This window comes from Lepidothrix coronata, unplaced genomic scaffold (assembly GCF_001604755.1).
Source record: "Lepidothrix coronata isolate B3197 unplaced genomic scaffold, Lepidothrix_coronata-1.0 Scaffold5, whole genome shotgun sequence".
Classification (NCBI taxonomy): Eukaryota; Metazoa; Chordata; class Aves; order Passeriformes; family Pipridae; genus Lepidothrix; species Lepidothrix coronata.
The window spans coordinates 3,577,401-3,649,489 of record NW_016690185.1 but is presented as its reverse complement, the minus strand read 5'-3'; the positions used below and the strand labels follow the sequence as shown (position 1 = coordinate 3,649,489).

The following is a 72,089-nucleotide window of genomic DNA, read 5'->3' as shown; positions in this document are numbered from 1 at the left end:
ACACGTGTTTGCAAAGAGACCACAAAAGGCCATTTTAAGACATTTTTAAACAAGTTTCTCATCAGATTTAGTGCTACATCGATTGCCATCAGACATTCTGTCATATGGGGGAAGATAAGACACTAACATTAAAGAAACAGACTCAGATACTCTTTAAGGCAACAACATCCCTGTCCAGAAATGAAAATCCACTTTGCTCACATCAGAAGTTGAGGCCAACTGTTGATTCAAAGAGATAGTGTTCATATTAATATTACCATGATACTGAAAAGTAATTTTCTTATGTAACAGTGAAAAAATTGCTGAAAACCACATCCCTATTACACTGAATGAGGTATATTAAAGCATGCTTTTTGCTTTGTTTTTAAAACAGTTAAACAATACCTCTAGGTCCAGATAAAAGATAAAGAGTGAGAGAGGTACTCGTGGGTGCTCTCACACTTTGACTTTCAACCCTTCTGTGTGAGTTATTTGAGACCCTGTGTGTCACTCTACCTAGGATACCGGGGCAAAGAGACAGAAGGTCATAAAAATGCATTGTAACCATTTTTGCAGGCCATGTGGTTGGAAATACTATCCTATTCCATTATTGAATGAAAGCTTTCTCACCAAAATCTGTCTATTGACCTAGAAATGTTATTTTGAAAGACTTAAAAACACCCTATTAGATAATTATATCTTCTGGCTAATAAAAATAAAAACTTATTCTCTTTTCCCCCTTTAGCTGTGTATTTTTATTTAATACATTAAATGTTCCATGTCTGTAGGCATCTAGGACTTTTATTCAAAATTCCTTTTAAATTTCCTGTTAAAGCAAGAACTTTGGGAGGATTTATTTCTCCGGTAAATTAACTTTGTTTTTTCCCCAACATTCAGGTGGAGATACAGGCTGAAATCAACGTCTTGATGTCCATTTTGCATGTATATCTAACTTTGTATGTATATCTGCTGTGAAACAGTAGTCAGTTATAGAAATAAAAAGAAAAAAAAGATAAAAGAAGAGGGATAAATAACAAAAAAACCCCGTGCCCAAAGATACAGCCTCATATCTGTGTTTTCATGGGACTGATGTTCTCTTCACTTGGTGCTTCATTTAATAGTAACATGGGCATGTGCTTAATTCTAGGAATGAAAATATTTCTCTTCAGGAAGTTTCAGCCACTCAGTGTTGAATGCTCAACTGCATGAGGACCATCGTGATGTTTTCTTGAAAGCACCTTTTGGCACGGACTTAATTCTAGAGACCTTATTTTAGAACAGGAATGTGGAAATTTGCTCCTACCGTTGGCACGTGATGAATCCCCGACCTATTGAAAATTATGGCTGATTGTACAAAAACTTAGATGCTTCAGTTTTTCACTTCATACTTCAAGGACTGAGTGGGTGAAAAGGTGAAGTAGAGAAAATAGAAATCTCGCTGCTCTGTTTTAGCCTAGTTCTCTCTTCCTGTGAATTCAAGTTAATACTGTAATGGAAAGAAATAGAATTTGCACAGCAAATATTTGCAAGGTCTGAGCACATTTCACCATTTTTTTATAGGCTTACCCTCAGTAAGTAAAACAATTGTCAAATCATCTCTTGTACCTTCTTGACAAAAATCAGGTTACATTAACATCAGTATTAGGAGACATTTGAGAAAAAAGTGCACAGAACTTTTTGCTATCTTGCACAATGGTGCTAGTATCACTGGCAAGTGTGTCGCAGATGGAGGCGATAAGAGTATCAGAAAAAACTTGGTTTGAATCTAAGGTCCTTGCCTGAATTTGCTGCCTTGGTGGATAAAAAAAATTCTCTGTCAGTAAACTTAGTGTGGCTGTTGCTAAGACTAATATGAGAATCTAAGAAATTAGATTTGACTCCTCAAAACAGTATTGTAATACTGACATTGTTCACAGAGCATATGAGAGAAAACTTCTTTTCTGTGAATGCACATACAAGCAGTGTTTGGAAAAAGTGACATGAGCATAAGAAAACCAATTAATATTAAATTTAAATTAATACTTTGCAGACCTTTTTTCTTCCAGCATTTTCACAACTCTGAATAACACTATTCTAATGACAAGGTTTTGCTCTTTTTGTGCTCTTGTAATTGGATCTTGGATCTTTCCATTACACATGTTATGACAGAAAAGTTCTCTGTTGATTATTTCCTATGTCTTACATCTGCACCTAGCATCTGAAAAAAGCCTGGACATTTCTTTTAGAAATGGAGGCTTTGAATTTTGTCATTACCTTTTAATGATCTATCCTTTGGAGAAAGAGGTTTTGAAAGAGGGCCATTATAAAATACAGTACAAAATACAATCTCAGCTTCTTCTACAGATTGGAATGGGGGGATTCTGTTAGAAGAAACCTGTTGCCAGATTTTACTGATCATCTGTTTTAACATATATTCACATCTTTTTACAGTCTCTGGCACTGAAACTGTCATGCAGACAGTGCAGGATTAATTTCAGATTTTAGGTGATCCGTTATTCTCATTGCCAGTAGGTGGGGAGACTAGGTGAGCGGCTCCATGGAAAGTGACAACTACTTTTGTAGCACCAAAGCTAAAGTTTCATATAAAAAAAAAAAAAAGAAGTGCTAATTTTGTTTGAGGTAGAGTTAATTTTCTTCATAGTAATTACCATGGGGTTATGTTTCAGATTTGTGCTGAAAACACTGCTGATAATATAGAGATGTTTCTATTATTGCTGAGCAAGGCTTACACAGAGCCAAGGCCTATTCTGTTTCTTACACCACTCCACCAGCGAGGAGGCTGGGAGTGCACAAGCAGTTGGGAGGGGACACAGCTGGGATAGGTGACCCCAACTGACCACAGGGATATTCCATACCATATGGCATCATGCTCAGTATATGTAGCTGGGGGAAGAACAAGGAAGGGGGATGTGCAGTTATGGTGTTTGACTTTCTAAGTCACTGTTATGTGTGATGGAGTCCTGCTTTCCTGGGGATGGCTGAACACCTGCCTGCACATGGGAAGTGGTAAATGAATTCTGTGTTTTGCTTTCCTTGCGTGCACAGTTTTTGCTTCACCTGTTAAACTGTCTTTACCTCAACACACAAATATTTTTCACTTTTACTCTTCCAATTCTGTCCCTGATCCCACTGCTGAGGGTGTGAGGGACAGGCTATGTGGTACCTAAGTTGCCAGTTGGGGTTAAACCACAACGAAATACAATAATTGAACATGAAAAAAGGAAACAAACTCTAAAGAAAGTGAAGAGAACTGTGACAATATGGCCATAGCTAACTCAACCTCCACTGAAGTCAGCAGGTTTTTTTAAATTTATTTTGATGGGATTTGGACTGGGGTGCTGAGATGACCATTTACCCCTTTCTCTCACAGTTGTACTAAACCTGTTTCATCACTCTTCTCTGTGCCCACAAGAGGCACTGTGCCTGCCAGAAGTGTAATATGTCTTGACATTTGCTCCTTAATATAGCTCAGCCTCATAGGAACCTGACATGTGGCTTGCTGTGCTAAATAGACCACATTTCCTTCAAACACTTTCATTTCTGTAATCTTGAGTGTGTGATGTGCTGCCCTTGAGGAAGCTTACCTCTATCGCTTCAAACTGAGCTGCTATGGCAAAACACCTCCCACAAGAGAGGCTTCAGGGACAGTTAGGTTAAAGGCATAAGTTTGTGGAAGAGCCACTTTTTAAAGGATGTGTAGCTAGGCTGTTCAAATGGTGCTTCACAGCTGGGAAACATTCTCAGTAATGGGGAGACGGGAACGCCATGCAGGAAAGTTTGGATGATCTGGGTAACAAGTTAGATGGAAATTGACATTTTGGTAGACAGGGTCATGCACTGAAGGATTATTAAGGCTCTGATACATCACCAGTGGTAAATAAGGGAAGAAGAGAAACTGAGTGCATGAGTCAGCTGCAGCATGGCTGTAAAATAGCACCGGAAAGAAGAAAAGGCAATCCTAGAATGAAAACTGGAGAAAGTTCTTCCAGTAGAAGTAGGAAAGCATGACTGCACTGTGCAAGACCTTGAGGAAGTCATAATCTAAACACCCTACGCAGTTTTAGTCAGCCAAACTCCAGCATGATAAGCTGAAATGGGAGTGTGTGCAAAGAAGAGATAATTTATCAGCTAAGTGAAATACCTGTGTTACAATCAAAGTCTAAAATAACATGATTTCATCAAACGAAATCTTCCCATCAGTAGGTCAAAGTGGGTAAAACACAATGAGGGAAAAAAGAACAATTTAAGGTAAATGACAGCATTGCCACAAGACAAAATAAGTATAAATATGCAAGAATTCCTTGCATTGTGGCAGAGAAGTAGCTGAACTGACTCTGGCAGCGCTGCACACCAAACTAGCAAGTGGTTGGCTCAAAACAAACAACTCAAGCATTTCTCCACAGCACATCTACAGATTCTATGGGATTCCTTCCCATAGACTGCTGCAAAGAGAATAACTTTCATGAGCTCAAAAGTCAGTCAAATTAATACATGGGGGAAAACAATCCCAGTGAGGTCTATTAAACAGGTTTCAGCTGAGGAGACTGCCAAACTGGGAATGGGTTAGGGAGATCCTTGAGCTAAGAAGCTGTGATAGTTTTGCCCCACTGTTATTTTCTTCTATGGACATTCATTGTTGATCACTGTTTTCAATGTGTTTCCAGTACAATTTCTCATAAAGCAAAAACTAATCAAAGAGAGAAACAATGAATGTAACACCTTCCCCCCAGCAATCTTCCCAAAAAACCCACACCAAAACTACCATAATCCGCTATTTTCTTTCTACTTAAGGGCATGGAATTTTTGGCATGAGGAGCTTCTTTCCTGCCTGTAGCCTCCAGAAAACAGAAATATCCATCAACATGGTAGACAGTGACTTCAGTGTGAAAGGACAGGGTTTTTTTAAAACGTGTGATAAGAAGAGCAGAAAGCAGTAGGCTTTGTCATTTGAGAAAGGACAGTTCAGAGGGCATCCAAGATACAATGGAATAAGACAAAATGAAGCAGTGTATCATGAAATTACCAGTTTTCAAGAACTGAAAATTGAGACCTGTAGCAGAAATTGTTTTGGTGCCTTTGCTTGTAGAAATGACTGCTGCAGCACAACAAATGAGTGTGTTGGTGGAAGAGATTTGTGCATGTGAAAGGGTATCTAGAAGTCAGTTTAGTAATGTGAGCAGGTGATCAATCTCTGTGTAACAAATCTTTCTTGTCTCCTCCCCTAGGGGATACCAATCCATTTCTGTATAACCTGCAGTTCTTGGCCTTGAATAAAGAACAGTTTTTTGGGTGTTGGTTTTTATTTTTTAGTCTTTTTAGTTTTCTTCCTCCCCCCCCCCATTTTTTTTCTGGTAAAGAGGGTTGTTATGATATGGTTATTAAAATTATTAGAAATGTCTCTTCCCAAATTAAGGTACAAACAAGACCAAATGCCAAAGTCAATAATACGGTTTTTATTTAATGGTAAATGTGAGACACAGAAAGACAGATAGAAAGAAATACAGAAAAGAAAGGGGTAAGGGAGAAGAAAGAGAGTGACAGAGAGAGATTAAGAGAGATTAAGAGATTAAGAGAGAAAAAGTATCACCACTCCATGTAACCCAGCAGTGTTCTGTCAGTTTGGTTCTTCTGGTCTTCTTGGTGGTGAGGGTTTCCCAAAGAAACATAGAGTCCAATGGATTAATACACATGCCTGGCACCTCCCCTTCTAGGAGGAAACTTTGCAGACTCTTGTAACAGGTTTGTTGTCTCACTTGGATCACGTGCAGTCTTCTGAAGGTGGAAGGCCTCAGGAATGAATTATGGGGCGCTTTGGAGGTCTTTGGTGGTTTATGACCCCTTCTTAGCTGCCTCTCACATGAATGTCCCACATGTGCATGGTCTTTTTGGGGTGGGGGATGGGGGAGAGGCAGGGGCAACTCCTTTGGTTTGGAGTGGAGAGATTTCACCATTACACACCCGAAACCCTTCTCTCCCACCGCTCTCTGAGCCCAGCTGGGGTTGATTCTTAACACAGATACATTCTTCTTTCCTGAGCCTTGTTTACTTCTCCTCAGACTTGAGATGATTAGACAATAGTCTTATCTCAAGTCCCCAGTCATAGTCCAAATTCCAGCTGGGAGGCATTGGGAGGAGGGGGGTGCTTTGGTGGCCACAGAATGTTGCTTCCTTGCAGTTTGACAAAAAGTCTTTCTATGATTTTGTCATTGTTTAAGTTCATCACAGGGGCCCCAACATTTCAGTTCATCACAGGGGCCCCAGCTATTTCTATAATACATTAAAATGGCTCGCTCATATTTCTGTCTTCCAAGCACTCTGCCTCCAGAGTACTGATTGGCTAATATCTGCACCCAAAATAAAGAGAAAAGATGTTTTACATAAACAATCAGAAAGCAACTTTTTTCCAGGAAAATGTTCCTCTTTACTCTCTGTACTTGGAAAAATCTTTTCTGCTACTTTATATATTACTGTTCACTACTGTAATTCTAGATATTCTATTTATTTGCTTTAATGTTATACAAAAGTGTAGCAAGAGCATCCATGCTTGGCTCACTATTTATTAGTTATGAATGTTTTACTGCTCAGTGCAAGGGCACATTTCACTATATGTCTTAAGAAGAAGAAAATTCAGATTGCCTTTCTAGTCTCCACTACCTCAGCCTCTGTGCACTCTCATGGGGCTTTATCACTTTATTTCTTTTCAGAGAGTCCTGACCTTCACATATTTGTTAATTTTTATATACCCAAACACCGATCATGACTTGTTTACAGCTGCAGTAATTTCTGGAGTGGGGAGACCAGTTAGAGAGTCAAGTCCAAGTGAAGTAACACCACATCTCAGTGCAGCAAAATCTGTTTTTCTCATTGTTTTTGTCCTCTCTGTTCTATGTAATTTTTAATGCTCTGCATGTTTAGCTGACTGTCACTACTGGTAGAGCAAAGATTTTTTCTGAACTGCCCGTGATCAAGCCCAAGTCCATTTTAATGGACATATGAGGCATATGTGAAATTTTGGGCAGTTGAACTGTGAGAACTGAGAGCATGCTGGCTGCATTCTGAATTCATGCTAGGATCCCTGTCCTCCCCAAAGAGGAAACCTGGAAGCCATGGGCCCAGATCAGAATAATTCGTTATTATTCTAAAAATTTCCAGATATATTTTTTCTTATACTGCAGATATATTTATTTACTAACAACTGCTTAAAAATTTAACTTTATAAATGATGAAATTCATTTTTTAACAACTAATTTTTAATAAACATGTCTATATTTCAGTAAACATAGGAGCTTTCATTTAAAGATTTTATCTGCTCCTGAGTTCTCTATTAAAAAATTAATTTTTTTCATTACAATTACTTTTGAATAAAAATGTATTTCAGGCAGGTCCTATGTTGTCTGGCCTGCAAATCACAAACAGGAAAATCTTATGGACTTTTTTTCTTCTTCTTCTTCTCCTTTTTTTTCCCAACATTTACAGTGATTTCCACTCACAGAGTATAATGTGTTCTCTCTGGAGTGCAATACAGGATGGTGTCTCCTTTATATCATTTGGAAAATCAGTCATGATTAGAATCATATTCAATTAGCATTTATTTTACTTATGCTAAAAGTTATGTATGGTGTTCTTGAGTAACAAAATACTCTGAAAAGTCACAAGTTTTTTTGTGTGACTACTCCAAATTTGTTTCACCTGTGGAAAACTAATCTTGAACTTCAACGTTTCTTTTTCCTTGATTTTGTTTAATACCTATTAATTTCTTCCTCCTCCTTTTCTTTTCTTTTTTTTTATAGCAACAGTGGCTCAAGAACAACTACTGAAATTGCAGATAAATATAAAAAACACACCTATGAGACTTAAAACATAAATAGCCTCATTCTATCCCTTTTCCTTTAGCCTGCTGTGTTTCTCTGAATGTATTAATTTTTGGAACATTTAATTATCATATCAGATTCTTATTTAAAATGTAAGAGCTTTCAAACAAAATAAGTTTGAAATTCAGACATTAGAAGCAAAGCTTGTCTGTATAGCAGAGCCAAATGAGAGATGTGCAGCAGCACAAGTCCAGACTGCAGTTTTTTGAGAAAAATTACTTGATTCTTCTCTCCTGTTTCCAATCTGAGCACAGCAGCTGTATTGTGCCTTGCACTACGGATGTGTGACACAGTGCAAAGGTTGACACAATGCTGGGAAAGCAGAAGAAAAGTGAATGGGACTGTGAAACTCCCTCTTTTGGCTCAGTGGGGAGTCTTCAGAGTTTACTTCAGCAGAGAGGAACTCATTTTGAGCTTTCCTTAAACAAAGTGACAGAGTAAGAGGAGCAAAACTGCCTCCTCTCTTTTTGTTTGCATCTCTTTTTACTTTAACCACTCTTAGCATGAATACTGTACAGTTTCTCATCCCATGAACATAAGCGAAGGTGGTACTATCCTTTCTTCTTACAGGATTTCTAGTAATTCTCCAATATTTTTCTATTAAGATTTGCATGTCTCCATGCATTATTCAGCCAATCCCAGAAACCACACATGCACACAGGCACACATACACTTTCAGCAGATAATCACTGAAGTAATTAAAAGCTACAGGAAACTCAGATACTCTGTCCAAATAGCTGTAGGCACTTTCGTAATTTGCACTTACACTCTTATGTTAATGACATTTTATGTCACCTTCACATCTCTAGTATCTACGGTCCTAAATTGCTCTTCTGCTAATCTGCAGTCCTGATTATCACAGATGAAAGATCTTTTGTGTCTTGAGAAACATATATAGCAGTCAGTCTCAAAGGATACTTATTATATCGGTAGAACTTTTATTAATGTATCTTTTTGTTAGTTTTCTACAACATCACTTGCAATTATAAAACTAATCTCTTATCTCTGGAAAAAATAAATTTAACTTGGAAAACTATATTGAAAACACTGTATGATTGGTCATGCTAGTACTTTGTCAATGCAAATGGATACATGTTACTTTTAAACTCTCTAGCCAAGTTTATTGAGTCTTGTTGGATTAGCCAAGCGAAAGAATAATCACTACAGAAGGTGTTGGTCTTTTGAGCCATTCAGTGTTAGTCATTATCCTAGTCCTAAAAGCATGAGAACTCAGGTGAAAAGTATTTTAGGCTCCCCAGAGCTTTAAGCTGCTTTCCTTGGTAAGCAAGACAGTCTTTAAATGTCTACCGCAGATCATTACTTGCCCTCAATCATGACTTAGCTACCTACAGCGTAACAGCTAAGTTCACCACAAGTTGGAAGTCACCCAAATAGCAGTGGTGCTAACAGGAATGAACTAAATTATAATCACCAGTTTATGTGACAGCAGTCTAAAGAGATTATTTTGCTGTGCCCCCCACCCCAAAAAAAAGGAAGAAATAAATTGTGAGAAATCAAATGCGTGAACTCGGTCTCTCTCAAGACCATCCACGTGCCTACAGTTACCCACATGTTCAAGCACTTGCTTGTCTCAAAGTGCTAATGTTGATAAATATTCAAAGGGTAAAACAAGAAACCTCTTTGACAAATTTTGCTATGAATGAAATGTTTATTGTCACCAAAGTATTGCTCAGGTTGTTTCTCTTTACCTCTGAAAAAAAACCAACTGTGGACTATGTGCAGGCATAAAAGATGGAGAGATACAGGGCTAAGAGAAGGGCTTGATTACCTATACTGTTTAATTGTTAGCACTCTTCCCAGCAGCTTTGATCTATATCAAGCAGCACTCTCACAAGTAGTGCTCAAGTATGAACAGAAAACAGATCAAGGGATGTTTCCAATGGACAGCGGGATACAGGGGAGACTGGGACAACCATGCTATGCCACCAACACTATGAGTCAGCAGACAGTCCCCTAATCTCTTTGTTTCCTAGAATATTTGCAGACAAAGCTTATTCTGAGGGTGTAGATTTTTTTGTGAGCTAACCATCAGGTCATTTGAAGAGATTGCCTGTCCATAAAAGCAGCTGGGATGCACTGAAGCCAAAACCCTTGGCATGGATCTGACTCTACTGCTGTCCACTCCCCACCTGCCCAGCTCCCTTTCACTCTCAACTCCTCTTCACACTGCAACTGGGCAGAAGACTAATTTGGCTGGAACTGGAGAGGCACAGATGGCACCAGGATACTGTCTCCAAACGTACCAGCTGCTGTCAGCACCTTCAAAATGACTCTGTTAATAGTCTGTGCAGTGGAAAGGGAATGAGAGGTGAGAGACACTGGGTTCTCAAGTTGTTAATATTAAGTTAGTGTAACCTTTTCCCCTTTCATTTTTAAAGACTAGATATTGAGTAGACTCCCTTCCCACAGCTTTCCTCTGAGCTACAGTAGTATACTAAATGTAGCTCACTGAAAGGTAACCTTAAAATAAAACAGAACTGGCAATTTCTTGGTTTTACAATGGTTGGAATGATGCATCAGAAAAGAAAATATGTGGCAAAAAGTGAGGTCTTTCTAAGACATCTGGTGTTTGTAAACAATGAGATAGAGTAATCAGAAAGCAAAGACAAAGCTTTTCCCAGCTTTGAAAGCCCATTTATTCCACTGGGTATGGGTACTGCTCCCTCCTCTGTTCCTTGTATCCTCTGTTTCTGAGGAACAATAGTGTATATAACATTCAGAATTCAGTCTGAGAAAAGAAAAAATTCATTTTGTCCAAAATTGACACTGACTTAAAAAGAAAAAATAAAAAGCATATACACTTTGGTTTTTACTCAAGTAAAAAATAATATATATATTTTTACAGTTACCTTTCACATATTAAACATATAATAAAAGGTCAGATTCAGAATTGTAGATGTCTTAAGAAAGCTTTCATATTCTCTGATACTGTCCATGTTTTTGCTCTTGTCTGCATTCCTGAGGTATACCATAGGTCATGGATCCAAAAGTTGTTTTCCCAGTCTACTGTTATTACAAGTAGATTATGAAACTTCTTATAGAAAGTAAGGAATGTATGAAATGCATAGTACACTCCTACTATATATGTATCTTATCAGCTAAGCATATACTGGTATATTTCCTGGTATATAAAATTAAAATGTAACTTTATTGTGAGAGAAAAAAAACCCAATAAAACTCCTCCACCCTGTATATGAGAATACTTTACTTTCTCTCTTTGAAAAATATAAGCAACAGGAAAAAGTGGGATTTTAATGTCTCATATCTGTCACACTTGAATAGCAGAAATCTTGCTTCCCTCTTCCCTAATAATAATGGATCATTCACCCATTTCATGAGTATGCAAAATCCCAGGAAACTCAGTATGTTCTTTGTAATAACTGATTTGCCAGTCCTTTTAAATACAAACTATCTTATCTATCTATACATGCATGCACCTATCCATCTTTCTGTTATGATTTATTTCTTAGTTTCTGTATTTTTGTGTCTCTTCCAAAAACATGGAAGACAAAAAAGAATGAATTTGTTCTGTTTATAAAATATCTCCAGGGAAGCCTTCTAGTAGAATTTAGTTCAAAAGTGTGAATAAGAATCTATAAAACTTAGACAGAAGTTCATAGGCATTAGTATCCTTGTTATTGATGGGTCTTGGGGTCAGATTCAACTAATGTTGAATTTACTTGTGGGGATGAGCTTTTTCAATTATTTGTCCTCCTTCCCCAGCCAACATGTAGTTTCATGAGCAAGTGCTGCGTTATCTATCTCTGAAATAACACCCTGACAATGTTGAAATGATATGATGATTTCAGGCCCTGTAAATCACATTGCTAACCTGCTAAACTCATTGATTAGCCTGGGACTGGTGTAGGATATAAAGCAAGCTGGTAGCTGAACTGAAAAGTAACTGGTAGGGACTGAACAGATAGAGAAATTTCTGCCTTGGTTACTTGGTTTCTTGCCAATCTTCAATGGGCATGATACTATCACTTAGTCCCAGAAGCTTTGCTTTAGCCTGGTGGGAGTTAATCAACTTTTTAGCCTCATTTGAGGAGAACTCAGGGAATGGATAAATTCTAATGAAAAGCATTGTTCAAACAGTTTCAGAGAACATCTGGATTCCTGTTAAAAATGCCTGTTTAATCAATATCTTTTGCTTGATAGATGCTCTAACACAGCAATATAAATCATCACATTTTCCTTTGGGAAAATACTATGAACAAAGCAAAATCTAAGTGGAAGGAGGTGTTCACTTTCTGAAACAGGTGTTCTTGTGTGTGGTGAGTGATCTTCCAGCATTTCCCAACTCTTAGAGTGGAAAATTCAAAATTAACAAAATCATTCTATATGCACAAATAAGTTCCATGAGTATTTATCTAGTTAGCTTTAAAAACCCCAAATTTTACATGTACTCCTAAGTCTAATGGGGATGTATGGTAGAAAATGTCAAGAAGTGGCATAAAAAATTAATTGAATGGCTTCTATACTCCCCAGAGCTAAATAACCAAAGACCAAGAGACAAAACAGGGAAAACCAAAAGAAGACAGGACAGTAATTGTAAAACATCTTTTAGAGATTTTTCTTTATTACACAGAACTTGGAAGCATGGGACATTTCACCAGAAACTCTTTTAAAGAGATTTCTAGTACGATTTCCCAAATACAAGACCTATGGCTAAAATTCTACACATCAGAGGGCTTTCCTGTCTTGTGGTTTATATGACTAGGTACTCTAGCAGTCTGCAGTGGATGTGCAATACCCATCAACCACAGGGATGAGTCACACAGAGGAAATTAATTCATCGTTAACAAAGTTGAATTCACCTGAGACATCTTAGCAATCGAGGCAGGTTAAAGTGTATTGGCATTGCCAAAGAGGGAATATGCAAGGTCTAGGCATGGGAATAATGCCCATATTTTGCTAGCTCTAGAAACGTTTTACAGAAGAGCTATACTTCTGTGTTAAGTGTTTCAGATGTCAGTTGGGAATGACAATTATACTATAAACCTTTCTTCACCACTGGAAGGTAAAATCCAAACAGAATCAATATCTGGAAGTCCCTGGACTTTTTAACAGCACTTTCTATTTTTAATTTGAAATGCATTTTGTGCAGTTGATACAAAATGAAGGAACCAAGATAGCTATGGATAACAATAAAAACATTCATTAGTGTACCATGAAGATGAAGTTCAGCATTATTCTCTAGTATTAAGCAGCAGCATCCTTACTTTTTTTTTTTTCACAAAAGTTGTGAGGTATACACCTCTGATTATGTCCTGCAACATTTTAAAGAATTGTACTCCTTGAATCATTACAGCATACAAATCTTTCTGGGTTAACAGATATTCTATGGAGAGTAAGACCTCTCATACCTCCACTCACAAGGAGAGATTGCAATTTTGGCATTTGCTTGGCCCCAAACTGCAGCAAACACTGAAATATTTGATGTAAGGAAAAAAAAAAAGTTTTGACGAGGTTGACATGAACTATTTTAAGCTAAGCAAAACACTTTACTGTTCCCAAATGATAACATGACATTAGGTTAGTCAACTAATCGCTGGTCAAGTATGGTGAATGTGAATGAAGATGAGAGATTGTGGTTGAGAATGGAAAGCGAAGTTGGAGATGATGTTATAATCACCAGTTAGGAAAAGGCCAACTGGGTCCACAGTTCTGGTGACTGTAACAACTCTGTTTTGATTTGGTTTGGTTTTATCATCCTAATTTTCAGTTTCACTTTATTCATAGCTAATTTATACCCATTTGATCTTTGGTCAACTTCATCGATTGGTTAAAAATATTTTTTTCTATGCCAGATATTTGTCCAGTCTTATATGTAACACAAAACAATTTCCACCTATCTGAGTATGGCTTCCCATTTTATAACACTAGCTAAGCCTTGTGACCTTTCCCGTTTCTCATAACAAAAAAATTTGCCTCACCTGACGGTATCCCAGCTCCACTCTTGAACACAGGAGAATGTGATGGACACGAACAGTAAGATTTTTCTCTTCCTTTATATCCCAGGGTTTATTGCCTCCATACAACGCTCTTGTGGTTCACCCAGCATAGCAGAGGAGTCATTTTGTACCATTTAATGGTATGCTTTACTACTTGTTAACGCTCCCTGAAATTGGTACAGGCCTTGAGCTGAACTCCCTGAATCAGTACCATTTCAAACTGATCTCAAAGATTGGGTCTTGGAGTCACAGCTGAACTGTACAAGCACGGTTTTCAGCAAGGCTGAAGTGAAACAACAGAAATTATACACTCAGCCTTACATCTTCTGACTAACACACAAAAAGAATAACCCATTTCACCTTTTCATTGTCTAATAGCTAATATTTTTTTATCCTATTTTGTTGAGTCAACAATCAGACAGGAGTGACTACTGAATGTCAAGAAGTTACTTTGAATGTTTTTTAAAAATTACTTTCTTATTTCTTCCTGTTGTGTGGTTCACAATACAGTGACTTCAATGTGTACCAATGTAGCTTACACTTGCTGGTAAACCAGAGAGCGCTGGGTTTCATGATCCTATGTTTAGATTTTCTGTGGTCCTCAAGCTCATCAGATAACAGAGGAGCCTCTGAATTATCCCGTAGTAATTTCTGTGATCATGTTATTGTCGTGTCCAGCATTAGGTCAAGAAAGACTTGGGAGAACTTAAAGAGAAAAGAGGTATCACCATGTTTCAATTTTCTGCTTCTCTGTAGTATGTAGCCTACCAAACAGCATAGTATGATGCTTTTAACATAAAAAAGCACCTTAAACTTCTGTGTTTTGACATATAAATGTTTCTAGATATGTGAAAATCAGACTTCACAGCATGAATTTTGGTGCTCTGTCAGCGCTTCTGTTACTGTGTGAAGAATACATTTAAGAAAGGAGCTGTGGCTTGAGGTCTCAGCAAATCTTCATCCTGGTCATCCTCTGTACAGAGAAATACAAAAAAACACTGCCTGGCTGCTACCTGCAGGCAGTGACTTTTCAGGTACTTGAATATTTCATATTCACAGAAAGTAATGGGATTTGCCTGGTGGTGACACTCTGTTTCCACAGAGAAATTAATAGAGAAAGAAAATATTTTTTTATTTGAAGGAAAATGCACTTAAACTTTTATGTAAACCTGGAGTGAGAGAACAGACTGGCTCATGTGTTTATTCCTATGACAAGGAGAAATCCACAGTCAGCCTGAGGAAGTCCAGGAACCCATAAATAGGGCACAATTAGGATCCCAGTAGGAAATAGATATAACAAGAGAGAAGTCGCACTCCAGCAAGTCCTTACCTCTTCTTTGCTCATAGACTTCTACATCATGGTCCAAAACATATTTGAGTTTGCTTGGACAGTAGAGAACTCTACAGAAAAAACTATCACCACTGAGGACTGGTGTGAAGGGAATAACAATTAGAGATGTCACTTATTCCAGAATACTCTAAAAGTAAGTTTTGCACTGATATGTAGCCAAACCAATAACATAGAACTTCAAGGATTCTGGAAATAGAAACTTTATTATTTCCAATTTCATTTCACTGTTATCTCATTGTGAGAATTTCTATGTCCAAATATACCCCTGTATAAAAGTTTATTCCAGAATTCTGTGGGACATGTGTACTGTGCATCTAGTTAGACACTTCAACACCTCCTAAAGCAGTTCCGTTCAACAATGTTAAATATTAAACAAGGCTGTATAGCACACTGATACTTTTCCTCAAACTGCCAATACCCAAACACATGCAGAAAAGATAGCTAAACTACTTTCTTCATAAAAGCCGTGAAATAAATAATAACTCATATTTCCTAGTGTTGTTAATAAATGTAAATAATTGAAGAAAGTCCCTTAATTATAAAAAAAAGGACTACCCAAAACAAAATGTGCTTAATCTTCATTAAGAGAGATTCTTATTTTTTTTCTCTTTTGATAAGATTGAAGAATTTGGATGTATGAACAGAAATTGAAGAGAGACATTAATTCTATCAGTATCTTTATTTGATCCTTCCATGATGAGAAGACTGCCTTGAACACCTTCAAATGTGTTGCCTCTGGAAACACATCTTTTCAGATTTTTGTGTCCACACAGAACCCAAGCTCCCAGGGTAGGCAGTTCTCCTGTCAATTGTTCTGCTGCTCTGGGATCATGCTGAGGGACGGCTTGTGCTACCTCTTGTCCCAAAGGACAACATGGAAGAGATGGTTTGGGGAAAGGCTGGATTGATGTACAGCCACTTTGCTTGGATCTGCAGAACCAACATGCTAAGATGGATGGGGGAAGAAGTAAAAAGAAAAGATCCATAAAAGAGGGGAGCTGGGGGCGAAGGGATGTGTGATACAGTCTTTATAATGGGCCAGCACGGCTTCATACCAAGCATGGATGAAATGCTAAAGAAACCACAAAACACTTATTTTTTTTCCTTCTTCTTTTTGCCCAAGTGTTTTAAAAGAGAATGAAAGAATTTCATTCTTCAACAGCAATCTTTGAAAACACCTTGCTTCTCGTGAGAGTCTGTCACAGCCCTCCCACACCCTTTGCTGTCCAAATAAACTTTGTATTACATTCCCTGTTGAGTATGTACAGAAAAGTTCTCTCTGGCATGGCCTGCTCTCTGTTGACAACAGCGTTTCCTGTTATTGTGAAGGAGTCACGGGCCTGCCTCCAGTCAGATCTGGGGAGTGCTGGTGTCACAGATGTTTTTTCAGGTGTAAAATTCCTGTTGGCCACACAGGCCGTTCACACAGGATGAAACGGGTGGCTTCAGCTTGGCTCGGTGTGTCTGTTTCCTCACTGCTGTGCTGAACCACCTCCTCTTCTTGCAGCAGTGATGAAACTAGGGAATGTGGAAGAGAGTTTAAAACCCTTCCTGTTGCATATAGGAAATGTTCTGAAAACCTGAGATTTCACTTTTTGTGCTTATTGTGGGTCAGCTAGGGCAGGGGTAGAAGAACAGGGAACTGTGAGTTCAAGGACAGCATGATAGGAAAGGCTTTCTTTTTGCTGGAAGAATGTGGTTGAACTTTCTCCCTGAAGAAGATTTATCCTGTTGTGGTTTCAAGGACCCTTAAAAAAGCCAGCATTAGAAAGCCACCCACGCAAGACAGCAGCATAGCAGCTGCATAAAAACACTAACATGGTTAATGGCTGCAAATACAGTGTAATATTATTAAAAGGTCACTGTGAGTGGGTATCCTGCTGTGCTAGAGCTTATGCAGGTGCTGTGGGTGTATCCATAATAGTATCATATCACTGATGGCAGGGAATTATTAGATACCAACCTTCTCTGTATCAACCTGGAAAGAACTCTGCATTCCATAAACTTATTTAACCTCGACATAAGTGGTTTTACAGTGCTGTAGCTACTTCACTGAGTTGAAAACTCATCTCACTGTTGCTTTGGTGTACTGTCAAAAATGTACTTTTCTTTTTCTTTCCAGTACAAAATCATTCTTACTTTGTAAACTGTTTGTTTGTATTAGATAGGTAAGAATACTCCTCCTTCTTAAAATAATTGTTTTGATGAAATGTAGATTTGCTTGATATTACTTTCCCACTAAGATGTGAAAAGGAAAACTGTGTTCTTCTGTAAAAAAGAAAAATCATTGCGGAACTGTGTTTGTTTAAAAAGAAAGCTGCAAGGCCTGGGACCTGCTATTGTAATGAGGGCAGTCTAAGAGTTTGGGATGATCCATTTCTTCATTCTTTCACTCAATTGTTTTTTCACAATGGTTCTTCAGCTTGTTGGAAACATTCCTGAAGCTGACAGGACAGTCAATATTTTGTATTAAAAAGCAGTTTTTAAATATTGCACATGGGAAAAGAAATGGTTTGGCAAATAAATATTTGGCATGCTTCTAAAATGTCATCAACTCTGCTATTCAACATACTTGCATCATTCTTTGGTGAATTCATATGAGCAGAGGTCTAAGAGCAGTGAGCAAACCCAGAAAAATATGCAGGAGTGCTGAAAAGAATCAAAATATTTTGCAAACAGTACCCCTGTTTATCTCATATTTTGAAATTTGAACACATTCTGGGAAATACTATAGCTGTGGAAAAGAGGTAATAATGACAATACAGTCACACTTCTACTTCTTTGTTTTTTTCCTCCAGAGAAAAGACAACACAAAAGGAACAAAGTCCTGGGTTCTCTATCTGATGCATCAGGAAAAGCACCGGTATGTTATTCAGATACAATAATTCTCAGCTCACACCTATAGACACATAGATATATGCAAATATATGTGAGTGTGTGTATACTTCCTTATGAACAACCATCACTAATAGGAGACTTTTGTCTACTCCAGTGATAACAAGTGAAGAGACAAGATCTCTTTGGTTTGATCGCATAATAAAAAACACTTTATTTTTATGCCTCACCTTTCATACAAACATGTAATGAAATTCTTCAAAGCCAGTTTATCTACACATTCCTGAATGGTGCAACTAAAATGCTCGGTTTTACAGGAAGCATCTGTGCATGTTGCAGGGCAGGGGTGAAGATGGAAACAATGGCCAAGTTTCAGGAGAATGATTGAGTGCTGGAAAACTGGGAAGTTCATGAAATGAAAATACACTTTTTTTAGGCAGTTGAAGAGGCTCTGCCCACTGAGCAGATGACTCCTGGAAGGAATTTGAAGAGAATTAATGGGAATGGCTATTTCAGATGGCAGAAGGAATCAAAATAGAAAGCCAGTTCCTTAGGCCTGGACTGTCTCTTTCAAGTCTGAAACATATTTCCTTTCTGTCTAGGATTTTTTGTATCCAGAGCTCTTTATCCTGCTCTGGTAATTACAGCCCATAAGGAATGCTCCAGGGGGAAGAAACTGGAGAGAGCTCTGCTTACGACCCCTTCATCACTTGGAATGAGGTGGATAGGACTTGTAAACTTTCTGGCTATTGTTTTCATACTGTTTGGATACTTGCTCAACCTACCCCAACTTACCCCTCAAATTCCCTGCCTGCTCTCTTGCAGCAATATTCTGCCTGCTAGGGGATCCTGCAGCTTGTAAACAGGCCCTGGTTGAGTATTCACTATTAGCAACAGAAAGGACATGTAACAAATCTATGATGATAGATTTTAGAAGTAGATCAGAGTGGACCTTGGGCACTGAAAAATTGACATTATTTGTATTTTAGGCACTAGTAGACACATATTCACATAATAAATATCAGAGAAAGTGATTTGATTTGACAAAATTCATTATGTGGAAATGAATAAAAATTAAATTATAAAAGGTTGTGCTTCAGATTTTTCATTATAAGGTCTCTTGCTAGTAACAGACAAAGCTACATACGCAGTGTATGTTAAACAGATGCAATTTTGAGAAATTATGAAAATCTCCAGTTTCTACTTGAAAATAATAGATACAGTAAGAGTTTGAGCTACAGATTTTAATAATGCTCTAAGAAATTTAATCCTTACACATAAAACTCAATTCTGAATCGCTCGTGAAAATCTTTTTGGATTCACTCTGGCAAAATTCTTATCATGATCTTGCTATTTCCTAATTATTTTTTCTCTCTTATAGGTAGTGATCTGTCTTATTTTCTCTTGTCTTTTGTACGGTTTTTATTTACCTTCAGTTTATTTTCTGATCCATAATAATGTATTATTGTTACTAATTCTTTCAGAGAATATGGGGCATACCTGTTCCATTTGTAGTAAAAAACCACCCCAACATTTCCGTGTCCATTTAAAAAAGGGAATTTTCTATTTTCATAAACAGAAATTATTATATTAATAGGATTTGTGGGATTTCAGCATCACCAAAACCCAACATCTATAATTAAGAACTTAAATACAGAAACAGATCTCAGCTTGGATCATCTGTGGTCTTCGTATCTTGCTGTGGGTCAAAAATTAAAGAAAAGATAAGAAAAACTGAGCGAAGTCGGTATAGGGGTCTTTGATTTGCTGTGCTTCCTCATGTGCTGGGTTAGATGTTCAGGAATGCAGGTAGTAACTGAGACATTCTTTCACTGTCAGAGGTGGTGCCTAGTTACAGACAAAAAGCAAGGGACATTACTGTATAGTGGGGTATATGCATTATGGTCTTAGAATGGGCAAGTAATGACTTACTTGGTGCTTAATGAGTCAAGGAACTTGGGAATGATAAATTGAATTTCCAGTTATCTATTCAAAAACAGATGGTCACATTTCAAAACACTTAATTGCCAGCATGCTAACTTGAAAGGTCACACAGTGCTCTCAGCTGAAGTTTTCTATTGTTTGAGGTTTCTGCCTGCAGGCTGAGTGCAATATCCTGCACATTTTTCTAGCCTGTGGTGATACTAGTCACTTTAATCTGACATAAATATGACCTGCCACCCCCAATTGGATGTTCTCCTTCCTCCTTTGGGTAGGCATGAGCATTTGTGCAGCTGCATGGTGATCTGACTCACCCTACAAATGTTAGTTCTGGTACAGCTGATGATGGTGGGAACAGGCAAGCTGGGGGAGCATAGGACCATCCTTTCTGATGGTGCGCAGCATTTACATCAGATCACAATGACTGATAGAGAGCATTAAAGTAAAATCATCTTAAGCTTCACAGATTAATCTGAAATATTCTGTAGCTTGGGTGCAACTCTCGTGCTTTTATTATATTACTGCCAAGTGTAATTAAATCTGTAGAAGAAATTTCACAGCATGCAATGCTAAATCAGACAAACCAAGCTGTGACATACTTAACAAAACTATACCTGAGTCTCATGGCAAAGGCTCTTTATACAAGCAAATAATCACATGCTAAACAGAAGAATTTGGAGAAGCTTCAAGTTTATTGTTCTCTGTTTGCTTGCCAAGGCAGCAATGCAAGTAATTAGCTGTTCGGTCACATCTAAAACCAAGTAGTAGGGAAGAAATAGTAAAAAAGGGTAATAAATCCATTTCTATGTCCTGTCTCATTGTAGCCTACCACATTGCTAATATTTTTTAAAAAATATTTATACTGTAACATAGAAGTTAGAGATTATTCATGCAGAGATTGTTCATTTTTACTTCATCACATCCATTTTAACCTTTTCAGATTCCTCTAGATAATTCTTCTCTCTCTCTCTTTTTTTTTTTTTTGGTATAATTGCTGCATCATTCTTCATCACCTAATTTTTCCAGTTTTCTCCAAAAGGTCTAGGTTTGCACCATTGGTCAGCTTTTAAGGATTGCTTTTCAGTCATTTTGGTTAATGAAGCCTCAGGCACACAAAAGGGAAGAAGAGGTTCCTGGAAAAACTAAGCTACAGTTTCTGAGTCTGCCTTTTACCAGCCTTTCTCTGCATCCTTTCCAAGGGATGTGCACACACAGATTGTGAAAGAAAAGATATTTAAATTGCAACCTCCAAAGAATTAACTGTAAGACTGTGATCTAAAAGAATTAGCTCATTTCAGGTAAAGGGTATTTTTGTTGTGTGGTCAGTAACACCATTTTTCCTCTTTCACACACAGACTTGCTAGATCCTCTTTAGTAGGTTCTATTGCATACACACAAGTGGTAGTGAATACCACAAGAAGCAACTGTGGCAATGCAAGTCACTTCAATTTTCTCCTGGCTTCTAATACAGTTGTTTGGGGTTTTTTTTTTTAGCTGTTAAATCACCTCTTCTGATAGCAAAAGGAATATAAATTTCATCTATTTGAGATAGCATTGCCTATAATCAGAGTTGCTAGGAGTAATTTTTTAGCCATGCTGAGCACTGTTGCAGTGCTATTTGTTTCATCTCACAAAAAGCAGTGCAATGACCCCCAGCACACTTCTAGAGAGTAGGGGAGGTTTGCACATCATGCCACCACATACAAGCCTGTTCAAGCTTTGAAACACTCTCCAGCTGAAGGTTTCTGCTCCTTTCTGTGCTCTGTGACAACAGAGATGAAACTGGTCTAGTTTTTTGCAGCTAATGGACCTTCTTGAGGTGTTTGTCCAAAGTGGATTTGTTTGTGTCTGTGCATACATATATGTGATACAGCCTGAAGCAAATGGTGACTAAGAAGCTGCTGAAGAGAATGGAGAAATCATCCATTTCCCCATTTTTCCTCCCCAGAGCAAATCTCAGAATCTTTGGAGTGAACTTGATGGGATGACATTTCTTCACAAAGAAATGGGTTAGTTCTCAGAACTATCATAGGTCATTCTCTTTATTCTCTACAAGAAGATGCATGGCAATTAGAGTAAAACCACTAAATCTTCTGAGTTCTAGCATCTTCCCAGCTACTTCAGGGAATACTTCTGTTGTCTGATGATCCCTGAATTTGCCCTGTGAATCCTGTATCTCATAGCTGTTGATTTTTCCTTTCCTGTATTTTTCATTGCAATTATTTTTAAATGTCTTGAAAAAATTACTGAAAATATAAATATGTATTTCAGATTCCTCTAGAACTCAAATCCTGTCATTATTTATCTTATAGTACACCTGAATGCTTTTTCTGACCAATACTTTTCTAACCATCTTGTCTGCAGAGTTAAAAGAGAAAAGTAGCTTTTCTCTCTTGAAGAGCTGTCATTTTGCATAAATACTATGACAATAGCTTCTTTTTTGTGCTTTTGTGCTGTCTAAGCAAACGAGTTACAATTTGAGAGTCTTTTTTTCGGGTGTCTTCTCACTAATCAGTGGTTAAGAAATACCTCTCAAGGCTGATGTCTGAAGACAGCTGTAGTCAAGTAAGGACCTTGATTAACTTCCCTTGTTTTCTTAGTTTGAACAATACATTCTCTTATCCCCTTTGGGTTTTGCAATGCCTGGGGTTTTAAACTACTATAGAACGGACTATTACTGTTTTAGAAAACACCAGGAGCATGATTACATCTTGTGAAGTTATTTACATTTGCATATGGCAAATGAAAAATGGAATTTTAATTTAAATGAGTAAAGAATGATGGTGTATAATTGTAGTATCTTCCAAGCTGCACAGTTTTCACAGTTGTGAAGTTCTGTGGTGCAAAGGAATGAAAAATCATGTTTTTAATTAGGACTTTTTTGCCTTTTCAAAAGAAATTTCAGCTGATAGTTTCTTTTTTTTTTCAATTTTGGCATTTTCTAGTTGATGTAATTTAGTGTAGCTTGAGTCAGAAACTTGTACACTTTGGCAGTTATTTCCTGGAAGTTCGCTTGCTTTGGTCTGCAGTAAGTAGACCATATGACAAACTGATTGCTTGTGCTGATTGCTCAGTGGTAGAGATGTTGTGCCAGTTTAGAGCTAAGAGTATGCTCAGCTTTGTACAATACTGAACAGCAGACAATCACTGCTCTAGAGAGCTTAAAGTCTAAAAATACCTCAGCTAATGCTTTGGCTTTTTTCAGCCTTTAACATTCGCAATATTTTCTTACTGTTGTCTCTCACCCTAATAAACCTCAATTTTAAACTGTTAGCCAAAGCAAATCAGCTCAGTTCCTATCCGAAAATAACCTGGTAAAAGGTAATTTATTAATTTTGAGATTCGAAAATGGGTATGAGTTCAATTCAGCATTCATTGAAGAGCAAAGACAGAGTCCCATTGTTATGGAACCCTCTGGGTAACTTTAGTCTTGCCTACCTACTCTTGGTAGTACCAGCAAAAAATCTACAAGGCCTATGGCTGAATTACCTGTCTTCTTTCTGGCTGTAGAGAGTAGTTTAGTTGCAGCAAACTGCTGGAACTCTGGTTGTAAATGAGGTCATCTGGGTAAGACATGTCCATCCTCCTGATGCTTTCATCAACATGTGTGTATTTTGAAGCAATGAAATGTATGTCTCTCCAGCAAGCCTCCATTCAAAACTGTGATGCGGGGTTTTTTTGCCATTAGAACTGTCAGAAACCAGGTGAAGATGAGTGTGATCTGCTAGCTTAGTGCTAGGCAAAGGAAGGACAGAAAGAGATGATATCATGTGCTAATGGCAAAGGGACTAAAGAAGGAGGAAAAAACAAACTTTAGCATAAAGGCTTTGCAGTCCACTAGATACAGCCTCTTTTTGGTGCGGATATTTTTGTAAGTGTTCCTGCCTCTGTGGTTTCTCCTTTCTAAGAACAACATCAATCAGCACTGAGCTGTGGTATCTCAGATTCTTCCTAGGGATTAAGCTACAGGTTTAATTTTTGGGCTGACATAAGGACCATCTGTTCAGTGTAGTTTTCAGGCAGTGTCTATATGTGTGTTGTGAGCGTACAGAACTCACTGTAAGAAGAGAAGGCAGAGAATAGACTTTAACATCTTGTTAATTTCAGTTTCGTTGTTAATACTGTTGTGCTTGAAAGAGAGTTTTTCTAAAGGATGAAGCCATTGTATCCTGTTCTATATGTGGTGCTCTAAGGGATGACAGTTTCAGGTTGCTCTTCAGAGTGGATGAACTGTGTGATATCTTACAGGATTGGTAAGAGATGGAGACATTCTCTGTCCCAAAACTATTTCTATATTGTGGAGGCTACAGTAGCTTAATGCTTTTGAGAAAGGGAGCATTTCACTCTCTGTTCATATATTACCCATCTCCTCAGTGTATACCTTGTACTGATGCTTCTTCCTTTACAGCTCCATTCTCATCGCATTAAGTCACTGTGTTTAAAAAATTGCTTTTTGCTGTCCCATCTGGTAAGAAAATTATGCCACAAACCACTGCAGAAGCCCTGCACACTTTTGTGTGTTTCAGACTAAGTCCTACACCCATATTACACCCACCTGACAAGGGCTACTTCTGTTGCATAAACCAGTGCCACTTCTCTGCCTTGACGTGTTCCTGGATTACTGAACTAGTTCTCATGTCTTCTACAATTCAACCTCCATCTCCTCTATTATACATAGGGACAGTCTTCACCTTAATTTATTATTCTTATTGTTTTCAAAGATCTGAAGTTGTTTATTGATTTAAAAGGTGTATATCATGTATCTTTGCAGGAAGAGAGAAAGAACAATAAGACTATCCCAGGGGCTCAAATCCAAGAGAAGGCCAAAGAGTTAGAAAGGGAAAAGTAGGAGGTACAGAAAGGGTCATCAACTACGCTGCCACACAGAGGTAGCCTCTTTTCCCATTCCTGCTCCATCTGATGTTAACACCAAAGGTAGGATATTAGGGATTCATGAGACATTCATCAGGGACTCATTATTGACCCTAAGGTATATCACATATTCCTTAGCTACAGATCTTGCTGATCTCCTATCAGCAGTCCTCTACTCCTCGTCATGAGCCTTATTCTGTCATTTCTGTAAAAGGGTTAGTAAATATTAGGAACCAGCCGAATGAATGTTTAGGACTTAAAACACAATGGAACTCACTGAGAAGGAAAAATAGAGAAGTTTGTAAAAAATTGTCATTAAAGATGTCTGTTTTCAACTTCAATTTGATATGTTCAGGAGAACACGTGATGGAAATCCTTACCAGAAGCATCCATGGATTTGAATCAGTAGGAGTCCTGATCCACAAATTCAAGGCTAAAATGAGACAACAATAAAACTGTGAAACTTTGCATATCTGTTTTTCACTTACTACTTTCATGGACCTTCCTCTGATTGCAGATCTCTTAGCTGATCTTGTGGTATCCCCTCCCTAATGAATGATAAACACACTTCTGGATACTGCTGTTGCTGATAAGAACCTGAGCCCTCCCTGTGGGGAGGGGGAAACTCATGGGTAAAGAAGAGGCTGACAAGTAGGCATGGGAAGGATTCACAGTGATCCCAAGCCATGACTTTAACTCATAAGTCAGAGCCTTGCCTCTAGTGAGCACATCAAAATACAAAGAAGTAGATGGATTTTAGAGCACTTCAGGTACAGAGAAAAGAGAAAACAGCTTAGTACCCACCAGCTTTTTCCCTCTGCTCCTCACAGCTCCTTGGCCATGCTGTCTGAGCTGCCCCATGATCAGGCTATAATGTCTTTCAGTCAAATTAACTAGTTGGACAATCTGTGTTCCTTAATACAATTGACCAGATTGCGCAGATTTAATCCAGGTCTGGCATGGATGCGTGATCCCAACTCTGCGAAGTTAACTGGAGAATGTGATATGCATGCTGGCTTCATTCTTTTAGGCTGGTTTACACTGGGTGCAGGACAGCAGAACATTTCTAGCCCAGTATAAACACAGAGCAGCACATACAGACAATACCTGATGTAATGTCAGGTTTACTAGGACAAATGTACCAATTGCTTGAATCAAGCTGAAGTGGCAGAGTAATTTTCTACTGGTGGAATGCTCTGTGTTGTACATCCATGCAGTTTTGTACTTGATACTAGTTTTTGGATGGTTTTAAAAACTGTTGCTTTTTTTCAACTTACTTTACCATCTCATGGTGCTACAGCACTCAAAAGTACAGAAAGCAGGTATTTGCTACACTATCTTTTTTCACTGAAGAAGTGTAAAAGAATTTCTGCTTTGTAATTAGCATAATGGGATTTGCCTATTAAAAGTCAGCCTACAGGAAAAGGGGTCCAGTACTCCTGTATTTTTTTACTTTTTTTCCCGTTTAGATGCAACTTAATCTCAGCTAATGTTAAAGAAACATGAAATGCTATTCCTTTACACTTGTGTTAATAAAGTTTCAGATATGCTCTGGATGTTTCTTCTAGTAGTTGTAAGGCACAAAGTACAGCATTTTTTCTTCAAATGTAATTATTGATTTACAGGAAAGTTGACAGAATGTGAAACAAGGGCCTGTAATTGGGTTTCATTTCTAGTTTTTGGGAAAATTTTATTTGGCACTGTCCTATTTTTCTCCAACCTCTCAGTTCTTGACAGGTGACAGGTAAGATACAGTCCAGGCAGAAGAATGCTATTACTTTCCATGTCTTTTCTGTACTGCTTTTATATGAAAGGAGAAAAATTCAGTATCTCGGGGATGACAGCTGCTCAATGCCTTGTGTAGGAGAACTTTTTATTTAGAATAATTCATTATGAACATATTGCAGCATCAAGACGCATTTAATGGATAAATCTTTATAGAAATAGTCTTTGCCTCTTAACATTGTCATTACAATAAAAGCATTTTGTTATCATGTGTTTTCATATTAATTCACTTTCTACTGTATTTCTCAGCTATACCATCATGAAGTCAGTGCAAGAAGTCTCCAGAGTGAATACTGAATAACACATAGGTGAATAAATATCTAGTTAAGTTGCTATAGTCTGTAGAAAAAACTTTTTATGTATCTTGAGAATTATTAATCTCTTTTACGAAATGTACTCTTGCATTGTCAGGACTAACCATCAAGAAACCTATCCATTTGTCCCTGGGGTACTGTATCAGGAGTTAATTATGCTGATACTTTTGGTCTGTGTTTGGCCCTGCCACCTGTGAAAGTTTTGCTCCTTCCCTGCCAAGTTATGGGAAAACAAGCACTGATAAACGGGAAAGTTGTCCTTGAAGAGAGCTTCTTGTATAAACTGTTTTAATTGGCTAATTGTCCTCCAGGGTTGCTTGAAGGAGAAATTGAGGAGGAGGAGGATGAAGCAATGCCCCCAGACTCAATTAAGAAAGACCCCCAAAGCATACTGAGCGTGCGTGAGGGGATTTCCAAAGTTCTCACGCATGTGCAGAAGAGATGCACTTGCATAACCAGGAGGTGGGACTGAGACCCTCTGGCTGGGCGGTGATGGTCACTCCTGGGAGGTTGAGGTCACTCAGTTAATTTTATAAAAGTAGATAGTGCTTTCTTGGAGGGGAGCTAGCTTTATTTCAAGGACAAGGTTGCCTTTTGGCGGGGACGCCTGCCAGTTTGTGAACTTACTGACTCTCCAAGGATGCAGCTTCTGTTATGGGTAATTATAGGCACGCTAGGTCTGTAAGATAACTTTATAGGCAACAGCTGGGTAACTGGGGAGGTCGTGCTGGGGGCTTATTTCTCTCCTCCTTCCTCCCTTTTGGGTTTGTTCGTTTTGTTGGCCACCTCTTGGTGATAAATATTGGTTTTTAACGGTGTCATGGTTTCAAGTTTCAGTATGTCTCAAACCCTCCCTAATACAGGTACCTGGACCTGGACTTACATTTATACTGGTGAACACAGATGAAATACAATTTATACAAGTTATCATCCAGCCCTGTAAAACACGTGGCCCTTATAAACTCAAGGTATCATGTGTTTGAGTTTAATGTATCTGAAATAATATCTGTGGTCTTGCATCTCAGGAAAATGATGTCTTTATAGCAAGAAACTACTGCACATCCACTCCCTACCTTGTGGGATGATATGTAGGCTATGTGGGAGCATTGGGGAGAGCTAGCAGTTGAAAAGACCATTGGGACAGGGTTGCAGGAGGGCAGGATGTCTGGCATGCCGTACTGGTCCTGCATTCTGCAGGACTGCTGTCTGCTGCATTGTACTTTGGCACTATTTGGAAGAGCTCTAGCTCATCCATATGTTATACCTACTCTCCCAGCTTGACAGTAAGACAAAATTTTGGGCTAGTGGCCAAGCCTGTGTCAAGGTCAGCGGGGTTAGTCAAGCCCTAGTCAATCTTCTAGTGTAGAGATTATCTGAGTGCCTAGTCATAAGTCTAGAAAGAACTTCATGTCACAGCATTTGAGATGGATATTAGGGTCTGGTGCCTGATTTAAGAATGGCACTTATGCCTTATATCGAAGCTCATGTGTTTGAAAGACTTCGAGACTCAATTCCTCAAAATTTTTGACTGGGCCGCTAATGCGTCATAGTACTCAATATGTGTGCTCTAGAAATCACATTTTTAGATATCATTTGGTATCTAAAACATTCCTTGGTAGTATGACTTCAGTCCATGAAAGCACTTTAATATAGGCAGCAAACATCAATAAATTGTAGCCTATCTTACAAGGCTTAGGTAGGTTGTCTTAGACTACCCTTAAACCTTATCTCTTTTGGTATTGCAAAGAATGTTTTTAGGAATGTTTTTCTTCTGATGTTTCCATTCACAGCAACTAAAGCACTTCACAATAGTTAGAGTTGTGTTGCAAGTGTCTGTCTTTTGTAGATGTGTGAATGAAAGAACAGAGAATCTCAGAAAACTGAAGCTAGCTCTGCCCATTAAATTAATTGAATTTTTCAGATCTATAGCTTGCAGGCAGTTCGAATACCTTTTAATCCAATCTGCCCACCTCATCACATACAGATTTTGTAATTCAGTGGTACTGAGGGTGCCTACCCCCCAATTTTTTTTCTTAATCCTCCATCACAGTGCAGCACAGTGGGATTGGCAATCTGCAGCCACTCAACCCATTTGTATCCAGAGAGAGCTGCGATGATTCAGCTGTTTCATCTAGAGAGGCTTAGTAAAATCTTCTTTCTCCTAACAAGCCTTTCCATTTGACACTTTCTCACCTATACGTTAATGCTTTTGGGAGCTAGGTGTGAAACCAAGAGGAGAAATGCACCTGTTTGCATAATGATTTTTTTTAAAGTTAATAGTGGGAAGTATAATGTAACATGACTTTTGCAAACAACTGGAAGTTTAGCTTGGCAAATGGCAGGCAGCCTCTGCACAATATTGTTCCCTGCATGTGGAAATTCCCAGCATGACTGATTCAAAAGTTTAACACAACTGACACCTTGCTGCAAAAAAGTGGCTCAGACAAAGTGAAATTAAGTACTTCAAAAACTAGGTGCTCGGGCATGAATCTAACAATGCTGAGGAATTTAAGTTGCTTGTTCAAAAAGGGGAGAATAAGAGAAAAGAAAACTTTTCTTTTCATGTTCCAAACACCTTCATTTCAGGAGAATGCTGTTTGATTCCATTATACATCAAAGGATAGCTGTAACCAGTTTTGGAAGTGGGTTAACATGTGATAATTAAGTGACTTTAAATATTAATCATCCTATTTAAAAGTAACACTGGCAAAGAAAGGCATCCCTAATGAGAAGTAAAATTACATTATAAATATTATTCTGCAAAAATGGGACTTATTCAAGTGTTTCTTTGAAGCCAAATGAGAATCAATGCAGTGTCTGAGTACATTCGCAGGGTGCTATGAGGAAGCCGAATTCTTTTCATAATTGTTTGACAAACTTCTTCCAAAACACACAGCGCACAGACTTAAAATGCATTTCTCCTGTTGTGTGTCTGTGTTATGGGTGAATACCATATGGACTTTGGTCTGAGCTTTGCTCATCTGAAAAATGCTGGGACAGGACTCAATGTTTCAGTTAACTGTTTCCTGTCAAGCAGGCAAAACATGTTCATCTTATGGAAGCAAAAATGACAGTTATTTTAAGGTAAACAAACCTATGGCTGACATTTTGTTTCCTCAGGGTGTGGGGTATTTTTGTTATTTTTATTCACAACTGAATGGAAAGGACAGATTAGGTATCACTACTGTTATCTTCAGCTTTTGTCAGGGAAATAAAGACAGGCTTTGAATAGGAAGTATTTACATAATTTGGAGGCTAAGATGAGCCTGAAGGCACTGATTAACTTAAAGATTTGTCCTATAGTAGCATATTGATGTGAGTGGTGAAACAAGGCAGATGTGCCTAAATGACACAAGGTCAGACAGGGATGTGTTCTGAGAAGAGATTCTGGAAACTGATAAAACTGATAGAAAGCTTCTATAAAATTGCTCTCTTTCACAGTTTAATTTAACAGTGGTTAAGGAAAAAATGGGAACATTCACGTAGATTATGTTGGATGCATGTGACTTTGTGCAGTGTTCCTCCCCCCTGCCATGAAGAGCAGTGATTGCAAACTTTCCCATAGGAAACCGACATCAGTAAAAATACATTGTTTGGTTAATATAGGAAATTTGTGAATTCTGCTTTTGACTTTCTTTTATTTTTTTTTTTCTGGGATATAAGAGCATTGGTCTAATTGTGAAAATGTTGCCTGAGGCCAAATTCTGCTGTTCTTGTGCCAAAAGACATTTAATCAAATGAATGTTGAATTTAATTCTCTGTCTTTATTCAATTGTTTTTTGAGTTAAATATTCATTGACTTCAACAAGAGTTTTGGTTGATGAGAGCTGAATTAAACTAAGTAGAAACATCAGGACCCAGCTAAGATACTGACTTTTCCCACGTCCTTAGAGCTCAATATACTGGAGTTAATTAACTCTCATAAAATGTAATGCTAAAAGTTGATGTATCATTGAATAAGGGTAAAGAGAAAGTTACATAGATGCATTAGCGTAATTGCTTTCGTTTTCTACAATGCATAGTAAGAGGTTGTTTCCCTGCATAGCTTTTGAATATCCACTTGTGACTGAAAAACTGTGACAGTTTAAACTATTGGCAGGAATTTGTAAAACTCTTGGTGCTCTCAGTGTCTAGATCTGGGCAGGTGGTGAAAGAACATGAAACTGGCTAATTGTTGTGATTCTCAGAGATGTTCTTATTGTTTTGATGGAATTTGTAATTTAATTATTAAATATAATAATTTTCAGAAGGAAATCAGGAAAAAATTAAACAGGGTTGTGTTTTAAATTCAATAGGGAGTGAGTGAAATGGAAAAGAAATTCCACTGCTGAGAATATTGGTCTATATCTATACTGAAATTGACTTAGCATAAGAGTAGCTGTGGTAAAAAACCTGAGAAGCAGAATATGAATGTCAAACTGCTCTAAGTTTAGCATAAGGCAGTTTCAAGACTATTCTCCTCTACTCCACATGCACATGTCCCAGCTGATCAAGTGGCAGCTGACACCAATGAAGTCTGCTCCTGTCCCTACCAAGCCACTTGTAGAAGTGTCAGGACACCAATAAAAGCATTGGCAGCAAGAAATATTTCAAGAAATATTTCTTCACATGTGGAAATGCTTCATTGGCTTGCAGAATTAGCTCCTAGTATTATGACCCTGTTACATCTTAATTCTGATTAAGGGTAATGTGAAGTCTGAGTTTCCTAAAGAGAACACTGTTAGGAGGAATAGGGCCCCTTTGCCAAATTTTCTGCTGGTCTATATGCCATTTGTTGATACCTGTGTATGCACTATTTACATGAACAGAAAAGTGTTGTTTCTTTAAATTAAAAAAGTAATCCGAATAGCTTTCCACTCCAGTTGAAAAGCTCTCAGAGATCTGGTCTCTTTCGAAAAACAGATCATTAAATCTACATCATTTGTATGAGTATTTGGCTCTGCTCCATGAATGTATTCTAATAATGAAATAAGACTTTTGTTCTTTGTGCTTTTCTCATTGTGATTTTGCGTACCTTTTCTGCTTGCTTTGTTTGAGACTTTTAGCAGATAGAGACCAGGAAAGTAAGATTGTATATTGATCTAAGCAGATTCACTCCTAAACAAACTATTCCTCAAAGATTTCCAGAAGGCACCAGCAGCTCTTTAAGAAGTAACAGCCTACAAAAATGTTATTTTTCACAGTTAAGCAGACTTTGGTCTAAAGCTGTGCAAACAAGCCTCTGAATCCTTGTCGCTTCCAGGGACTGTTTTTGGGTGTGTGCTAATCTATAAATCAAAAGGATTTGAAACAATGTAAGAGAAAATGTTTAAAGAAAATAAATACAAAAGGAAACATTTTTCTCTTTTCCCTCCTGCAGATCAGGGTACCTTCCAAAGAAGCCAAAGGCATTACAGAGATGCAAAACTTGAGGATTGTTGAGTTGATTCAAGACTGTCTGGTCCAAATCCCACCAAATTAGTGGCAAGTTTGACCTTGACTGCAATGAATTTTAGATGAGATCCCACACTCTGATTTTGGCTGTCTGGTTGGCTACTACATCACAGTCCACTTCAGTTTGAAACAGGTAGGACCCAAACTGGAAAAAAAGGAAGTTAAAATTAAAAAAAGGCACTGGATCTATGTCGAGCCTGCCAGGCTGTTTTATAAATAATGTGTGACTCTGTATGAAAACATATGTTACATGGGCAGTGTATAAAGAGCCCAAATGGCTTAAAGACTTGGAGTAGCATTAATGTGAGATGCCCTAAAGCAATGGGACGATTATTAATGCCTTGCCAGTATGCAAAATAATATATCGACAGGTGTTGTAAACCAGGCAGCTTATACTGGGGTCTTACTCTGTTGCTGATGTCAGTGGCAAAACTCCTGGAGACCTCGATGGTTAGAGGACCCAGGTGGTGATGAAGTGAATTCATTTGTTCTGATGAGTGCAGAGCTAACTGAATAGTCTCATTACCCGATATTGACTGACATCATCCCCCCCTTGTATTCCTGATGGTTGACACCAGTATGCAGTAATAATAGTACTGACCACCCAGGCAACCTGAACATGAGACTGCAGATGGAGGCAAAATCTGTGCATGTGAATGCTAGTAGTAAATTGAAGGGTTTTTACCTGCCAGGAGCCACTTAGATGGAGAAATAAATAAATATGTAACTCACTCTCACTGTCCTTTTTAAATCAAATGAAGCTGACCATTTTGAAAAAAAAATAAACAAAAAACAAAACCAACCAAACAAAAATTCAGTAGTCATTTAAGCAGCTATAGTTTTATTGTTTATAAACAATAAAAATAAAAGAAGAGATAAATGATAAGGCTGGATTGGGTGGTGTTAGTTGCTGATTCTAGGTGTGGGTTTTTGTTTTTTTTTTTTTAAATTCATGCATGTACTAACACTCATAGTATTATCCAAAAGGAATATTAGAAGCATCTTAGTCCATTATCAGCAATTAATCATTGACTAGCCTGCCGAGGAGGAAAATTACTTCTCTGAAAAATTGGCTCAAGCTTATCCTTTGCATTCAAGTCAATGACGGTGTTGTTCACTGAAAAGCAAGTCCAATGCAGCCATCCAGTATCCGTGAGAACGGATTTTGTCCCTAAGGCTTTCCTTTGTAACTTTTTGATTAGTATTCATTTTGAAGAGCATAAACAGTGCATAACTTTGATGAGTGCTAAAAAGCCCAGTCAGTATCAGGACTTCAATATGTATTTGTGTGTGTGTGTGTGTGTGTGTGTTCATGTATGTGCATGTGCGTCTGTGTGTCTGTGTGTGTGTGTGTGCTACTGCCAGCTAGTGCTTTGGTCTGCAGTTTGTTCTCTGGTCCTAATCACTGTCTGCCTGCATTGCAGAAATCTTACTCATTCTTGAGCTTCCATTTAGAGTCAATCAGCTATGTCTCTTCTAAAGCAACCTGCTAGGTGCAGTTCTGGGGGAATTTCCAGGGACCACTAACGAATAAGCACTGTGACTAAGACTGCACAGTCTTGCACTTGCACTGTCTTTCAGGAAACTTTACACTCTTGGTCATTTCTAGTGCATGCAGGGCATGTAGGGCTCAACAATATAAAATCATAATACTCACATGCTCCATCACAGTCCTCACACTGTTTCAGACCCTTTGAATTGAATAAAATACAGAGAAAATAATAACTGTCTAATGGCCCAGGAGAGACCTAGGGCCAAGTACTATGGAATACGAATACAGCCGGTGGCCTTCACCTTTGGCTGAAAGAACACTTGGGTAAATATTTACCTACTCCAAGTATATGTCAGACATGGCTAAAAGGAATCTGTGTATGAAAGATGATACTTAACACGATCAAGCCTACAGCATATTTTTCAGGGCTACCTGATTATAGCAACTGATGCAAGCAGTCAGAAGAGTAACAGACTGTGAGGTTCAGTAGACCTCGATCTTTTGGAAATTCCATATGGTAATTTCCCATTCACTAAGAAAAAGGTGCCAGGTCACTACTAGTTGAGATTGGGGCATAAGTATGACATGCTATCACCATTTCAAAAACTACGTCTCTCTGACAATTTCTATTTTAGTCTCCAAACTACAAGTGTAATTCAGTGAACAGTGAAAACACAGGAAAGACATTTAATTTGGTTTCTATGTAAGAGAAAAAAAGCCCTTTTGGAACGATGCTTGGGGTCAAAGAGGTCATATGTTTTGTCCATCAGACCTCCTTAGAGGTCTCTTCTCCTGTAATATCTTTATCCTGCTGGGTGGGTTATTTTTGGAGTCATATTTCAATCTGATATAACTTTTAAGACAGGCTAGGAAAGACAGAAATGTCCTCTTTCATTGGGACATTTCCATAGGGAGATGTCTGTAGTCCTGTCAAAATAAGACGCTCTCATAAGTCCCATTCTGCAAGCAAGAACATGTGCTTATCCTATCCTGAACAGCAAAGATGATCAACTGATTTGCTAGTATTTGTTACTCTTACATCACTGCATTGCAATTCCAATAAATGTTCCCTCATCTTTGTCTCACATCTTATTGCTTACATCAATTCTTATGTGCAGGAGAGCGCGGGTTTTTTTGTTGGGGCTACAGACATGCCCCTATGAAAATGTCCCTATATAACGATTTGACTAGATGATCTTAAAGGTCTTTTCCAACTGAAATGATTCTTTGATTCCAACAGTTGCAAAGAAACTGTGTTTGAGGTATTTTATCAAATCATTGAAAAGCACAAAGAAACCTGCTTTCCAGAAGTGTTGCAGTGGGGCAACTGAAAAAGTGATTCCACAAGGCAAGGAAATCATCTCAGCCCTTTAATGTGATGGGGGATTTTTGTAAGGGACTTTTAGGAGCCCCTGAGGGTCTTTTCCACCACATCAATGATGCAGTTTAGCTGCACCTGCAACCCATTAAGATTGCTCTCTCTATTCTGGATAGCAGGCCACCAAGTTTAAATCTGATCAAGGATGTTAACCACTGTAGAGCTCGATACATTTTAGAAACTGAGCAGAAGTCAGTTTTTTGTGATATGTAATGAAGAGTAAGGAGGAAGCTAAAAAATAGGCATGAGGAGTGTTCACCAGCCAGGCATATTTTTAAAAAAATCAAATGCTGATGAATTCTTTTTCTGGATTTTAGTATGTCATTTCATTACACACTTTCCTTGTTGGTAAATTTGCATAATGAAAAGATGAACAAATCAAGAAGTTTTAGTCTGAAATATACATCTTTTTCAGAGCAGAGAAGCTAACCCAGTTACTTATCTTGAGCTGTTAAAGCTAAATCTTGTATCTTCAAAAGTTGTTTACGTGCTTCATATCTACAAGCCAGAAAGCATAACCCACAAAGCCGGACTTGTCCCCATGACCCACTGACTTTTTGACATCTTGAGGTCATTCATCCAAAGCATGCACAAGCAGGAAACGCAAGGCTTCTTCCAACCACATCCTGGTGTGTCTGTAGTGTAAATTAGAGCTGTGAGAGCTCTGGGAAAATTCATCTGGCAGTCATGCTATGTTTCTTTTCCTTTTTCTTATAAACTGTGCTGAAGAGTTTGAGCTTAGTCTTAGTGTAATTAAAATTAATGAGAATTAAATGTAAAGGTAAAAACAGAGATCACCCATCAATTATTGGTGGTAGGGATGGAAAACATGTACATTAAGAAGCCATGTAAGAGGAACCTCCTGCACCTCAAGACTGATGTAAGAGATAAAAGATACAAGAGAAAGATATGAGAGAGAACATTTACTAGAATTGTAATGCAGTGATGTAAGAATTACACATAGTAGCCAATCAGCAGATCATCTTCACTGCTTGTGGAATAGAACTTAGGAGAGTGTTTTCTTTTTTTTTTTCTTTGACATGACTACAGACATCTCAATTTCCTGTCCAAAAAGAACTCATCTTCTCTTTTTTTATTTATCCAGCAATTTACTTATCTAGCAACTGCATTAATTTCTGCTAGTCACATCCCTGTCATGTCAGCCAAAGCTGCAAGGAATTACTCAGAAGCCACTGATCCCTGCTGAGAACCTACTATTGAAGTGTCTCAGATTGCTCTTAAAAATAATCGTCTTTTGTTAGGCCTATGTGAGCAAGAAGCAAACAAGAAAAATGAGACCTAAAGAAAAGTTCAGAAAGTGTAAAGGCATTCTATTAGCATAGTCAGCTAACATTCAAAGAAAGTAAATTTTCTTATCCTGTGTGATTCTTATCCCTGGTCCAGCTTAAAAATGGACCTGAAGTTTCAAGGTGCTCAGCTAAAGATTAGGCCACTGAACATGGTGTCACATGGCTGGGTGTCAAATAAATAACATGGAAGGACAGGGGCAGTATGATATTTTAAAAAACGGAAATTGCTGAGATCCATTCCCATATGAATGAAACAAAATCAGATAGGACCATATTTCCTGCACTGACATCATTGATATGTGACAACAAAAATATCTGGTGGATATGTACAGAATTCTTCTCAAAGTGTACAGTATATCCAGCTGCCTCTCTCCCCTAAACCGTAATCACTGATAAATAAATTGCTCTTTTCTGAATGGCATAAACAAGGCATTGTTGGTACAACTGAGATACAAATGAAATGGATTGGAAAAAGAGTTACCTCGCTTGCACCAAACAGGAAAGGAATTAATATACAGGGGCTGTAAGTTCAAATATTCTCCCAAGAAAGAGCTTGGGAAAAAGGACTTATGCAACAGCACTTATAGTTTTGTATACAAAGCAAGAGCAGGTGCAAGTCCAGCTTGACAAATACAGTGAAAAATCAGCATGCTTGCATATTCTAAGTACTGCAGTACCCAAGTACCCAACTGTTCAGGTCTTATCATCGCATTTGTGATCTGTTGATGTGGAATGAAGGCAGTCAGTAACATACAGGACTAATACTAACATTCAATGAATCAAGAGGTCTCCAACTGACAAGAGCAAGATGTCAAACTGAACAGAAAGAAGTGAGACACAGCGAACACAAATTCAGTAATAATGGACAAGTCTGACTCATGGGATCAGAAAAATAAAGATCTTCTCGGCCTTAGTACGTCCCATTGCAACCAACCTGTTCATATGGAACTTCTTTTGAACCATATGGTAGTGCAGCAAATGTTACTGGAGTCCACTTACCTCTTTCTGACTACTCAGAATGAAGGACTGCCATGTATAATGTCATGTTGCAAACTGACATTCTGAGTTCATTGTCTGATTTGATGCAATACATAAAAGTTCCATCAGCAGGACATCAGTAATGTCATAACTATGCCAAGATGCTGCTTTATGACTTAGCTTTGTTTTATTTTTTGAAAGGTTGGTGAGAGAAGTCTGACTGATGTCATTCAAGACATGCTGCAAACACTGCTAATTTTAACATAAAAATACTATAATGCAGGTCTGTCCAGATGTTATTTGCCTTGTTGTTACCTTTATTTGGGCATTTTTCTTTGGCCATCCTTATATCCTTTCATGTAAGTAGGAAGTAAAAATTCTATAACTTTAAATTGTAGATGTCTGGTATAGCTGCATTCAGTGGGTTTATATAGTAGATGAATGGGTGACTAAATGTGATCTGAGCCAGAAGCCCTCATGCACAAACCCCCCAGAGCAAGACAGCAATTGTATCAGTGACAGTACAGAAAAGCCCTTTCCCTGGCTATGTCTTAGGCACAAGTTTAACATGACAGTACCTCCAGATTATGGCATTCAAGAAATTTGGAGGCAATAAAGTGGTCACAAAAATAGACAGACATTTAAAGACTTCTGAATAGGATTTCTGTTCCTTCTTGACAGATAAATTAAAGCAACTTTGTAGCAAGGCAGAAAGCCTTTGCCTGACTAAAGTTTATCATCATAAGGAAGTTTTGCTAGTGACAAATACATGAATAATGAGAAAGGCTTTGTTAGGCGAGTTGTTTGATCTGTAGAGGGTGTAAAGGGTACATCGAACTAATAATTCAACTTTCCAGTGGTGACTGGTTTTGTTTTTGTCTTTGTGTTAGAGAATAAGTCAGGAAGCGAATTCTTTCATAGAACATTTGAACTGGTATCAGTCACTGTTTGGCTGGAGGGTGTTTTTCACAAAAGGCAGTGCTATGAGGTGCATTTTTTTCCTACTCACTGTAAGCAGATGAGACTTTTTAAAATGACACTGAAGAGACATAAACATCAAGCATCATGGTGCCAAATGCCAGGAAATAAGAATTGGAGACTGACTGCTTGTAAAACTAAACAAATGTTTCCATTGGTAAAACAGGCAAAACAGTTTAATATGCAAAACATGATGCATATGAACATGCGATGGTTTACTAGAGTTCTCCTCAAATCAGTCCTCTGAATTTGCTTGCAATTTTGGAAGTCAGGTCACATGTGTTCTTGGCAGATAGCATGTGAGTATCTTAGCAATGATTGCACTTGCTGTAACATAGCACAAGTGTGAAAGAGGATTTTTATCAGCCTCAAATCAGTAACTCCTGTGGGTGGAACCATTAAAAAATGAGTCATTTAACACTTTGCATCATACTGCATATCCAGCTTCATTGTCCAGTCAGTTTCTCTACTACAATACACAGTTATTTTTGATTTGTGTGGAAACTGTACTTCCAGTCGTTGAACATGTATGATTATGTGTACATTTAAGTCTTCCATAGCATGCTGCAAAACGCTTAGCCCTTCAGCTATTACAACTGTTTGCAGACCTGCCTTATGAACCAGGTCAAAAATAAACCTCCTCCACAAATGATTATTGATTTCAGGCCAGAGCAAAATATATTAAAACTCCCTACACTAGCCGTTTTACTGTTTTTTGTTGGATCAGCTGATTTGCTTTAATACTTTTTTCTGTTACAATTGAACACTTATAATTGGTGCCACTATTTTCTGTCTCAAATATAATTATGTGACTAAAAAAAAAAAAAAAAAGGATTGATATTTCTTTTTGTGTCTTCCTGCAGCTCATTTAGCCTGCATTTTTCTTCCCTTGCCTTTCCCTTTTCCTTTGAAAGTAGAGTTTTTCTTTGTACCCCTGTATTGGCAGTTTGCTCCAGATTCAATGCCAAAAGTGTGTGTGATGTGTTTAAGGATGTATACGACCAATTCTTCCTTTTTCTTGCTTCACATACTGTCAGAGAAGGCAACCCTTCTAGTTAGGGACATAAGAGTAATGCTTACCAGTCTGTACCCTTGTACGTGCCAGTCTTCCTCCAGCAGCTCAACCCACCTATTGGCATGAGAAAGCTCGATGGAATTGTTCTCAATGCCAGTAGACCTGCTCACCTTGCTGAAAAATCTGTTGTTCTCCAAAGGGGTTGTTGAGGTTCTCAAATTTGGTTTGATCTTCCTTTATCATGCCAAAGCTAAGATAACAAAGCAAAAGTCCAACAAAAGGGCTAGTTGAGACCTGTACCAATTACCTACAAAGGAAAGATGCTGTTTGATCCACTGTTTTCATCTTGGGAAGCACCACTGTGAACAGAGTATCCTAAGAAAGAATAGCAGAGCTGTTTTTCTCCAGTTCATCAAGGACATGAAGGAAAAGGATGGGAGACTAGCAGGCCAGCTAGTGCAGCTGACATCAGGAGACAAACTTTGCAAAAGGTATCAGCATCAAGAGGAACTAGTTCTCTTTATTTTATCAAGTTAAAAGAATTTTGTAAAAATCCTAACTCTTGGATCCACATGATACAGATGCCTTTGTACACTTATTCTGGGCTTGAACAAGTCTGAGACTCAAAATCTGCACCATTTAAATGCTATGACCCTGGAACTGATGCCCCCTTCAGCATCTCCGAAATCCTTAGAAGAAGGAGGTGATCTTATTTTGGAGAAGGACCTGGGGGTCCTGGTGGAAAATAAGCTGGACAAGAAAGGTGAACTTTCCCCTCTACTCAGCCCTAGTGAGGCCACATCTGGACTGCTGTGTCCAGGTCTGGGCTCCACAGTACAAGAGAGACATGGAGCTCCTGGAGTGGGTCCAGTGGAGGGTGATAAAGACAATTAAGGGACTAGAGCATCTCACTTATGACAAAAGGCAGAGAGAGTTGGGCCTGCTCAGCCTTGAGAAGAGGTGACTGAGAGGAGACCTCACCAATGTATAAAAGTAATTGAAGGGTGGGTGCCAAAAGGATGGAGTTAGGCTCTTCTTGGTTGTGCCCAGCAATAGGACAAGAGGCAGTGGGCAGAAAGTGATGCACAGGAAGTTCCCCCTGAATATGACAAAGAACTTCTTTCCTGCACAGGTGGCCATGTGCTGGAATAGATTACCCACAGAGGTCATGAAATCTCCCTCACTGGAGATATTCAAGAACTGCCTGAATATAGTTCTGTGCAATGTCCTCTGGGATGACCCTGCTTGAGCAGGAAGGTTGAGCCAGGTGATCCACTGTGGTCCTTTCAACCTGACCTGTTCTGTGACTCTGTGATTCTCTTCCCAGTGAAGAGACCACCTCCCACCTCATGCACCTCCTAGACACACTGCTGGTCACACAGAAATACCTCTCTTAAGGAATAACCTCCTCCTCCACAACTGAGAGAAGATGGTTCCAGCTACAGTATACCACATCTCTTCAAGGTTTGCACTTGAATAGAAAAAGATAATGGACCGGCAGGATCCTGGCACAGAGGTGTGAGGAGCAGTGAACTGTCCCAGCAGAAGAAAAGGGAACTCCTGAGCTGAGTACCTGCACTCAGGTCTGGGCCAGATTCACGGTGGGGCTATTCCCGAGGGGAGAGTTTCAACCTGCATCAGAAACAAAGGATTTCAATTTCCCTTCTGGTAATCCTGCCCTTAATGGCTATGGATGTGACCCTTTTATGGAGAAAAAAGTTTTGGCAACACCAGGATGTTGAGCTGAGTTTTCAAGGTGATTCAACTGAATTATTTCTCTGAAAAAAAATTAAAAAACCAACCAAACAAAAAAACCCCACCAAACCCCAACCAACTATCAAAAAAAACCCCAAAACAGAACAAAAGAGAAAAAAAATTGAAAGCAGATAAGATTCTGGCCTTTTGAAGTTAATTTTGAAATTACTTATAAATATATTTACAGAGTTTGAAAAAGAATGCCCAGTAGATGGAAGAGTCTTCTTTAGCTTAAAGCTAGTAAATTTTTTTTCTTTGGTTAATATTTTCTCTAAGTGAATATTCTCGGGCCACAACAATATGTTTCAATATTTGGACCCATAATCAAAAATCAGTTTTTTATGCTTTTTCACTGTACATTTCACAAGTCTGACTGGCATGATATTTTGAGCTCATAACATTACCAAGTGGGACATTATTGCAGTAGTATATATTATCTCCCACACCATTCCCTCATTTTCTAGTATCCCTTCTTCCCCCATGACCCTTTTGCACTTTCTTGGCCACCTCCCAAAATAATTCTCTTCTGTTTTCTTTTTTGCTGACAGTTTCCATTTAAAAGACCTTGGTTTCTGCCCCTTTGTATTCATTACAGAATATAAATCAGGAGATCTCTGATTAGCTTACTTCCTTGTTTTTTTTTAGCCAGGATGATGTCAGTACAGCTTAAGCAATGAAGTTTATTGGTTACATTGTGGGCTCTCTGCTAGCCAAGTCAAGAGAAACCCAGTGTTCAAAAGAGTGTGGAAGCTTGATGTAAACAACTATAATTTATATTGCTTGAAATCGTGGTGAGAAAGAAAATTTGAATGCTAGATGTGAAAGTGTTTTGTGATCAGGCATGGGTCTAGCCCAAAGGAAGAAGTAAAACTTAGTTAAAATGTCACAGTTCCCCTTTTGTTCTGCAGGAACCAGCCTCTGGTGTACTTAGTGACTCATTTTTTGAAAGGTGTGTTTGGCAATACTGTCAGAACTATTACTTAAAACATTGACATAGAAAGGTTCACTCTCCTTTCTAATAAAACAACTTATTTGAGATTCACAAGACTCAGAAAACCCAACGAGGATTTAATGTTGCCACAAAGACTGACTCTTTGTTTCCACATCACAGTGGAGTGTTTGGAGGTATTCAGGTTCCTAAAAAAAAATGAGAAGACAGCTTGAGAGTAGTCTCAGTGCTTTTTCTTATCCATGTTACATAGTTTGCTTTATGCAGCAGATATATTTAACATTAGCCAAAATAGCAATAGTATTTAATGACAAGGCTAACCTTTATCATCTGACAAGTCCAATTCACTGTTTAGAGTCAAAATCACATTTCATTAGGAAAAGTCATGTCAAGTCATACCCCTACTGCTCTGTTTATTTATTGAGAAAGCATGTTCTCACCTTATTTCTCAGACCATTCTGATCTGTTTACTTTAAAATTATGTACTCTCACAAAGAACCAACATAAGTTGCATTTCCTCAAATGCAAAATAAAATTTCTTTCCTCTCAGGTCAGTGCTAACTACTGATTCTCAAAATCTGGTTTAAATCAGTGAATCAGCCTTGCTTGCATCATTTCAGGGTCTCACCCAAGGCCCTGGGAAAGGCAGGTTCTCTCTGTGAGGATTTTCCTCAAATCCTGTGCCAGCTCCTCATGCTGAGGGAGGGCTGTTTTTTGCAGGGTTGGGGGCCAGATTGTCATGGCACCTGAGATGGGCCTCTGTCAAACCCACCAGCTGGGGACCTCTGTGCACTAGTGGGGTCTCCTCTACTGTCCAGTTGCAGTGGGCAGGAAGAACAGCTGTGAGCAGTCTTCCCTTTGCAAAAAAGTTACTGTGGCCCCATACCCATTTCCTGGTAAAAAAATACTAAATTGCACAGACAGACAAATAAACCAAAACAAATGTGTGACAATGAATTACAGCAGATCTCTTCTGACATAAGACAGTTTACTTAACTCACCTTGGAATGATGAGGTGTTGTGGTGAGCTTTCACACCTGCATTCAGAAAGAACCTCAAGCCCCCTTGTCAGCCTGTGCTCTGTGCAGAGTTTTTACACCAAATGTGTTAGGGTCTGAAGGCTACCTGCTCATGACTGGAGTCCTTGAAAGCTTCATTTAATCTCTAAATGGCTGATATTATTTGAACATTTTAGCAAAGATGCAAGAATAAAATAATATTTAGAGGTCTTTCACTTTGCTGGTAGTTTTTAGAACTTGAATCACAATAAAAAGCCATATTATACTATTTTTTTCCTACTTGAATAAGGAAAAATTGAAAGCTAATGCTTTTTTCCTGTCTGAAAACCATCATTCCAGTTTGAGATATAAATGTGAAAGTTTCTGAAAGTGGCTCACTTTTCTGGGCTACAACACCTCTAGAAATGAAGTTTAATGTAGCTGATGTCTGACCAAATTTCTTCAAAGTTTAGAAGAAAGTTTGGGGCTATAGGAATCTCTTCATGATCCAGCTCAGAGCACCATCAAGTATTTTCTTTTGGTTTACGAGCACAAGAAATTAGAAGATTTCTTTTAACAGGACTAATTGCATAATCTGTATTGAATGGCTTCTCATTTTTGAATCTCAAGTGGGCAGAACTTGGTTTTTAGAATGCAGAAGTTTCCTTTGGCTTTTATTTTGTAAAAGCACATTTAGAATAATTGATCTATTTAATAAAGTAATTTTTTTTTTATTACCTGTGGACAAAATTAATGTTGAGGTCACTATTACAAATAGAAAAAGATTAAATTTAGATAGATATGCATGGTTATGCATAGATATGCATTGTTTGAAAATAAGCATTCAAATATTGCTTTTTGTTCTTCAACCTTACACATATAGTTAAAATACTACAAGTCTTTAATTCTTAGCACACAGAAGATAGAATGTAGGGTGTGAACTAAATCTCAATTTACAGTAAGGATACTGAAAACATTTCTTATCAGGAAACCAAGAATGTTAAAACAGAAGCAGTCTGGCCAAAAGAAAGAGAAACCAGCTCTTACTCAAGCTCTGAATTTTAAAGCAAGTCTGCATAAGTGTCCAAGACCAGGTTGGATGGGTCATTGAGAAACCTAATCTAGTGCAAGGTGTCCTCGCTCATGGTAGGAGGGTTAGAACTGGATGGTCTTTAAGGTCCTTTCTAACCCAAACCATTTTATGGCGCTATAATAATCACACAAAAATGAATCATAGTATCATTGGAGAAGACCTCTTTGATCATCGAATCCAACAGTTAGTGTAGCACCTGACACATTCTGTGTGGTTATTTCTGCCTACGATGCATTACAGGTCAGGACAATTTCACTTTTCTGAGCTTTCATACAAACTCCTCAGCTAAAGAGTGCTTGGGGTGTGAAGGGCTGAGGGGTTTCTTAATTGGAGGACACCAGCTCCTCCAAGCTACTGGTTTGAATTGGCCTTAATTTGATATGGAAACAGAAATCACTAACATATTGTACCAAACCTATCACCTGTGGGAATACCTACATGACTGCTGGCTGGGTGGGCAGTCTGAATTGCTCCTTGCAGCTAGGGATCTGATCAATCCCTGCAGGGCAAGGGCAGGGCATGCAGGCAGGCCAGAGGAGGGTAAACATACTCTACCTCTGCTTCTGATGGAAACCTATTCAGCAAACTTCCTCTGACACCAGGCTGACACCTCCTCTGACCATATGGACTTGCATGTCAAGAACTGTGTGGTTCTGGACATGTAAACAAACACAAGGGCTCTTAAAGCCCACAGTTTATAGGTTAGTCTGTTGAAAACATGCTTGTTGGAGATTAAAGGCTTAAACTGCCTATGTTGCCAGAAGAGTTATCTGTGAGTTTTCTAAATTAAACATAAATTCACTTCACTGTAAATACTGTGATCAATTATGTTAAATCCTGTAAATAGCTTTTCTATAAACAAATGTTTCGTAAGTGAGATTAGAGGTTGTCACTTCTGATACGTAGGGATAGATCATTAGTTCTGATAAAATCAAAAGTTTTGTTCTCTCTAGCTAAATTTTAAAGTGAGTACTTGTGCAAACTGAAACAGCTCTTCTTCAGTGATACTTGAATTTTCTCAGTCACTAAGATTTCTCCAAATTTCAATATACCATTGTTATCTTAAGTGATGAGAAGAAAATTAATAGGAGAGCATGATGCCACATCAATAAATCAAAAAACATACTATGAAAATGAATGACAAACAGAAGTGAGACTTTTCTTTCTTCTTTCATCTAAAATTTCTTTCCTAAAGGAAATAGAAAAATGGCTGCTAAAAAATGTCATAACAATATTTATTACATATCATCATACCAATTGGAAAGTCTTACCAAAACCAGGGTTTCCTATCTCAAAGATCTTAAATCTGAAGTGAAACTCACACAGTAGAAATTACTATCTAGTACAGCAGTGGTCAAAATACTAAATAATCTTTGACTTACAGTTAAAAGTTAGAAAGTTATTAAAAATATTAAACAGGAGGGTTAAATTCTCTTGTTAACTGTGCAGTTTAGAGAAATTATTGAGCCACTGATTCTTAAATGAAAAGCTACAATTTCTGCATTAGGTTGCTCAGACTGGCACTTAAGGATGCATACGTTACTTACAATCCTGAATTACAGCATGAACATCATGTCTGAAAGATTATTGTCTCAGATAAAGTAAAAATTATAAAGATTTTCTTTTCTTTTTAACCATTTAAAATATTTTACCATTGAATTATTTTAGTTCTAACAGAAATGAGTGTACCTAAATGCTTAGGCTATGCTGTTTTCTGATCCATATTATGATTCTCTGCAATGAGTATTTTGCATTTATTTTTCACATTAAACATAGAATCATAGAATCATAGAATGGTTTGGGTTGGAAGGGACCTTAAAGGTCATCAAGTTCCAACTCCTCTGCCATGGACAGGGACACCTTTCACTAGACCAGGTTGCTCAGAGGTCCATCCAACCTGACTTTGAACACTGTCAGAGATGGGGCATCCACAACATCTCTGGACAACCTGTTCCAGTGTCTCAACACCCTCACAGCAAAGAACTTTCTCCTAATATTTAATCTAAATTTAATCTACTGTCTAATCTACTGTCTAATTAATCTAATTTAATCTGTTGTCTTTTAGTTTGAATCCATTCCCTGCCGTTCTGTCACTGTATGGTCTTGTAAATGTCCCTTTCTGTCTTTCCTATAGGATCCCTTCAGGTAGCGAAAGGCTATAACTAGATCACCCCTAAGCCACCTCTTTTCCAGGCTGAATAAGCCCAGTTCTCTCAGCTTTTCCTTGTAAGAGAGGTGTTCAATCCCTCTAATCATTTTAGTGAAGCTGCTCTGGACTCACTCCAACAGGCTAATATCGCTCGTGTGCTGAGGTCCCCAGAAGTGAACACAGTACTCCAGGTGGGGTCTCACCAGAGCAGAGTAGAGGGCCAGAATCCCCTCCCTCAACCTGTTGACCATGCTGCTTTTGGTGCAGTCCAGAATACAACTGGCTTTCTGGTCTACAAGTGCATATTGCTGACTCATGTCCAGCACCGCCAAGTCCTTCTCCGCAGGGCTGCTCTTGGTCTGTTCACCCTGCAGCCTGTGCTGATATTGGGGGTTGCCCTGACCCAGGTGCAGTACCTTGCACTTGGTCTTATTAAATCTCATGAGATTCCCAGGGGCACACTTCTCTAGCTCTTCCAGGTCTCTCTCGATGGCATTGCAAACCTTCAGATTGCACTCAATCTCTTTGTCAATGTCATTAATGAAGATAATTAAATAACACTGGTCCCAGTATGGACCCCTGAGAGACACCGCTTGTACCTGATGTCCTTTGGGACTCTGAGCTGTTGACTGCTATCCTCTGGATGTGGCCATCCAACCACTTTCTTACCCATCTAACAGTCCACTCATCAAATCCATATCTTTCCAAATTGTAGAGAAGGATGTTGTGAGGTACTGTGTCAAAAGCTTTACAGAAGTCCATATAAATGGCATCTGTAACTCCTGTCCACCGATGTAGTCACCTCACCATAGAAACCCACTTGGTTGATAGTCAGGTCTTGTCCTTGGTAAAGCCATGCTGGCTGTCCCAGCTCACCTCTCTGTCCTTCATGTGTCTTAGCACAGCTTCTAGGAAGATCCGCTCCATGATCTTCCCAGGCATAAAACGGAGGCTGACAGATTGGTAGTTCCCAGGATCCTCCTTTCTACCCTTTTTAAAGATGGGTACAACATTTATCTTTTTCCAGGCACCTGGGACTTCACCCGACTGCCATGACTTTTCAAATATCATGGAGAGTGACTTCACAACTACACCAGCCAATTCCCTCAGGACTCTGTGCTGCATTTCATCGGGTCTCATAGATTAATACACTGGAGAATTTTAATACTGCAGTTGGTTCTAAACTCCTGACTTAGGAGATCCCCAAAAACACCACTGAGGGTTTATGATTTTGCCCTAAAGCTTTCTGCCACCTTCTTTCTGACAGTCCTGGTTTTATCCTTGTTATGTCCTGGTGCCATTGCTGTTTGCTACACTCCATATTTCCACCTTGGCTGAACCTCCTCCATGTGCAGTGTTCGCTGAGGAAGGGATTAGTGTTCCAATCTAGTTCAAAGAGCCGGAGCAAACAAAAAAATAGTTAGCATTGTCACTAGCTTCTTGATGATCTTTTGACATGCTTGGAATAGTTTACTTAGGCCATGTAGATAAGAAAATAACCTGCCAGGTAATGCATAGAGTATGAATGTGTAATAAACAGATTACAGAAAAAATTGATTGTACTTCTGACTAATAGCGATGAGACAATATCACTGGGAAAGGACAGTGGTAAGTTCATGTGAAAAAAAGACTGTGTGTGCATCCCAATACAATTTAATATTTTGGATGTGAAAATATTAAATTTCTTTTGTATACTTACTAGAGTGTTGTCTACCTCATGTTGTCATTGCTAAATCAAACAGCATAGCAATAAAACATTTTTTCCATGCTGGAAGAGGAAGTAGGAGATTAGTTTATAAGAAATAAATTACATGAAACTATAAGAAAAATCCCAAGGGTCTCAAATGTGTAACACACTGGAAAGACCTTGTTTTATACTGTTTTTAGTGTATTTAGGAGTGTACATAAAGTGTTTTCTTAATGTGAAAACACATTTTCATAATGTGTTTTTTTGGTTTTCCCATGAATTGAAAAAGAGGTCTCTAGTACTGTATATTGTAATCTTTCAGTTTGTATTTCCCTTGTTTTCATGCTTTATTTATACTTGGTGTTTGGAGTTTATTTGGTTTGGGTTTTTTGGTTTGGGTTTTTTTGATAGCCTTACAACACAAATATCTGCTCTTATAAGAATATACTAGCCTGCACCTTCACAGTGTTAATTACTAATTATGGATTTACATATTGTGTGCAATTTTCTTTGCAGAGACTTCTTGTTACGGTCCCAGCGAACCACTTTACATATATTAAAAAATTTATAAAATTAAAACATTTATGAGCATTGAAAGAGACATATTAGAAGCAGATATAACTTTTTAACTCCAGTTTGCAGTTAAAACCTGGACCTGAGGTAGAATTTGTGTTGTGTTTTGAATGGAAGAGTCCACTCTTATGAATCTGAGAAATGTAGCAGGCGTTAAAAGGACACCAACAAACATGTAGACTAAACAATGACCTGAACTACAGTTTAAGGGCTTTTCTTCATTTAATGTAAACTTCATAGCCCAAAAGCCATCTATAATCTGAGCTCAGTGAAAGTTTCTTTCACCAATCTTTTTTTCTTATTTTCTTTGTTTTGTGTAAAGAGGTAGATTGAGTGAAATCAAAACATTTCAAGAATGCATTTTACCAAATCTTTCCTTAACAAATGTAAACATTCCAAAAATTCCCTTTGACTGACTTTGACACATTTTTAAAATTATATGTTGCCAATTGAGAACTGGAATGATTTGTCATTTCAGCAAAATATTTTATTTCATTTATTATTGTTAGAAAAAAAATATAGCCTCAAACCCAAACCAAGATACTCTGATTTTCTGGTCTTCAAGGAATTTCACAAGAACTTTTTTTTTATTTGTTAAATTAAAAAAAAAATCTAAACGGGAACATTTAAGCTTTCTTATCTGCAAACATCTAGTAAGCCATGGGAATACTGTTTTCATCCTGCCTGACAACCAATTAACAGTTTCATTTCCCTTTCCTCCGTGGGTAGGCATGAAATGTAGGTGTCAGACCTAAGGAGTTCGTTCAGAACTCTCTGTGACATGACCACGGGCTAATTGACCTTGAAAGCAAGAGCCTTTGACTAAATGGTGACATAGCTCTGGAAATCTCGAGTTGATGAGACAATTGTATACAAGGGTGAGCAGATGCAGTAGTAGCTACTTTTTTTCTGGAAAGCCCTTTATTAACATGTTAATTGATGACTGCAGATTGAAAAATTTTATTTTTGTATTTTTTCTTCCTTTTGTTTTCAGTGACTGCTGCTTCTCCCCTTCTCCACTCCCACCAAAAAAAAAAAAAAGGAGGGTTAAAGTTATGCTAGGATTCTGTGCCATGGATAAAATCCAGGCCACTCCTCTTCGACTTCAAAGGAGCCATTTGCAATGGAATGAGTGTCATTTGGTGGTGGAAGCAGGAAGCTATTTGAGCAAGAGGCACACAAGTGAGACAAGAGGAGGGGGAGCAAACCTGAGGACTGGTGAAAAAGTCTTTCCACCTATGAGAACACGCAGGTTATTTCAGCTGCCGGGATACAGCAGGCAATTGCAGGGCACTTGCTGCCTTCCTGAGAGGGAAGCTTGCTTCTCTTGGCTCTGTGCCCTCCTGCCCTGCAACCCCCATAAGGACTGAATCTGGGCACAGCAGCTGATGTTCGAGTTCAATAGCATACAGAGGACCATCACACCGAACCTAGCAACACTGAACCTAGCAGTATCCCAAAGTTCTCCTCTCTTGGGAAAATCTGACTTCACCTCCTGACCCCAGCACACACAGTTCTGAAATTCACTTGTGCTCTATGGAATTTAAAGAGAAGAAAAGAAAAATGCCTCTCCTTTCCACCACAAAACAGACCTTCACTTTCATAAAGACAGAGAGATGTAGTCCTGTAGTCCTGTCACATTCATTTCTGTGTACAGAAAAGCTCACTATATACCTTTTCTCCATCCTCATTGTTGTCTTTGTCTGCAGTTTTTTTGGGTGTAATTTATCAAAGTTTTCTTGCCTTGGATTCCTGCAGGCCTCATTTGGATACAATATACACTTGCCTTACTTCAGTTCCTGTAGACAGTGATGTATTTGATCTGCTGGCCTGAGATATGCATTTCTTTCAGAAACCCTAATGTAAACACTGGAAGTAGTTTATAGCTGTGAATCAGCATCCAATGGTCGTGATGATTTAAAGCTATAAAGAACTGACATAACCCCCCCTCCCCTGCACTCCAACTCAGAGTCTTAAGGTGGTTCTCTATTCTGTTCTAGAAGCTACAATTAGAAATACTATTAAAAAAAAAAAGATCTTCTGGTTTTCTTCTTTTATTTTTCCTCTGTTTTCTTTTTTTTTTTTCGTTTCAGTTTTGGTCAAGCACAAGGAAGTATTTTTCTGCTGTGCTGACTTTTTATTTCTGCCCAGCAGATTTGGAGCTGAAATAGAGTCTTGCTGACAGGATTTAATACGAGGAAGTTTTGCAATATGTTTTACAGCTGGTGTAAAACTTGGTGAATGTCAGAAGGTAGCTGCTGCAATAAACTAGTTAGGTATTGCTGTGAATATCATTTGAACAAGATGCTTTCCCCTCGAACAAACACTATTTGGTACAGGGTTCTTTCAAGGCATCCATACTAATTGTTAAAATCTACCATTTGATGAGCAGTGTTAGTTTATGTGCACTTTAAAAAAGTGGTAGAGACAAACCTTGAGAATTGCATTCTCTTTCCAAAGGTCAGATGCTAATAAAAAGTAATGAATTGCTTCTTTTTGTTTTTCAAATGAATTTGTCCAACATCCTAAAAATCTGAAATATTTATGTGACACTGAACAACAAGAAAAAAGGGTGTTGTGTTTTGCTTTGTTTTCAAGCAGATTTCAAGAGTGAAACCTGTTTTTATACATCTTGTTAACACATTTCACTGTAGTTGGCAGTTTGTCAACAGATGAAAAAATATATGTTTGTTTTAGCTGGCAAGACTGCTCAGTGTATTGGCCTGAGCAGAGTTCTGAGAATCTGGATACCTGGAGTTTATTCACAGCTATGCTACTGCTCTGCTGAGTGACTCTGAGCAAGCACCTCTGCCTCTTTGCTGCCTGCTTCCCTCCTATATCATATCCAGTCAGCTTGTGATCACTTGGAGCAGACACTTTCAAGAGATTTTTGTCTGTACAGCACCTTGCACAGCTGACTCCTATCTCACTTAGGATCTGCAGGTGCTTCAGTCATGTAAGAGTAGCAACAAAATTAAGGATGTCTAATAAAGTCTTGTTTCCCTGTATTTATGAGAGGAGAACGAAGTAAAAAGCAATTGAAATATTTCCTTTTTTTTTTTTTTTTTTTTTTTTTCTATTCTTAGAGTCTTTCAAAGACTGGAAAAGACAAATCTCTGGTTAGATAGGATGTAGTTAGGGAATGCCATGTCCTTTCCTGTGACTCCTACTGTGTGTCCTTGCAGTCACTGGAGTCAAAACAGAGGAAAGTATTGTTTTTTCACCCTCTTAGACAGGAGAGGAGTCGAGATAAACCAAGGACACAGTTGAAGATGAATCAGTAATAAACAGTAAATAGCTAGTGACTGTTTCAGTGTCTCTGTGGTAGTTGGAACTCCTATAGCTGCTCCTAAATTTACATGACTAAGTAGCTCTGTGTGCAATTCTGAGGGGCAAACAACTAATAGTAAGGAAAAGTTAGACAAAAACCCCAAACTAATGAGGCACTGCTAATACTATGTAGATAATCAATAAGGTCCTTGCATGTTACTGCCCTGTTTTCTTTACCTACCCATCCTCAAATGAGTTTTGAGTTCTCCACATATGCTGTTCTGACAACAGTTTTACTGCATTGACTGAAGCCAAGTTACTCCTTCACATGGGTATAAGGAAAGTCAAACAAGGCCAGGACTAAACTTGTGGATGCAATTATAACTGATGAGCAGTGTTTTCCTAATCTGTTTCTCTTTGTTGCTCTTTTGAGCAATACAAGTGTTTGAGACTCACTGCATGGTCAGTGTTGGCAGATGAATGTGTTCATCTTAAGTGCTGCATCCTTGTAGCAGCATTAAACCCATGTTAGCGCTTCCTATGACGTGCTGACTTCACTGGCAGTCAGTTTTATACTTCTGCAACTCAGAATGAGAGTGAATGTGAAGAATGGATGGCACTTCACAAAGAGAAAAACTGTCTTATGATCTGAACTAAATACTAAAAACTTGGAAGGTTATTTCCTCAGTTCATTCAAAGCATGTGTTTTTTGAGCACTGCAGACAGTGCAGATACCTAAACAAGCAATTAGTGCTTCAAAAGTTTTGTGTTTTTTAATGATTCCAGTAAGATTTGCTGTCTCACTGTTTTAAATTAACCAATAAGGGCTTGGAAACCTAACTCTAGGCAATTATTCCAGGAAACTTTGGACAACATACTGTAACAATATTAATTATTCAGAATTAACAATCAACTATTCAGTGCAAATTTGGATGATGATCAGTAAACAAAGTGTGAGATCACACATGGAATGAGTACCAAAGTACAATATTTGTAAATATGTTTTTAAATGTTCTTAAAGCCATATTAATGGAAGTAAATGAAATTTGGACAGCTAATGTTTTCTTAAGTTTTCACCACTTTATTCTGCAGTTTTAGTATTCTTTCAATGTAGGCTTTTTATAATAAGAGGTACGGTGGTCCTTTATTATACTGTGTTATGAATTAAATATTAAATTATAAAATAAATTTAGAAAAATTAAAGTTAAAATGCAGTAGTCACCTTAGCCAACTGAGGTACTCTGTGATATGTTAACCCTGCTTTTGCATGCTTGGTCACTTGCAGTCTATTTTACTAATTCAAAGAATTTACGACATGTCTCTCAGTCATTTCCAGGAATTTGAAAGAGCTTGTTTGTTTATTCTTACTTGCAACAAGCTTCTCCACAAAATTCTTCAAAATATACCAAAGACTTCTTCTCATCTGAAACACAACTACAGGCACCTAAAAATAACAATCTTTTTTAATGGGCTAATTAGTGCATCAAATTATTGCTCAGGCCCTTTATCTGAGACTTTGGGTAAAATCCAAATGGAAATGAGCTTGGCCGGTGCATTTTAACCTACATTTGTCAGCCTCACAAAGTCACCATGTGATTTAGCCCAGTTGGCAGCTCTAGTTCAGAGACAAGAACTGCTGGCATAGCTGAGATGCTTCAGGCAGGGAAGACCATAGCATTTTGACAGGACTGTGCACACACACTCTCACTCCTGCTCTGTGTGTGTTTCCAGCCCCTGCTCTCACTTCCACCCAGGCAGCAACATCATCCTGGATTTAATTATTTGAGATTTGCAATAAAACTGATTTTTAGGAAAGCAGTAACATCCTCCTGAACATGGATTTGTTATAAAATAAATAACAGCCTGCTTCAAAAGCAGAAGGATTCCTGGCTTGATCCCATTATTTACAGCCTGTGCTACGCCAAGCTGAGCAATGCTCAAGAACCTTTCTTGCCAGTGTGGCCACCCTGGGAGGCCATTCCCAGGTGACACATTGAGATGGGTGATGTGGCAAGTGGTGTGAGCACAATGACAAACGTGTTGTGTTTGAGCTCCTGGTCCATGGAGAGTGGGCTCTGCTGTTCCAGCTCTGGAGTAAGGGTAATGATGGTTTGACTGCTTTGGCTGCTTCCCAGGACTCTGATGAGAAGATACAGTATCTCAAGGATCCATCCTGTTCCAAAACACAAAATAAATGAACAAACCAGGATATTTTATGTTCTGTAGATGTTGCATCACAAGAATGGCTGGAGAAAAGGTTGTGTCTCACATCAGCCATGAAAGGGAGGACTTAAGGGAACAAAAAAACCCTTTACAAATTCTGCCCTAAGCCACAATTGAATAAACTCTGTGAGATATCAGATACATTGTAGAAATTCCCCCTCCAGCTACAAATCAACCTGTTTTGTTCACTGTTTTTCAGACACCTGATCTCGTGATCCATGTGATGTTGTGTATGCCACTGACGACACAGTCCTTGGTAAGCTTGATAACTCCCAACGCAATAAAATCAGCAGGAAAAAGATAACCATCAGTCTATCAAGGCCAGGATGAACATCACTGATAAATGAGGTGGTGAGGAGAGTAAACACAGAATTGGGAAGAAGCAAATAAATGTTTGCAGAGCTTTGAAAACAGCTTATTAGTTTTTAAGAGGTGGAGGTGAATAAAATAAAAAATTGAAGGTATTAGTAAATTATCTCTCATTACTCAAGGGAAAAAAACCACGTCCTGTGCAACTATATTTTCTCAGCAATAAACAACAGAAAAATATTAGCTATTTCATGATTGGTAAAATATTTGGTAGAAAAAATTTGTGCCTCATGTTTTTATTTGTCACTGAAGACTCATAAGTGTCTTGATACATGTATATTTAGTCAAATCCTGCAGAATTTTGTCATTCTCCTAAAAATGTCTTACAAAACACCCATGGAATATGCAGGGACACTTTAACTGACAAAAAATAATCAATTCTTCCTATTTTTTTTTTAATGGATTAATTTTTTTTTCCACTCCAGAAATGTACTTCAGGATACACTTAGTCTCATACAAAATAGAGAGAGAGATTCCCAAAAGCAGAATAAAGAGGGAAAGTATTTTAATTTACTGTAATATAAAACTATTCTTGAGGGAATTTTCAAGGTTTCTTCTATTTTCTATTAGAATCCCTCAAAAGAACTAAGTGTTAGGTTTTTTTATGATAGAAGTTGTCAGTTCATATTTAGTGCTAAAATGTTTGGATAACAAGTTTATGCTCATAGAAAGTAGAAGTAGAAAAATAATACCAACTTCTGTATTTCTTTTAAAAGCTACCAAGATAATGCATGTTGAGCATATCTGGCATATAAATGGGAGATGAAAGACAGAAAAAAAAATTACAATTTAAAAAAATAGTATTTATGTATTTGTTTCAATTCAATGAGAGCACAAGAAAACTAATTTTTGAAGGAAATATTTTCGTTAGTGATTCACTTTTTAAATAAATTCCATTTGGAAAAACACCCTGAAAATAACATTTCTTGTTCAGCAAGTTACATCTTCTGGTCAGAAATCTTGCATTTGGAGAAAAACATATTTTTCTCCGCTTATAGTCACTATTTTTTTTTCTCTCATGCACCACAGCTGAGACAGCCTGAATTGATTTCTTTGTTCATTTTTCAGCTTCATTAAAAATGTCAGTGCAGGCAATGCAGGGTATACTTAGTTAACACTTCCCTCCTAGGACCAGCTGTGTTTAAAAAGCCTCATCAGCTACCTACCTTTTCAGCAGGATTGAGATGGATTGAGACAAGGTAGATATTACTACTGAGATGGTCAGGTAGCTGTTACTTAAGAACTGGCACATTTTTCCAGGTCCTTGACTTTTTACAGTATTACTTGTTCCTCACTCCTTACATTTTCTCTGCAGTCAGGATCATGTGGCAGTGGGGGAGGTTATCCAGAGGAAGTGGGGAATGCTTTGCTCAGGGCACAATGGGGTCTTTAGCTGTCAGTGAAAGGTGTACCATGAAGTTCTCTTGTGGCACCCCTTGAAGCCCTATATTCTGTCATTCTGTGACTCTCTGATTAGTAATGTGAAGCAATCATATATCTAACACAATTTTGCCATGAGTGAGAGAATTGCTAACAAAGATGAGTCAAATTACAATCTAGATGCACTTGAGCAGCTTACACATCCAGAACTGAGAAAGTAGGTAAAGGTCTGCACCAGACTCAAGAAATGCAAGAGAAAATCACTTAAATGACCTCCATCTTTTAATAGTTGGGTGGCTGAACAGGGTAAACTGTATGAACTAAAAGATCTCTTGATACACATAGCCAAAAAAATCTGTGCAGCCTGCTGTGCTCTACAGAAAGCCAGTATTTCTGGTGCTGTGAAAATGTTGAGAAATAGTTTGTGTGATCTGCTGAATTATGAATGATGGCAGCTACCTGTATATTAGGAAGAGGTTCAAAAGTAGGTTGCAGTAATTCTACTAGATAAAATATACTTTTTAATGCATAGGAAGAAAGAAGTAAGATTAATTCAATTTTTTCATTATGTCAGTATCTAGGAATGTTAAAATACAAGCAAAAGTAAATTGCATTAAAGACATATTTAGAAGTGACAACATAAGAATAAAACAAATAAGAAACTACTGATCTCCTGGTAGTAGTGGTAAGTTTGGTAAAAAGGTTTGAACAGTTATTTTCTATTATTTCAAGAATTAAATATAAGGTAGAATGTACATGAATGTACATTAGAAATTTAGAGTTTATAGAATCATTTATAGCATTGCAAAGAGCAAAGCATTAATGTTATTACTAAGATTGAGATTGTGCAAAATGTGCTACATAATTATTGTCATTGTTGCAAGCCACAGAATTTTACCAAGAGCTCTACCCTGTTATATTGGCTGTCTACCAACAGGAACAGTAAATTGCCTCACGAAGCTCATAATTTATACACATCTAAATAGTTGATTAAACATTGCTTTCCTTAGTAGATGCTTTCTGAGGTGACACCCTAATTAAGCAGAGGATTTCTGTTGGGACCTTCCCTCTGATAAAATGAGCACTTATTAAGGGTGTGGTGCCCTTGCACCAGAGCAACATGACCAGTTAATGCCACTGTATATCACACAGAATCACAGAATCAATTAGACTGGAAAAGACCTCTGAGATCATCTAGTCCAACCCATGACCAAACACGACCATGTCAACTAGACCATGGACTACGTGCCACGTGAAGTCTTTTCTTAAACACCTCCAGAAACAGTCACTCTATCACTTCCTGGGGCAGTCCATTCCAATATTTAATCACCCTTTCTGTGAAGAAATTCCCTCTATTTTCCAACTTAAAGCTCCCCTGATGCAGCTTAAGATTATGTTCTCTCACCCTGTTGCTAGTTGACGAGGAGAAAAGGGTGACCCCAATCCGGCTACGGCCTCCTTTCTGGTAGCTGTAGAAAGTAATAAAGTCACCCCTGAGCCTCCTCTTCTCCAGGCTCCCTCAGCCTGGAGAACTCATAAGCTTCAGTTCCCTCAGCTGCTCCTCCTGGGACCTATCCTCTAGACCTTTCACCATCTTCATTGTATATTGTACCACTGTCTTTACAAATGTGTCATCTGATGCAAAGAAGTGATGTTAATTGCAGAAGGTTACACACAGTGCCAACACAGTACCAGAGATTAAAGAGTTCACGTAGTCAAGTAGCAAATACTTGGATAGAAAATTTCAAAGCTTATTTGAAGTTCTGATAAACCTCCACTTTCTATGTCAGACTCAGAGTATCTCGTTTATCAGACTACTCTTGATCTGGTCAACAAAAAGACTGCAATGTAACCAGCAAATCCTATTTCATAGGATGCATTGGCAACAAGACAATCCGATTCATGACACCCCTTCTCTGCAAAAGTTATATGTCGTCATTTGTCACTTGGGCTTTAAGAAAAATCAAAACTGAATCCAAACCAGGAAGTTATGGCTCCTTATCACCATCTCAGTTTCCTCAGTGTTCGAATACAAAGTTAATTATGTTTTAACCACAATAAATACTCTTTAATAATCATATTCTATTTATAAGCCAGCATCCTTTTTTCTCCTATTGCAAATCCTAATGCAATGGTTTAGCTCGGTTTATTAAAAAATGAATTTGTGAAGTTGCAAACAAATCTAGTTCACGTGCTTCCTTATTATCATCATCATAAAGGTCATATCATATTATTTCTACTCCCTAGGGGACGGATTCTCAGGTGATCTACAATGGCAAACTGTTTGACTTGAATATGATTTCAAAGACTGATATCAACAGGATCCTGCCTGTGTATGTAGTTGCATTTTCCTTTGTTGGTTACTTACCTGACTCATACTTCGAAGGGAAGGAAATGGTAGCATGGCTGAGTTAATTATTCAGCTACAACAAAGAAACTGAAAAAGGGTTTAGATTTGATACAAGTAAGAATTCTTCTGCAGTGAGGGTAGTGAGGCACTGGAACAGGCTGCCCAGAGTGGCTATGGATGCCCCATCCCTGGCAGTGAGAAACCTGGTCTAGTGCAAGGTGTCCCTGACCAGGGAAGCGGTGTCGAACTAGATGATCTTTAAAGGCCACTTCCAATGTAACTCACTGTATGATTATATACAATTTAAGCTGCAAAATCTGAACTTTGGAAAAGAGCAGCTCACAAAGAGTGAAGCAATGAAGAACATGTCTCTTGGCAAAGTTCCTTTAGTAAATCAGAAGGTCTGGATGCAAGTCAGGAATTGCTTGTTGGGGGAGGTCCTGTGGTGTCTATTAAGCAGGATACATTACCAAAATGGTCCCTTGTGCCATTCAAGTCTATTCAACTGAGTCTGTGAATTAATGATAATTGTGAATAATTTACGTAGAAGTATTCTTGCAAGAAGGCAAAAGCACTAAGGAGTAACTTTTGCAAAGCTTAGCTGTACACAAGGGTACTGTACACTGGGCATGCCTGCTCTTTGTTGAAATTGATGGCAGTGGTCAAAATTTCCACCTTTTTGCAGATGACAGTTTGAGGAAATGCCTTGTTACCATTTTGACATTTCCAGGGAAGACTATAGTTTCAGCTGTGGTAAGAGCAAGCAATAATACCTGAAAATGAAATAACTGTTAGTAAAACAGTCCACAGCCAAAGGCTGCAGCTAGATCTGAGAGGAAAGATGTAGCATGACCTTAACAGCATCAGCGTTACAATTAAAAAACCCAGACATATCCAGCTTCAAAATGATTTTTGGTTTTGGTTTCTGGAAACAATCTGAGGTACTGAGTTAAAGTTACTGGAAGAAATCAGAATTCATAGTGGACATTATGACACTCGATATGTTCAGATATTATCTCTGATTTTTCCAGTGGCGTGGATTTGCAGGGGAAGGTGTTCTGAGTTTTTCCCCTTTTTTTTCCCCCACAGAGGATTTGCTACTTGGCTTTGTTAGGATATGTGGTAGATTTAGAGGGAAAGAGAAATTTCCAACTTTTTTCTAACCCCTGATGGATTAGCGAATGTTAGAAAATTTGCTATGTTATGTCAGTTTTACGTCTATCACCCCTCCTGAAATATAGAACAGAGGTCTTAATGATATCACTAATGATGAATTTGGTCTCAGATCATTATCTAAATGTATTATTCTGCTGCTTTCCAGTCTTACTTGAATAGGAGCTGGTTTCCCAACCCACCCAGCCCTTTCTAAGTGACTTAAGAGAAAACAATCTTGCTGAGTTTGCTTCATTGCTTCAGGGAGGGTAAATTTTATAGGGCAAATTATTTTCTATTGGCCTAGATGAATCCAGTCTGCAGAACCAAAAACAGAAAAAAACCCCAAGCAAACAAGGATGTCTAAAAGCCTATTCAGGAACATTTAACCATTTATTAACCTATTCTAACTAAATATGAAACTGATTTTAGATCAAGCTCTAAAAATACAATTTTATAGTATTAAAAAATAATTTGCCTCACATCAATTTGGCATTTAATCTCATTAGCAAGCAGAGGGAAGGATGACCGAAACTGGCCGGTTATCATACTATTAAGTTATTTTGTTCTATTAAGAATGAAATTACTTGCATAGCACATGTTAATACTTTTGTTATGAAACCAAGGGTTTTAGGGGACTGCAACATACATTTCAAGTCAGCTCCCTAAAAGTAGGAACTGAAACATTTAAGTAAAAGTTGAAGAAAACCAGAAAATTCCTGTACTGTTCTGTGTTATGAAGGCCATATCCTGGTGCTTCCAAAGCTGGTAGACCCCTTTGGGAGGACCATGAATTGCCTTGTGGAAGGTCAGTATCCCCTAAGCCTCACGCTCACAGTGAATCCAAACAGTGGGGATTAAGAAAGAAGGTGTTTGCAGCAGTGTGAGAAGGCCCAGCCTTCTTCCTCTGCTGTGGGAAGGAAGATCACTGGAGAGATAGAACAGAGGATAAAGTAGTTTGTGGGGGGAGATGTGGATTCAGTGCATACCTCAGCAACCTCTTTCAACAGGAAATGAAAGCTACCCAGATAAAGTGTTGATTGCCTCACTGACACTGCCCTAGGCTGCAGTTATTGCAGCTCAGGCTACGTGCAGACTTGAAGAGGACTTAAAAAAATTTAACTGAAAAAAAAATCCCACCACACGTGAAAATCAATCTCTCTTGTACCATTCTTGCCACAACTTGAATCTAGAGTTCACTGATTAACTTTAAAATGTTGATAGCATCACAAACAATCCAAACAACTTCAGGAATTCAGCAACTTCATACCTTTAGCTAGGGATCAGTTGTGGCAAAGCCATGCAGATAACTAGCACCAACCAGGTCCACACTGGAAAAAAAAAAGAAGCTTAATTGGTCTGTTTTGAAAATGGGAGTTTGATGAGGTTTTTTTATTTTTGTTTTTTATACGTATACCTTGTAATACAGTTCTACACAACTTCACAGCAATGCTTAAATCCTTCAGTTACTTTTGGAATTATGGTCCTAAGGAAAAATAACGAAAAAAAATCTGAGTTCCGTCAGCCTCATAACATAATACAGAAGAAAGAAAATCTCAAATAGGGTTTTGAAATGATTAAAAATATTCCCACGCAGAGCTGGGGTGGCAAAATATAAGTTAAAAGTTACAAAGCAAAACTGTTATTGAAAGACAGGTGAATTCACACAGGCATATTAAATAGTGCTGAGTGATAGGTGATAAAAGATCAAGTCCATGTCCTTTTTATTGCTTCAAGCAGAGAACTTGAGATGCTGAGTCTGACCAAAAGCATCAAAGAGTGCATAAAGTCACAGGATAGTGTGAGTCACTTGGAAAGTGATCTTCAAATGCTCCTCCCTCATCCCCACCCTTGAGAAAGCCAATTAGTAAAGATAAAGTGAGTTTGTGGAGGAATACACAATAGGGAAGATGCTATGCAGGCTGAACAAAATAAGACATTTTATGTTGGAAGGAGATGGATTCATTAGTATCAGACTTCTCATGAGCATCAGCCCAACCTCGGAAGAGAATTTTTGGAGGATCACTATTATTAATTAATAATCATGATTATTAATTTCTGTTATTGCAATTCTGTGAAATAATTCTGAGTCTTGACTCTATATTCTTCTGGCTATAGTTAGAAAGTAAGAGACAATGGGCATATCTATACTAGTATTATAATTCAGAGAAGACATGAACCTTGGAAGAGCATATTCTATTTGTTCTCACTATTGCACTTTGGCTCTCACCATGGAACTGCCTTGAAGATTGTAAAATGCATTCCTTTGGGGTGAAATGAAACTAAAATATGTGCTCCTCTAATGTCTTTTACTTCTCATTTAAAGTAAAATCCCTGAAGCACATTTAGCATGGGTGTTGGACCCTCACGAACAAGTGTTTTGCTCTGCAGAGCTACTCCATCTGGACCATATCACTTGTTATTGTAAGACCAAATGGAGTATAACTCTTCATCTAACTTTAGATGTCTTATGTATGTGTGTGTGTGTGTGTATATTTGATCCAGGCATCTGTAACCATTAGAAAGAAATAATGACTTCAAATATGTGATTTATCAATTGGAAAGATATATCCTCTGCTCAGATGAATCATATTCTAAACCATACTATTTTCTCTTCAGAAACAATGAGAAGAGTCTAAATAATAAGGTCCTGGGTAGATGTTCACCTAGTGAATACTGCCCTAGTTAGTTTAAATTCATGGTTTTGGCAGAGAGTAGGAAATAGATTTACTAAGAAATGACTTGACTTTTCTGAGGCCACTTCAACTGACCAGTGCTGGAGATAGTATTTGACTCCTAGTCAAGTATCTTCTCTTTACACACCATAGTTATTAGTATTAGAATTCTAGTATTAGAATTAATATTAGTTTATATACTAATTAGTATTAGTATTCTAGTATTAGATTTTATTTGGCTGACTGTTTAATATGGTAACTTAATCTTTATTTATGTTATACTAAAAGGTTTTTCTTAGAATTGTAGGTCAGAACTACCACTGACATATCTCTTTATTTTGAATCCATTAGGAGGAATGTCTCCAATTTTCCCAGGATTGTAAAATTTTGTAAGTACTTGATATTTTGCATTCTTTGTATCACTGAACATATTATAAACGTATGTTATGCACTGAATTGCACTGTCTGTACTCTATAACATCATTTTTTATTTTTCAAGCAGTATTTAACGAGGTCTTTTATGGACAGGAAAGAATCCAGTGCCTGGGATACAGTGTTCTTGTAAGTATAAAGATAAACCTGAATTAGGAAAATAAAATTATACCTACAGTTTCTGAAATTGTTGATATCAAGTAAATTAGAAAAATATGAATGACTCAATTAATGACTTTCTGTTTCTGCGTGTCAGAAATACTGTTAAAAAGAGGCATCAAAATATTTGTCAAGTTTAGTGTGCTTTTCCCAGTTATCTGGAAACAATAATAGCAACCTTTATAACTGTATGTTTGTTTTTTATTTGCAATGAATCACTGAGGAATCTTATTTGCATCATATTAGTTAGTCATGTTTGTATTTTAAAGATAAATTTCAACAAAAGGTATCAAGAATCTTAACTATTGTTTTAATCAGTATTCTAAAGACGAAATTTAGGCACAAATAAAAGTAAACAAAACTCAGGGACTAAAATCCTTCCTGTCCCTATCACTCGATTTTATAGAAATGAATTGTAATTTACAGTGTGGTAGTAAGTACAACGCCTAAGAAAAACTGAAAAGTCAAGTTTTTCATGCAGAGAGTTTCAAAAAACTGCACTGGGAAATCCAGCTGCCTAAGATTCAAACTCTGCAGAGTTAAAGACCTGGTGTCTAGTTTCGAAGATCCATTTTAGCAACATGCATGCCAACGTCTAGGCAACTTTTCTGTGGTACTGCATAAGCAGAACGCAATTTTAAGAAGTGCAATCATTTGTTTTGAGGAGAATACCTGTAAAGAAATGAGGCATAATTGGAAGGACTGTGTTTCAAATTCTGTGCTGAAGAAAGCTAAGAAAACCCACAGCAGATGGCTAAAGAAGATTGTAATGATATTTAGCTTTTCTCACTTCACAACTTCAATAGCCATTTTGTGCCGAGGAAGCCAGAGCCTCCAGAGGTCCTTTTAATCCTGCTCGTCTTTCTCTTTCTCTTTCTTACTCTTCCAGCGCTTAACAGCATGATTCAGACAGTGTTGCAAGACTACAGCCCCAACCAGACCGTTGCTCTTTCTGGTTATCCCACCACAAAGAGATTGGAGAGGCCTATTTCTTCTACTACTTATGTTTCTATCCCACCTGATGTCTGGTTTAAATTTAAAGCTTTGTAAAGTAACCATGAGTCTTAAAACTTTCTTAATGGATCAAAATTTGAGAAAAGAACCTATGTTCACTGATGAGTCTCTAAAAAAATCTCTCTTCAGAGACCCAGGTTTTACTCTGAACTAGATCTCAAGCTAACACTTGTATGTTACCTAAAGTAACAACTCCAGAATAACATATTTTTCACTTCAACAGTAATTTTATGATAGGCAGCACAGTTTGTGTGGACTTTGCAAAGGTGTAGGACCTTACAATGAGGAAGCAAATTCTTGCTAATAGGATCATGAAAGTTAAACCTCTATGAATATAAGTCCTTGGGGCAGGCAACCTGAGGGCAAACAGCTGGGAAGAGAAATTCTTATGGCTGATTCAAAGTCTGTTCAAAGAGGTATTTATTCTGAAAGAAACATCTTTGAAAAGGTGTGCAAGGAAAACACACTCAAAGTGCAATGTATTCTGAAAACATGAGTTGCCAAATGTAATCCAGACGGTGAAAGCAGTACAATAAATGGAGATTCAATGGGGACACTTGAGAAGTATACAGACAGCATATGCAGAAAGTAAAGAAATCTATGTTCTAATAAAAGGAAAACAAAAGATTTTTTCTTCCCCTCCACCAAAGTGTAAGGCAGCATCCCTACAACACCAAGGTGGGGTCAACATGGGACATAACTCATGGAGTATGGTTCTGTAATGCAAGGTGAAATTCTCTGGCTCTCTCTTGTTTACTCAATTCCATGTAGAAAAATAAAATAAAATAAAAAAAAAATGAAATACAGAATATAAACATTGAAATAATATTTGTCTGCCACCAGCTGAGTGCCACCAGCTCAATTTCCACTGTTTCACCTGAAGCCAAATGTGTTTGATTCTGGTTTTATTTGCTCCTCAATCAGAAGTGCTTAATTCTACAGCTTTCTACCCATGTCAGACCTGTGTAGGAGTGCTCTAAGTCTTAGAGAGTCTTTTCTTCCTGACGTCTTTCAGCACTGCAGATGCATATTAGTTTCTAAAGCAATCTCTTCACCTGTGCAATAACGGAGCTGATTCTACAAGCTTTTTAAGTACTTTAATCTGTAAGAACATTAGCTTCAAAGCGAGTACCTTGGTGCTTGGATTTAGAGATACACTTCAGAAGATTGCTAAATTTGCTCAAAACACTCAATCTGAATGAAAGAAATGTCTTGGTCTTGATGTGGGCCTTATCCTGAGAGTGCTGACAGTTACTTTGACACACAGCCTACCTTTGGGACTGTGGATTGCTGGTTAGCTGTCACCTAACTTTTCTTTACTGCACATATTACAGAAAGGCTTGAGGATTTGTCTTGTTTTGCCTTAAAGATGTCTTTAACTGTGGTGCGTCTGTGCAATGTCCTGGAAGAACACCAGAAACAGAAAAAGGCCAAAAGCATCTTACAGTATTAATACTAGTAAATAACCTTTGGTCTGGCCTGTAAATAACTTTCCTTTGGTTTGTGTCATGCTCATGGGACGTCTGAGAATGTCACTGTTGTTGTCAACACATAAGGCATAAGATGTAATTTTATTACAGGCATCTAGAGAAGGTGTATTATTTGAAGACTTCACTGTTGCATAAAATACTATCTTTATAAAAACACTATAAAAAAGTAGCATTTTTAAAGAAATCTTTTTTGAAAGATTTACTTTTTTTAGTGATAATCCTGTTCAATTGACAAAAAGAAATCACAATATAAACATTTGAATTGCTAGATAAAATGCTCTAGAAAGAAAACACATTTACTATAGGCAGTAAAGCAATATTTGTTTAAATACTATAATCATATATAGCCAAATGTAACATTTGTGTGTCAGATTCCCTTAGTAAAATAAAAGGATTTCATCACTAAAGTTTAGGAAATTGTTTACTAACCTGGTGAAATATAAGACATCTTTCTCTTAGTTGTGTTTCTTTTGTATCGAATTAAGTTTACTTCCTTTCTTTTGAGCAAGACTGTGCAATTGAATTTGGAATAAAAACAAATAAATTTTGTATTGTGTATAATAGATAACATTTTCTTGGTTAATTTAATATGTTTAAAGGACATTTTGTTAAATATTATTCAAAAATCAATGCAAATTACCTCAAGATTAGATTTATTTTTTTTTTGTATTTCAGAATACACTTTTTTTGCACAAGCTCTGAGACAACTTTCTGATATGTAAACAATACATTTTATCTGTGCTGAGTTGCATTTATTGTTTAGATTTAAGGACTTTAGATTTAGATTTAAGACTTTAGATTTAAAGTCTTCAGCTATACTACATCCTGATATGTCTCCTTACTTTACAGAGCTAAGGTAGTATGGAGGACACTAAATACAAAAGTCTCCTGGGTTATATATATCAAGGACCACAAATATATACCTTAAATTGACCAGAAATTTACAATCAGAAAAATTATCCAGTTGCATCTGGACATTCTTTTCAAAGTTCGAAAACCTAACCAATATCAACAACCCAAAACACTTGGAAATTAAGCTCTTGGCTTTATGTATACTGATTTTATGGAGTGAAGCCAAAAATCCTCTCCTCTCCGATCCTCTCCTCTCTGACCCTCTCCGACCCTCTCTGACCCTCTCCCACGACAAACAGGCACAGTTCTTTCACAGATTCCTTTCCCTTCTTTTGGATCCTAAGCTTCAAATTCTGCTTCTTCTTCCCTACTTGAACTTTCTCGCCAGGTCCTGCAATGTTGTCATAGGTCGCTCAAAGTTTTGGGTATTTTCCAATAGCTCATCATCTGCCAAGTATCTTATTATCAAAACAAACAAACAATAAAAAAAAAATCCCTTCTATAGTTCCAGAAACAAGCTTCAGGATATGATTCTCAGTGAGAATTGAATTGAATTCCCCTTGAGGCTTCTCACTGAGAATATGGTTTGTGGACATCTCAAATCAGCCCACAACAGAAGCAAGTGAAAGAAGCTCCCATTAATTATTTAAACTATTAAAAACTGGTTTAAGGTGATATTCAGTAAACTGGGAGCCTTATTCATATTTGTTGAATGCTTGTGAAAGTAGTATTGCACTTGACAAGTTAGCTAGTTCTGATGACCCCTCCTTCCTAGCTTCAGGGAGACAGGACATGCTGGATGCCCATCAGTGACATGCTCTCTATGTGGGTGACCCAGGGTCCAGCCCAGTCAGCATCTCAGAAGTCTACTCCTGGCAGGAGCAGCATTCCTATTTGAGGGGCCTCTGCTTCTCACTCTGAATAAAAAATCGGGCACATCTGTAAAGTTTTTGTCAACGCAGATCTTTGTGCTGTTTCCAGGAACCCAAAATACTGAGGACTGGCACTGGCATATCTCATGTGTTGTGTCAGCCAGTTTTGACTATCAAGGGATTGCAAAACAGACATGAAAATTAAACCCGAAACTGCTTCAGTAGACAACTTGGAGAGAAATTCCTCTGCTGTTCCCTTTTTCATTTCTTTGCTTTGAACAGTTGTTCCAGTTAATGGTGAGTTCCCATCCCCCAGCCTCTCCACCAGATATCTAAAATTGGGTCTTTTTTCTTAAAACAAAACAGCCTTTATGTTTGTAAAGCCCTGTGTTCACAGTGCTAAACACAAGACTGATCTCTCTAATATATTCTCATATTTAACAGCATGACTTTTGTCTTTAATAATTTCTTTCTGAAACATATGTCTTATGTACTATTTCCCTGTCTTCTTTTATTCTTACTTCTTTTTTTTTTTCTTTTACTTTCTCCTTTCTGGTGAGAATAAAGGGAGGGCAACAGTTTCAGATTCTACTGTGGGACAGAACCTGTCTTTAAACTGAACCTCCACCATCCCTTTTTCCATGCAGAGAAAAAGTTATTGTCTGCTGCTTGGGTCTAGTTCTGCCTGTGGGAAGACCATTACATTATTTTCCATGAACCACAGTCCATTGTGAAAGAGTTCAGGGGATGAAAAAAGGCACACAAACACTTATATTTTGTTATCTGAAATAACTAAAAAAAAAAAATCCCAAATCCCCCAAAGTATACCCTAGATTTAAAAAGAAAAAAATTCAAAAATAACAATTTATTTTAAATAAATCTTCAACATTCTTATGAATTAAAATATAGTGCCTTTCCATTATTCCAGCACTTCCTTTGATTAAAAAGTGAAACATTATATTGAATAGGAAATAAATATTTGATGAAAAAATGGTTTATAGTGAAGCTTGCAGATGAAAATAAGCCACAGAATCACAGAATAAGTGAACAATATTAGACCCTCTGGTGTACAAACTGGACTTCAACTAGGATTTTAGCAGAAGTTCATTCATTAATTATCTTCATTTCTGAGAGAACATCAACCTTCAGCAGTCAGGGTACCTCTCTGAATGAAAAGCATGTAACCTATCCAGAAGTTACGGAGTTAATTGAGATTAATTTCCCATGAGCAGAGAGCTTAAGTCTCCTGGGGTTTCATCAGAATTATGGCACTTCTGATTTATACTCATGTAGCAGTGTTATTTACGGAAGGACGTTCCTCAAAACAAAATCAGAATATTCTTTACTTCTCCTGCCTGATGGCTGTTCTCTTCTGAAATATATGTTTGGCTTCTCTCCCTCTCAGAGCCTTAAAATCCTTTATTTTATATTAATTCAGAATTATTAAATATATTGAATGTAGGATATAGGATAGCTACCAGCAGATGATGTCTAAAAATGGGGTTGAGTTCTGCATTTGAAACATGAAATGCGACTTTTTTTTTCTGTATGCATTTGTTACAGAATCACAGAATCAACTTGGTTGGAAAAGACCTCTGAGATTATTGAGTCCAGTCTATGACCAAACACCACCACGTCAACTAGACCATGGCGCTAAGTGCCACAATCATCATGGCTGGGCTTCGCGAACGAAGATTTGAGAAGGATTCTATCCACGCTTGCTACAAGCACGTTAATGGCTCAAAAGGCCAATGCGAGATAGACAAGTCCGGTTGCAAAAGGCACAGTGGAAAGTCTCCTTAGGTGGTATTGGCAGGACACGGTTCTTTCTGTGTTGTCTTTTCTTCTCAAGAATGATTCTGTGTGTGTTCTCAAAAGAAGCAACAGCGTCATAGATAGTGTGTCTCCATGTGTCCTGATTGGAGGCCAGAGTAGACCAATGATGATGATCAATATGTGCCACAATCAGTCTCTCCTTAAACACCTCCAGGGACGATGACTCCACCATCTCCCTGGGCAGTCCATTCCAATGTGTAATCATCCCTTTCTGTGAAGAATTTCTTCCTCATTTCTACCTCCCCTAACGCAGCTTAAGACTATGCCCTCTCATCCTACTGCTAGTTGCCTGGGAGAAGTTCATCTTGTTACAATCTCCTTTCAGGTAGCTGTAGAGAGTCATGAGCCTGACCCTCCTCTTCTCCAGGCTAAACAACTCCAATTCCCTTAGCCACTCCTCACAGGATTTGTGCTCCAGACCCTTCATCAGCTTCATTTTCCTTCTTTGGACTCTCTTCAGCACCTCAATAGCCTTCCTGAATGGAGAGGCTAAGAACCGACAAGTTATTCAATGATGATGGCAAAAGAAAGACTCTGTTCTATAGGTCGACTCAAATAAGAAAATCTGGCCAAAAAGCCATGGATCAGAGCAGAGGGGATTCTGAGAGCAGCTATCAACGTATGTTCTCTGCAGCCTCCAAATTTTGTAGCCCTTTACCTCTCCTTCCCTCTACCTTTAAATCCAGACAACTCCCCCTTTTATCTTGGCGAAGTTTCAGAGAGTTTATGGAAGGCTGCTGGTCTAGTACGTTTCTCCTCCTGCCTGCAAAGATGACTGTTCAGAAGTGCTACTGCACTCCTGAATGTTTCAAAACATGACTTCAACTAGCTTTAAGTCTGATATCTTGTAGCTTTTAGGTTTAGGAGAAGAAAGTGCTGTGGGAAAGCTATCAAACTCCTTTTTGCAATGGGATACATTTTTTATTTCTACCTCTTCTAGCTGCTGTGAATTTGAAACTTAACATGGAGACTCTTCCAGAAGTGCAAAGGCTGATCTTGAATCAGGAGACACTTGGCATTTACAGAAAAGGCACAAAACAGAAAAGAGGCTGGATCTGGAGAAAACCAACAGCATCTGGTAAAAAACCTCTCTCAGAGATGTGAAATCCTGGGTCTGGGTCTGAGGAAAATATCTGGGAGAACAGATGAAAGAGGGCATGTCATTAAAATGCCATGCTAATAAGTGGGTAATGCCTCCACAGAGACTGTGTTTGTGTATGTACAATAACAGATCCTTGCACTTGTATTTTTTAATCTCCCAAAGGAACATAAATACTTTGCAAAAACTTGCAATTTTTATGACATGACATACCTTATAAAGAGGAAGAAACTTTTAACAAATCAGTTTTTTCTGTAGAGAGCTTAAATCATATATGGATAAATATTTTAAATGATCTAACCTTATGAGAGAACAAATACAGAAAAGAACTAAATCCTCTATATTTAAAGTAATTTCAGAATTGTTTTTGGCACCAGTACAAAGGACTAACCTTTGGTGTGCAAGTGTACGCTGGAGTTTTTTACTGGTATTTAAATCTGGGGTAGGAATCTGAATTTATTGAAATCAAACCTTACCCCCAAGGCTGTTCACCCATTCCAAGGTCTTCTGAAGCATAGGCATGGGGAATTTTCCAATTTTCTTAACTCTTTTCTAAGGCATTCTGTAGTACTGCCTACAAAAGGAGCACATGGAAATCACATGCAGATAGAGAAGTTCTACTAAATGTCAGGGATTTACATTTGGTGCCTGCACCAGACTGAATATCATTATTTGCTGTCTTCCTCTAAATGAGAGAGTTCTCTATTGCTGTCAGTTTGCAATGTTCTTGCTCTTTTATTAAAATATCCTTATAAAACACACCACAGATCTCAAAACTTGTGTACAGTCTGAGCATCAGGCATCATTCTGGCATCGAAAAAATCTGCATACTCTCTACAAGGCTCCAAAAAGGCTTCCCCTGCATCTAAAGACAGTAACTGAGGTTTTAACTTCTAATATTGAAAGGCTTCATAAGGAACTTACAATTTTAAACATATTGGGTAAGGGATAGCTCCATCCTGAGCAGGTATTTTCTAGATCCATGTGACCAGAAGTAAGGCCAGTTCTCAGCTAGAATATGCACAAATTGATTGTACTGCAAATGTTTGGTTTGTTTATACAGTTTCAGGAATGGCACAAGGAATGGCATGTGAATGCAATATATCAGCCTTACTCAGGCCTAAAAAGAAACTCCTTTGAGGTTCTAAATTTTTTCCTTAATTTTCTGAATATAATATTCAACTATATTCTCCAAACATTTCTTTCATTTTCATTTTGCTTTGCTCTTGGAGCTGCCACTGTGACCTCTTGCAGTTACCGTCATTTTACAAACCAGAGGGGTACTCATCTGGTGGTAGCATAATTTGCCACAGCTTTACTGGAAATCAGCAGTTAAAAATCCAATATGTATAAGTCTTTTTCTAGGAAGAAGTAGAAGACAGTGGAAAGGTCTCACACATATCTTTACTGTCTGCATTTGGAAAGATTTGAAACTGGGATATTCCAGCTATATCTAAACTTTCAAATGATGACCTAAACCAAATTAAAATTTTAATATTTCTCAGTCCATCATGATTATATGTTGTAGTCTTGTTTTTTATGTGGAACTCATATATGCTTATCCAAAAAAATGGATAGCATTCTTTGTCATGATGATGATAAAGCGGGCTAGATATTTATTCATATGAGTGAGGATGAGACATAATTTTCCCACAGTGATAAAATAATGTTTGTGTTTTTGAGTACGGTGAAGTATCCGCTGAGGTGCATCACATAATGCCCCAACTGCTTTCACGAAACAGAAAAAAAATTACCAGACCCCCAAGTACAGGATGACTAAATAAGCAGTAAAATAAGGGAAGAAATAAGAAGCAGTTTCCAGGCCCGCAGTCCTAATGTGTACTGTCTCCACGAAGTCCCATTTGTGGCCTCAGAAATTATTTCTTCTGTTTTAGTTTGTTTTTAAAATTCAAGCCACAGAAAGAGTGCTTTCCAGCACTCAAATTAATGTATAGAATGCTGCAGTGGTAAAAGAAACTATGTTAGCAATGCGTATGTAAATTTATTTCTGCCTTTGAACTCTGTTTATACATCACTCTGGAACTCAGCTGCTAATATTTAACATCAATATAGTCCTTGCTTACAGCATGTTAGTGCCAAGGGGGAAAAAACGGGATTTACTTTTCTTAACAAGGGCTTTCAATAAGAGAGGAGAAAAAAAAGACTGCTTTTGTTGAACTTTTCTCACACATAACTTTTTTT

General features: G+C 37.9%; 1 long non-coding RNA gene across 1 annotated transcript; it reads left to right on the top strand.

Annotated features, from left to right (window-relative positions):
* Nucleotides 1-29,921: 29,921 nt before the first annotated feature.
* LOC108503588 lies at nt 29,922-54,464 on the top strand. Its single transcript, XR_001876870.1, has 3 exons — nt 29,922-30,010; nt 32,286-32,492; nt 54,407-54,464. It is a non-coding gene; the product is annotated as an uncharacterized LOC108503588 (long non-coding RNA).
* Nucleotides 54,465-72,089: the final 17,625 nt, after the last annotated feature.